The sequence below is a fragment of the Apis mellifera genome, linkage group LG4, assembly GCF_003254395.2.
Source record: "Apis mellifera strain DH4 linkage group LG4, Amel_HAv3.1, whole genome shotgun sequence".
In the NCBI taxonomy this organism is placed as follows: Eukaryota; Metazoa; Arthropoda; class Insecta; order Hymenoptera; family Apidae; genus Apis; species Apis mellifera.
Genome location: NC_037641.1, coordinates 2,055,241 through 2,122,574, shown reverse-complemented (window position 1 = coordinate 2,122,574; position 67,334 = coordinate 2,055,241). Strand labels below are relative to the sequence as shown.

The window sequence follows — 67,334 nt, the reverse complement described above, 5'->3', positions numbered from 1 at the left end:
AACTTTTTCTAATAAGCTGTTTATAAATCTCGCGAGTAATGAATGCAAAAAACAATGAAATATTTCTATAACTATTAATTTAATTAAGAATTATAATTATTGTAATACAATTACTAATAAACTAGTTTTTTACTAATTTTTTAGTAAAGTCTACCGTAAAGTCTCATGCCCATAACTATCCACAAAAATGTTTAATAAAAAAATATATGTTGCTAGATGTTGCTATGTCAGTATGAATTTTTGTTCTAAAAATAGCAGAGCATGCATGTAGAAATCACGAAACACAAAAAGGACATTAACATGATATACATTTTGAAAAAGCAGAAGTCTATTTATATTTCTGTTTAATCTAGCAGTGTTACTATAAGATCTTTTCTTGTGTAGAGAAAATATCTTATAGTAACAGCTTTATGAATGTATCATTCTAAAAAGCATCTACAATTATAAGAAATAGATTTTTGCTTGTGATTTTTTCATTTTCTATATATGTGATTTAGTTGCCATATTCCAGAAATAAATTTCATAGAATTCATATTGATTTTATTATACTTAAAGATTATTGTATTTTGTTATTTATATCGAGTTCAGATTTCCTACATGTAAGCTAATTTATTGATTTTTTTTATTAAAATTAATCTGTTATCAATTATTTTTTATTTGTTTTATTTTTTATATGTTGATTCCAAATAAATCTGTCTGTATAGCTTCAGATTTTATTGAACTGATTTGTGATGTTAATATTCAACTTCAATTTGCTTTTTGTGGAATGTGAAAATAATATGTATATATTTAGTAACGTTGACTTTAATTTTATTACGTTAGATTCTAATAATTTTCGAGCAGCGATATGATTCTACAAGTTGTGATTTTTATGTATGGAAATTATTGCTACAAAGATTATTGCATATTGATGGGAATATTTGTGATGTAAACTTTTCAAAGTAATAAGCATGTGTTTTCTTATAGCAGCTACAATGGGACGAATAGAAATTGTATTTTTATACATAATATTATATATATATTTTTTTATTTATATATATATATATATATATATATATATATATATATATATATATATATATATCAGCATACACCGAGATAGACAGTAGTAAGTATTGCAATTTGTCTACCAATCTAATATCAAATTCTGTCAAGAATTTTCGAAATTTTTCGGATCCGCGGAATACAAAATTAAAATATAAAAAGCTTGAGCAATAGAAATTACAAAAATTATAGTAAATATTAGTATGTTAATTGTAATTTCAATCGTCCAAAAATTTGTTTTATTTTTGCATTCCGAAAAAGAATCTATACAAACTATACAAACTGGCATTAAATTTGGAACATTTTAAATCTAATATAATTTATATTATATTTATATTTATATTTAAATAAGTAGATTTTTTATCGATCTATGCATTATATATTTTGGACATTGATATTACAATGTATTAATAGAATAATTTTATAATAGAAAAGTTTTATAAGTTTTACAGTTATGCAACTACGTATAAAATAAATTCCATTTAATATCAATAATCTTTTTTTGCAAATATTTTGAAAATTAAGGCCGCATAGTGATAATATTACAAAGGAGTAAAGTTATTGTGATAAAAAAATTATTTGATAAAAAGTTATTGTCTCTGTAATATATCTAAAAATCAATGAATATCCTCTATTCAAGATAATTATCAAATTTTCTTTTTAAATTTTTAAAATGCTTCTTCTTATAATAAACTTAAAAAAATTAAAACTAAAATTATTGCATTCTCATGAAATTATAATATTATCTTATATAATTGGAATAACATTAATATAAAAAAAATTAAAATATTTACATTACAAAATTATATTTGATTATATATGCTTATTCTATTAGTTCAAAGATAAAATCCATATTAATTTTCAAGATGAAAATATATATATATAATAAATATAAAAATAAATATATAATGATAAAATTAATAATTAATATAATAATAATGTAATTATTATAATAATTATATAAATAATGTAATTAATAATAAATTAATAATTTCTCTAAATTTTTCATTTATATTTTGATTTGGAATTTCATGATTTTTGATTTAATATACTCTGATTATTCTCTTTTTCTATCATTAATTTCTCTTGATGAATATTTAATTAGAATGTTTTTTTATTAATGTTATTGATATATCATACAATTTTGGCGTTTTGAGCAATCTAAAAAATGTTGATTTTTATAAAATTTAACATATCATCACTAACAGTTGACAATTTTAATTTAGAAGCAAAGCTTGAATTATAATACTGACAATTACAAAAATAAAATTTTATATAATGAAATTATATAATGGAAAGAAGAATTGAAAGATTGATATGATTAAAGATATAATATAAATTATAAATTCATAAAATAGAGTAGCACAAGATTTGAAAATTTCAATTTATTAAAAATAGAACAATATTTGTCAAAATATATATATCTTATAAGAAAAACATTAAAATTGTCTTTCTATAAATTTTAATTCTATAATTTTTAAGATTACAATATCTAATTCATTACATTAGATTACAAAAATCTAATTCATAATAAATAACTGAAGACAATAAAATTTTTAAAATCGATATTCTCAAGATTTTCAAAACTTTATATTCAATTATGATTAATAATATTATTTTCTTATGAAATAAATATAAAAAATATAAAATTCATCTTATAAACTTCTTATTTCGTAATATATATAATAATATATAATCAAATCATTATTATAGAAAATTCACAAATTTTTTAAAATCATTTTTTAAAATATTCTAAAAAAAATCGAAGCTTTCATTCATGAAATCGAGTGAAATTTAAAACCGAATTAATATCAAGATGAAAGAACGAATCTTTTTTCGCAAATTTTGCTTTTTATAATCTTATATTATTCTATTGTAAATGGGATATTTGAATGATATCAGATAAAAGCGTTAATTACATAGCATGATGGATAAACAAACTTGAACTTTTTAATTCTTTTTAATTGGCGAGAGATATTTTTGAGATTCAAAGAAGATGAATGAAAAGTTTATTCATTTCAAATATATTCAAAAAATTCATCGCTTTTCTTCAACAAAAAAAAATTTTTTCAAAATCATTCACTCTCTGTTTGTGAAAATGATTATTAAAATATTATTTCTCAATATGTAAATCATTAATATCACTTATTATTAATATCACTTGTATTGTTGATGTGATCCAATTTGATAGCCAAAGTTTATTATAAATATATGAAAATACAATATATATATAATTTATGAATTCCAAACTATGTCATAATATTTCCAGGATTCGAATGGAAAAAAATGGGAAATGTAAAGAATATTCTAGAAGATCGCAATAAAGTAATAAGTACGTAATAAAGTAGATTTCGTGATTAAACAAATATTGAAATTATGTATATGTATATAAGAATGGATTATAATATTTAAATATATGTACGATTGTTATATTCTATCGGTTAAAGCTATAAAAATATAGAATAAAATAAGACAAATATGTATTATTTATTTTAGAAATAAATTTTTCAAAATATCAACACTTTTGAAATTCTTGGAAATTTAAATAATTTTGAAATTTTTGCTATTTTTATACAGAGTATCATATGAAAAAGTTCAACATATCTCTATTTAAACGAATAAAATGAAACTTAGTTTTTAAAATTTTTATTTTTATTAAATTCTGCTATTAAATAAGATATTTTTATTAATTAATTAATTATAAATAAATCTATAATAAATAATTATCTATTCTTGTTAAAAAAATGTATTATATATATATTATAGTAGAGATATATTATATATCATAATAAAAATCTTTATTCATTTTTAATCATAATGTATATTGTAAAATTTTATTAAGTAAAAAAATACTGAGGATTTGCATATAAATTAGCATGTATAATTATTCGAATATTTGTGTTATATCTTGAAAAAGTTAGAAAAAAAGCACAAATAAATAATTTCACAAAATTTAACTTTTCAATGTCTTCTAATATCTTTTTTTGAAAAAATTCCATGTAACACCATTTGAGAATTAATACAAAATTTAAAGATTTAAAGAAGAGAAAGAAAGGATGCTAAATATAAAATTAGATTCAAGAATTTATTAATTCTCTTTATTGATTATATTAATGAAAAACTTTGAGTAATATATATTTATATAAATTGAGCATATTGATAGTCTTTTGTTTTTTTTTTTTTTTGTAATGACTTCATAGATATATAATGACTCATATCATAATTGATCGAGATTCTCGTATTATTAATTCATACGAAAAAAGCACTAAAACTGACGTAAGTTACTGCGTTTTGAAAATTGAAAATATTTCTCATCAATTTTTACATTTTTATACATTATAAGCAAAGAAAATGAACGTTTTATTAGCCATTTGAAATATGTCAAATCATGATGTGCAAACAAAACATTCGGAGTAAAAAGATTAACTAAATTATATGATAATATACTACTAATATACCATTAATAATTCAATTGTATATTCAATTGAATTTCACAGAACTATTATTATATTGTAAAGATTATATTTATGATAATTGATAACGACTAACCTTATAATAAACTAAGTTATAAATATTCTAGAAAAATAACCAGCACTTTCTTTCTTGTAATGTTACCGAGGATTATATAATATATATGAATAATAATATATATATGTATTTATATATTATTATGTTTATACATGATATAATGCATGCATACTATTAGTAAATCCTACGATTATTTCTAATTTATTTCTTTAATATATATTCATGTATTTCAATTGAAATCTGATATTTATTTTTTTAACTCATTTTTTAAACAAAATAATATCTATAAATTTATGATTTTTTTTTATAATTTGATGTAATATTTCTATTAATTTTGTCAAAAAGTATAATAATAATATATAAATGTATATCGATAATTAAATAATTTTTCATATAAAAAATTCTTCGATGTCATTAGCGATTATTACTTATATATACTCAATATAACTACATAAAATGTAAACTTTAAATAGTAAATTAATTTAAAATTCTCTTTTCTAATTCTCTTTGATTTTTATTTTTATTCCGATATTTCTTAATTGTTAGCTAAACAACTTGTTTTTAATATGTTTATATTATTGGACATTGTTTTACTTTCTGCTTATATTAGTTTAATACTTTGGTTTTTAAAATAATAAATATTTGAAGAATATATAAAAGTACAATTTGAATTTGCAAACTCATCTACTTTTTCTTCATCTTTTAAATTATTTTCTTCGATTTCATTCTTTCATGATCTCAAATCATTTATTTTATTATTATCTATCTATTCAATTAAACTATTTTTAACCTAATATATTGTGCAATATATTTCATTCATCATTTTTATTAAATTCTTCATATACATTCTATATAATTATATAATTATATATACATTCTATTATATACATTCTATATTCTATGTTTTATAATAATTGCTTTTTTCAAAAGTATTTATAATATCTTTTTATTGGCCATTAAATAACAATAATCTTTTATATCAAGTTTTATACATATGTTTAAAAATTAAATGAAATAAATGAATTTATTAAAATAATATTTTTATCATAATGCTACTCCAATGATAAAAAATAGAGCAATCGATTCAGTAGTAAAAATATTACTTTTAATTTCATCTGCATCATTTAATTTAAGAAATAGTATAACATATTATTACATAATAAAAGTTGCATTTATTTTTGAATAATAGTTGAAATGTTGTAAATTACAACATAAATATGTTTATATTCATTCAAGCATTTTTTTTATTCATATATATATATATATATATATATATATATATATATATATATATATATATATATCTGTGTAATTGATAAATTCACATTTCTAAGATAATATATTTCTATGATCTTTTTAACAAGATTTTATGTTTTTATCAATCAATAAAGTTAGTAATTTATGATTACCAATATATTTATACAAAGTAAAACAATTATGTGATTGCAAATATTTATATATATTATCTTCATACTTAGATATCATAGTTTCATAAAAACACATTTAAATTTTCTTTAGCAATGTTTTCCATAAAAATTTAATCTCATTTATTTTATATATGTTTTCTAACACACTTTTTTTTATCAATGAATAAATACTTTTTTAACAAATTTAAAAATTAACAACAAATTAATTTGTTGGCAGTTTTTCACGCGACATATTAATACTAGAAATACTATAATGATATAAATCAAAATAATTAAACTTTAAAATTTGGATTTTTTTTCAATATTTCATTCAATTGCAAATTTTTATGACTAATAATTGTAAGTCAAAGCTTCTTCACTTTTCTTTTTTTGACAAAATTATATTTATCAGTTATTATATTTATTAATTATAATTTGCGTACTAGGATGAGAATTTAGTTTTGCATCAGTTCAAAATGAAGACAATATTTATATTTTGAGGAACAGATCCATCTGAAAGGAAAATTCATTTTTAAATTAGAAATTTATATTAAACAAAATAGACGGAAAGAAAAATTCAATAAAATTATTTGAATTTCAGCAAAATATAATAAATAATATAATATATGTTTCTAATTTAAAAAATAATAAATTTTCATTTACTATTGATGAAAAATAATTTTATACATTTTAATTTTCAAATATATGTATAATTTATTTTTTTTTTTTTTATGATTGATTATATTGATGGTATCTGAAAAAATAAGTTTAAAAATCTTTACAATCTCTATTTGTTATTCAAAATTTAAATGTTTTAAATTTAATTGAAAAAAAAATAAATAAAATTTAAAATTTCGATTATTATCAAATTTAATTTATAAAGTTTATTTAAATCCAAAACTTTTTAAATATATTTAAAATTGATTTATTTTCCATTATTGCTAATAATTCACCAAGCTTCTGCAAAAGATAATCGATTTTAAATAAATTAATAAAATATTTGAAAACTTTCACGCTTCATATTTCGAAAATAAATTGCCCTTCTCTTCTTGATTTTTCGTAGTATATATCTTTTGTACATATATGATTGAAAATTGACATTCTAATTTATTGCCATTTTCATAAAAGATTACAGAATCACTTATTAAAGCAAGATAAATATTTTTGACATTCATACATTTTTTGTAAAAAAAAACTGACAATAATTGATTTATTTATGCATAATAAAAAATAATGAATATTAATATATAATTTTTATTTTCATAAAATATATCTAAAATTTTTTTATATTCAGCATTCGTATTTCACTAAAATAATCTCCATAAGATTATATTAATCCTAATGTAAATTCTGTTTTAAAAAATAGTTCGAATTAATCGAAAATCTTCAGATATAAATAGGTCCTTCAGATATAAATTACGATGTTACAAAATATCTGTAAGTGAAAATCCATAAAAATTAAAAAACTATATACACAATAAATTTAAAATAAATTATATATTCTTATATCATAGATAACTGTATAATTAGACATCCAATATCCAATATTTTGAATTTAAAATTTTTCTCGTGATCATAGATTCTGATTGCAATCATGATGTTCAAATCTTTTTGATAAAATTTAACTACTAACTTTTTTTATTATTTAGTTCATCGATTATGATTATGATTTGAGATATTCCTTTATAAAAATCCATATGTAAATATCATTATAATTTCATTTAATTTGTAAAGTAAATCGGGAATCATCCTTATAACACAATAAAATAAATAATGATATTATTGCTGATTTTGAAAAAAGTATCAACATGATAATGAGTTAAGAACAAAATAACGATTAACTTATGAAGCGGCCAAGATAGTTTAAATTTCATTTTTCAATAGCTTTAGTATTTTCAACAATTTCCAATATTTTAAATTTTTAGTAATAATTATAATCTTTCAAGGGATTATATTTAATTAAATTATCTTTTTTTGTATAATACTTAAAGTTACATTTGTTAACATAATGGTAATAAAAAATAATAAATATCATCAATATCATCAATATATCTCAAACATTATTGAAATGTGTATATATATATATATATATATATATATATAATTTTTATCGAAAGATTAATTATATATATAATTAATTATAATATAATATAATATAATATAATATAATATAATATAATATTAATTATATATATAATTAATTTTTCGATAAAAATTAATCGATTTGAAATTAATAATACAAATAATAATACAAAATATAAATAATTATTTTAAGCTCAGTATTATTTTATCGAATTAATTTTATTTAAAATATTTAAAGAATAAAGTAATTTATTCAATAATTGAATATTATAATATTGATATATAATATGTACAAATAAATTATTGTTACGTTTGGATATACACGCAATTATAAATATATGCATTATATGTAATCTATTAATTTATTGAAAGTATATATAATTAGATAGCTGAGACATTTTCTATAGAAAATAAATAAACTTATATTATTGTAATATTCGAATAATATTCAAATAATATAATTCATATAATATATATTTATATATTTATATAATTATAAAATTTAATTAATATAAATTTTTATTTAAAAAAACTTAAAAAATTGATAAAAATAGCGATATATATTAAATATAAATAAATCAATATACATATTGATAGATTTAAAATATATAAAATGATAATAATTAATATGACAGATTTGAAAAATGTAATAAAAATTTAAATAATGCTAATTATCAGTTAAAAAGAAAAAATAAAATTCTAAAAGAAAATTCATCTATTAAATTCCAAAAAAGTTATTAAAGATATTAATAAATAAATTTTATTTTTTTAATATTATATGTAATTTAATATAATGAAAAAAAATTTAGAATTTTCGTAATATATGTTATTACGAAATCACTATTATTAGCGAAAACTGATAGTACATATAAATATAAAAAATAATCTTAATATTGCTTCGTTTTTTCAATTGAATCAACAAACACAAATTATAATAACAAGTATAGATTAAACTTAAAATGAAATATAAACTGCTTTGATTAAATAAACAAAACTATTTTAACTATTTTATTTGTATTAAGGAAAACGCTAAATATCCAGCACTTTTAAAACTACGTTTCAATATCTCTGCCATTATTCAAGATGCATACATTATCAATAATTCAACCAATTATAAAATTTGATTACAAATATTTCTTTCATTTCGATTATTATTTTTGTGAAACATTTAGAAAAAATTATTAAGAGATTTTTTTCGATATTAGATGATAATAAAATATTATATTTGAATGAGATGAATCAAAAGAAATGTTCAAGTGAGATAATTTATATATAATAAAAATATAATTTTAAATGACTAATATTAAAAAGATTTTTCAAAATATTTCGATATTGATTAATCATTGATCAATTTCTTACATTCTTCTTTTTTATATAGTGAAATTTATTTTCTCCCTGTTTTTCTTGAAAATTAAATTTTGATTTTTAATTTGTTAAAATATATCATTAAAAGTGATAATTTGTTAAGATTTTATGATATTTTTACACAAATATTTTAGACATCATTCAAAACTTTAGTGTTACGCAATTTAGTATTACGTAATTTCATGTAAGTCTAAGTAAGCAATCTATCAGAATATGTAAGTATTAACATTAATGTAAGTATTAAATATTAACAAGAAATGATAATGGAAAATTGATGAATCTTTAATGAATCGATATCTGCAAATATTTGATATATAATCTACCGCTAGCAAAATTGTACAATATCTGTATATGTAAATAAGTATAAAGATTTAATAATTGATTGTGAGTTTAGAGAGTTTAGAGAGTGAAATTTCAGTAAAATTTGTTCTACGAATTTTATTTTTTGCAATAAACTTTATTAATTCAAAAAAATCATTTGAAACTCAAATTTTTGTTTTTGTTTATTGTTATTCATTTTAACACGTTTTTGTATCAAATGCTTTATATTACTTTTCGAGATTATTATTTTTTTCTTGTTTCCTAATCATGAATTTTTAAAAAAAATATTAAATCTCATTTTTATAATATATATTTTATTTATTTTAAAAAATTGACAATAAAAGAAAAGCAGATTCCAGAATAGAATAATTAATATTTTAAGTTTATGTTACACCACGTTTGTTTTTTTATATATGCTTCTTTTGCCGATTTTTGTCATATAATTCATTTATGAAGTTTTTCATTAATATATGGAATAAATTTTTAATAAATTTTCGAAATTTTTTTTTATATTTTGCGCTAACTTCTTTCTTTATTCAAATATACTAATTTTCGATCAGTTGATAAATATGACATTTTATTCAAAAAAAAGATATATTGTATATAAGAAAATAGAATTTCGGATGTTATATTATAAATTATGAAAATCTTTTAATTCTATTTAATTTTGATGAAATATATTTTTTTTTTTAATATAATTTCTTCTTCTATTGTTTATATTATTTCACAATAATTATATATAATAATAATTATCATAGATCTAGAGATTGTGATATCATCTGCAAATATTAATATTGATTTCCTTAGTTTTGTGATCTGATATATATGCAGATCCCGAAATATATACATATATCAATATACTTTCTTATAGTATTTCTGTTTTATATTCTCCTATGCTTGAAATTTCATTGCCTATTTTCACATAAAAAAATCTAGTTATATAATTGTAAATAATAATAAATAATATAAAATAATAATTAATAAAATTATCAAGTATACTAATAACTTTTTCTATCTCTTTAGAGATCTTCGAGATATAATATGATTTTTTATCAAATATTTTCTCGGTATCTAAAAAGATATAATTACAGTTTTCTTTTTATTTATATGTTCCCTATTAAATGTACTATTTAATACTATTAATACTAGTTTTATTCTATTATATTTCATATATTTTTGGTCTGAAACTAAAATAATAGAGTGGAATAATTTTTAAATGCTTTATTAGAGGTTTTTTTAAGGTTGTCTTAGTATAATTTTTTATAAAATTTTTGAGAGTATTGGAAATAATGAAATCGGTTTGTATGAACTGAGAATTTTTGCTGATTTATCGGTTTGAGCAACAATGACTTTTGCATTGTATTCCAATCTCATGATTGCATTAAATAATATTCTTATATACACGAATGTTTTTAAATTTTTCTATAATTTTTCTTGTGATTAAATCACATTTATTTTTATTTAATCTTATAATTAATATTTTTATTAAAATCTTAACTTCCGTCTGGTTTATACTGTTGTTATTATGTGCTTTTCCTTGTTATTGTTATAAATTTTTTTTACATATTATTATTTGAATTTTTTGGTCGCATCTTCGATATCTTCTGTTGTTTTTCTTGATATTGCAGTTTATTGTCTAAAAAAATTCTTTTCAATTCGTTTTATCACTTTTTAAGATAGTTACGTGATTTATTATTAAAATATATAACTAAATGTACGATCTGAATTTATTACGTAATTTAAAATTTGTTTTAAAGAAATTTATAATTATAATTTTAATGTTTATCGATTATTGAGTTGATTTATATTATGTTATTCCAATTACTTTTTTGTTTTCAATCATTATTTATATAAGTCATTTATATGTCTTTTGTTATATTTAATAACACAATTGATTCGTAACTGATTTTTTATATTAAAATTTCATCTTATTATATATTTATTTCGTTTGTAATATTTTATCATTGGTAATATTTTATTTATTTCTTCTTATATGTTTCAGTAAAATATAAAATATAAAATATAAATAGTATAATGTCATTAAAATTTATTATCTTCTTAGATATATTTTAATACTGATGATTTATGTATATTTCTTTTATTTCTTATATGCGATAGTGTTTTATTCCTTTCCATATTAAAATTAATCTTCTTTTTTGCTTTCATGATTTATTTAATATTGTGTTTATATCAAATAAATTTATTTTCGAATAACTAAGTAATATTTCGTAAAATATACATCTATTCATATTAATTAAGGAATTTATATATTCTTTCTTTGTTATATTTCCATATTATTTTAACATATATTCTTTAGCGTTTGCATTAACTTTTAATTTTGTTTTGATGAAACGAGTTTTTTGATTTTATTTATGAATATTGTTATTTATTACATTTGTTCTTTCATTAAATTTGTTAATTTTTTTATTCTTTTTTTCATTTTATATAAAGTTATTTAAATACCCTTCTTTCTTTTCTATTGGATTTTTTCTTCTTATTGCCGCATATATCTGTTATATATTAAATTTGAAAAAAAGAAATTGCTTGTTATTTTGTTTCCTGTAACTGTTAACTGTTCTCGTTAATTGATTCTTTCTATGTGAAATTTGCGTTTCTATGTGAAATTTTTACAAAAAACTTTTCTGAATTGCTTTTTGTCTTGCAACTTATAATTATGTAGCAAGATATACATCTCCATAGTTTACTCATGTTGGTTTATTTATATTGTTGCTGTTTATATCGTTCGAATTATAAGCCATTTGTTTTCTGTATCGATATCTAATAACGTTAGAATGTTGTATATGTTGGAATTTTTTTTTTCTTGATTTTGCAATTCTAATAAAATTTTTATTTCCTGAGTTATCAATGTTATTATTATTGAATCTACATTGATATTTATATCTATTTTTTCCATCTATCAGTTGATTGGTTTATTCTCATTGATCGTTCTTTTGCTTTCGTAACATTATTTTCTTTCTATTTATTATTTATTTAATATAATTTTTTTCATTTCATATAATTTTTCAATATAATTTTTTCATTCTTTTCAGCAGTTAATATTATTAATGGATTTCATTGTTTTTCATATAATCTAAAATAATGGTTATATTTTATTATGCATTTATTAATCACATCTTGCCCGAATATGAAAAAAATTAATTTATTAATTGAAATGAATAGAGAATTTTGGTATATTCGAAGCGAATTATAAATTATTGTTAAATGATCACTAAATATCGTCATAAAAAATTTAAGCGTGTATTTTAAAAGCTATAATATTATAATTAAAATATTTCTAATAATTTGTATATAAAATTTTGAATCAACTTTCCATTATTAAAATATTAATTTCTATTCATAATTCTATTCATTAATTTCTATAGCAAAACAAGATGCATTTATTAAAAAAAAAATTAAATATTCAAATTTAAATAATCTGTGTTTATATTTTTTTTATAGATTATATGTTGAACTATTTATATTTAATTCATTAAATATTTAATAACATAAAAATAATTTAAGCAAAATATTTGATTTATTATATGATTTATTACAATTCAATTTATATAATTCAGTTAATCATTTTATAATATCCTCATTCCAAACGTAAATTTTTCAAACAGTTACAAACATTTTCAATAATGCGGACAAGGTTATTAATTTACCTAATGTAATCTATTAATTCGACTGAGTGTCGGCGTTGGTTTTAATTAAGAACAAGACCTAGCCTCGTTAGGAATTGCTTCAGTCTTCATTTGATGAGCGAATAAATGAGAGCGCGGAAATTAGTAGTCTTTTCGAGTTTTATTTAAATGTCTAAAAGCAGTTGAACATTGAATAACATTTGTTGATTGTCGTCGAGAAAACAAAAAATAATTCACAGAAAATCAAAAAATAATCAAAGGTAAATGATTTAATTGCTTGATAGTCAATTAATGCTTAATTGCGATTTAATTATATGAGAATAAAAATGAATGAAGTTTTCTTTATAAGTTTTCTTTATATTTTTTATCTATATTCTTTCGAACATTTTATTAAGAATATTTTTTATAATTTACTATTGGATAAATTAATTAATAAAAAATTAATAAATTCATCAGAAACTTAATTTATTTTCTTTTTTGTTTTTTATTTTTATTTTTTATTATTTTTTAATTAAATAATTATATTTTTTAATTATATATAATTTTTTAATTATTATATTATTTTATTATTTAATTATTTTATTTTCTTTAAAAATTTAGATATAAAAGAATTAGATTTAGAATATACAATAAAAATAACTTTTTATCAAAAATACTTTATATTAACATTTAAATATAAAGTATTATATGAAGTAAAAAAGTTAATTAATAATTAATTACATAAATATATAATTATATAATTATATAAATTATTACTATAATTATATATAGTTTGAAAATAATAATTAATGATTATATACTTTGAAATATACAAATATTAAATAAATGATAATAATAATAATAATTATAAAAATTAAGATTCGAATTATAAATAATATGAATTAATAGAGAGTATTTATTTCAAAAAAAGACAAAATTTCCAGAACAAATTTCATGTAGTGAAATTCTATATTTTTTAAATTCTCCAAATTACAATCAGTTCAATCTTTAATTATTTGTATGTTATTAGTTATTTAATCTTATAGTTATCAGTTATTAGTACTCTTCATACTTATTTATGAAGAGTACTATGCTAGTAGCTTTGCTAGCAGCCGATCATTTATCGACTATTAACCATATCGACGCTTTGAAAAAATATCGATTTTAGAAATTTTTTGTGTAAGTACTTAAATATTCCGATAGATTGCACTTACATAAAATCGCATGTATAAAGTTTTAGATGGCGTTTGCTGTAAAATAGTATAAAATCTTAACAAGAAAATTAATTTATCATTCCACTTGAAATGATAAATTTTGATACGCAAAATAAAATCTAATCTTTAAGATAAGGAAATTGTATAAAAGAAAAGAATATAATTTAAGAATATAATTTACTCAATATTGATAAATGTCTTTATTCAAAAATATTTATTATTTATTGTTTTAGTTGTTATTTAGTTTTAACCTAATGACATTTGACAGTTTTTCAAATGTAAATCATTATTTAATTTTGTGTATCAACTTTCTTCTTTATTGATAAAAAGAATAGAGATAGAGAAAACTAATTTTAGTGAATTTATTCAGTGTTATCAATTCTGCTTTTGTTAGTGTTGTGCAGATATTGAATCGTGCCTGGCATTTCCTTTAATGTGTGTTGCAATTTGATCTGTTTTTCCATTTTTAAACAATATTACGTTTACTATATATATTTTAATATTTAATTGGACTGTTGATATTCGAAAGTGTGATCATATTTTGATAAACGTTAGTACTTAATAATAATAATGGATTTGTAGTAAAAAAGACGATAAAAATAATGATAGTAAAAAGATTAAAATTAAATAAATATCCACTGAATTACTTTATAATGTTCAATTTATATTCAAAACATTGATAAAATATTATTTAAAAATTTTTTTATAAACATTAATTTATAATAATATATTCACTATTATTAAATTTTTAACATTTTATTTTTGTTTTTATATTATTATTCATCAAATTTTATTTTAAATTTCCCGCTGGAATGTTTCTTTTTTTTAGATTTATTATATTCAAATGCAATATTTTATTATTATTATTAATATCGAAAAATAATAATAAAAATATTTCAATGATTTTTTCTATTTATATAATGAAAATAATCAAAGTAAAAATGTATTTCTAGGTCAAATTTGACTTTTAATTGAATTATCGATAGCGCATGCGCTCTGAATGGCGGCAAAGGCATCAAAACGTACTTCTGGGGGCGCTGGATATTGTGTAGCGTCGTCTTCAACGAAAACGCAGCTACAACGTGGAAGTGGTCTTCTTTGTTTCACCTGCAGTTTATGCTTTATTTTAAGTTTAATCTGCACATGCTTAGCTACGTTATTGGTTCTTTTCGATCAAAAAGTTGAAGCCGCCAGCTATCAATATTGTAAGTTTATTTTCTAACATACTGTCAATTTTTACTGATAATAACAATCCTCATGATAGTATATAGCGGGAAATTTAAAATTTTTTCTAATATTAAATTACATACTCTATAACAAATTGTAGAGTTTATTTATTAATTATACATATACATATTATTACATTATATATATTATTCACTATTTTCTTTGAAATTTAGTAAATTAATTTTTAATTTTTTTTTAACTGATAATATATTTTTATTACAATTTTCAATTTTATTATATTAATTATTGCCATTGCGTTTTAGATCTTCCAAAATGATTATATTTTCATCATGAGAATAAAAATTTATATGAATTAAATTTTATAAATTTATATTGATATAAATGTTATTTATATTGTATTGATACAATGTTATTTAAATATTATAATATTTTTTTTTTTTTGTAAAATATCTTAACTATATATAATTATAAATAGTTCCAATAAATTAATAAATCATTTATAATGCGTTTATAATTATCAACAATAATAAATTATTTATAAATATCAAACCATCAATATTAAAATCAACTATCGAATAAATTACATAATTTTATCACGTTATAGCCTCAATAAAACATACAAATGGCGCTGGGCTTAAAGTGTTTATTTATATTTCACAATAAAACATTTCTACCGATTAATTTTTATCGGAAGATTATATTCCAACGATATTTCACTGGTATTGGCTTTTTACCATTGTCATGTAGATATTTTTTTTAAAATCGATAAAATCAACAATAATATCATCATTTATTTTCAGCACTCACAGTGATGAATATGGGGATGATTCCCGATTTATCCTTCCGATTACCAAAGGAAGTGAAACCTCTGCATTATGATGTGTATTTACATCCGGATCTCGATAAAGGAACGTTTCAAGGTAAAGTCACAATCCTGATCGATGTGTTCGATAGAAGAAGTTACATAGCGCTTCATCAAAAGGATCTGAACATTACGAGAACTACACTCAAGACTTATGACCGCGAAGAAAACTTTGAATTCGAATTGTTAGATATTATACAAATACCAAAGCATGAAATGTTTGTAATATCAACAAAGAATGAACTTCATACAGGACTGTACAATTTAAGCTTCGAATTCAATGGCGCCTTACAACCAGATAAAATTGTTGGTTTTTATTCCAGTAAATATAAAGATGCAAAAAACAAAATTAGGTGAGTACATCTTAATTTGAATAAATTTTTTTTTTGAAAATTTTTTTTAAATATTATTTAATTTGTTTATTTCAAATCATTTCATTATAAAAATAAAATCATTTTTCAAATTATACAATTATCTATAATTTTTATTGTAGTATTATATTATTGTATGATGATTTATTCTAAATCCATTTATATAATTTTTTAACTTTTATAGATTTTATTTACAGATATATTGCAACATCGAAATTTGAACCTACATATGCCCGGAGAGCATTTCCTTGTTTCGATGAGCCAGCTTTTAAAGCGGAATTTACAGTAAGATTGGTTCATCCCTCTGGAGATTATTATAGTGCCTTATCCAATATGAATGCTGAGGTATAAAGAAATTTAAAATATTTATATTATGAAAACAAAAATAATATATGATTATATATTAATTATTTTTTAGTGTACACAAATAAATCAACCATTGCCAGGATTGACAACGGTAACATTTGCAAAAAGCGTACCAATGTCGACATATTTATCTTGCTTCATAGTCAGTGATTTTGTGGCTCTTACCAAAATGGCGAAAGGTCAAAATGATCGCCAGTTTCCGGTCAGTGTATATACTACAAAAGCTCAAGAAGAAAAAGGCGCGTTTGCTCTCGATATAGGCGTGAAAATGATCGAATATTATATTAATTTATTTAGAATTGATTATCCTTTGCCAAAACTTGGTGAGTTAGCAATAATAAAAAATAAATCGATTTCAAGTATATTTAAAAAATTTTTAATTTAAATGAATTTGAATGAATTAATGTATTTTATTATTAAATTTGGAAATAATACAAAATTCAAATTTTATTTATTTATTATTATATTTTTAAATTTAATTCAAATAGTTTTGAATAACAAGTAGATTTTTAAACTTAATTTTAGATATGGCTGCTATTCCTGATTTTGTATCTGGTGCTATGGAGAATTGGGGATTAGTTACATATAGAGAAGCAAGATTATTATATGATAACAAAACAAATTCTACTTTAAAAGCTTATGATATTGTCAATGTAATCAGTCATGAATTTGCACATATGTGGTTTGGAAATTTAGGTGAATAAAATTATTTTTCAATAATGAAATGAAAATTAAAAACTTATTTTTATTTTATTTTCTTTTTTTTCAGTTACTATGTCTTGGTGGAATGATTTATGGCTAAATGAAGGTTTTGCTTCTTTCATGTCGTATGTGAGCGCGGATGCTATTCTTCCTGATTGGGGAATGGTTAACTAATTATCTCTTTTGACTATTTAATTATATTCGAAATTCAAATAATTCTACCCTTTAATTGTGTTAAATGTATATAAAGAAAAATTTTTTTTCAGATGGATCTCTTCTTAATCGAACAAATGCATTCTGTCTTCGTAACTGATGCAAAATTGAGTTCTCATCCTATTGTACAAACAGTGAATAATCCTGATGAAATTACTGCGATATTTGATGAAATATCTTACAAAAAAGTAACTTTAATATTTTTTATCTTATTCTTTGAAAAACAATACAAATAGATTATTCTATTTTATGTTTTAATTTACTTCTAAGGGATCGTCAATCATTCGAATGATGGAAAATTTCATAAAACCAGAAGTCTTTTATGGTGCTATTTCTACTTATTTAAATAAATTTATATACGCTAACGCAGAAACTGCAGATCTTTTTAAGATTTTGGAAGAATCTTCACCGGATAACTTGAATGTAACGGCTATAATGAACACATGGACCAGACAAAAAGGATTTCCAGTAGTAAATGTAAAAAAATCTGATAATACATACGTATTGACTCAAAAGCGATTTTTGACTGATTCTGATGCTAACTTTGATGCTTCAGAATCTGAATATGGGTAATATAATAAATTTAAAATAAAATTTTAATACTGTTTAATTAAAATTAATTTAAAATATATTTTAATTGTTCTATATTTTTATTGAAGGTATAAATGGACTATTCCAATCACGTATATCACAGACAAAATATCTAAACCTATTCTTATCTGGTTTGATAAAGATTCCAAAGATTGTAAATATTTTTTCATACTTAAATGATTTTAAATATTTTTTATAATATTTTGCAATAAATAATTATGATAATAAATTTTATCATTAAATAAATTGAATAATTATTATTAATTTACAGTGGTAATAAAATTCGAAGAACCAATCGATTGGATTAAATTTAACGCTAACGAAGTTGGATATTATCGTGTCAATTATGAATTAAACGAGTGGAATATTCTTTGTAATCTTCTTCGATCCCAACATGAAGTAAGTTTGAATTTACAGTTTGAATACAATATTAAAACACTGATTATCAAAATAATCGACTATGATTATCAGAATTCTTAAAATAATCAATTGCCGAGATTTTGAGTATCAAAATTTCAATTATCGGAATATTGACTAATCATAGATTCATCTATCTCAATAATATTATTAAGCAAATATGCAAGAAAAATTTATAATGATATTGTTAAAATATTTATAATGATAATGAATTGTTATTATTTGTCATATTCTAGATAACAAAGTTCTAGATAAGTTATTTATATTATTATTTAGCAATTAATAATAAATTAGATATAGTGTTTATATCAAAATATTAGAAAATATATATTAATATTGCAAATAAAATATAATAAGCAACAATAATAAATAAATTGAAAAATAAATGAAATGAATAGTGTAATTATATTAGTCGATAAGTATGAAATTTATAAATAAATTTGTTTGATATAAAATAATGATTAAAGTTAAAAAGCAAAGTTAGAAATTTGATAAAAAAAGTAAATAAAAAAAGTTAAATAAAAAAATGCACAAAATAATGAAAGCATCTTTAATAAACATTTAAACATGGTTATGTTTATATAGTTTTAAAAAAAACGAAGAGATTTTGTTTGGACTAAAATATCAATGAAACAAAAATATGTTGTATTAATATTGCAAACAAAATATAAAATAATAAATTAATTGAAAAATAGTGATAATTGAATAGTGATTAAATTAGCTGATAAGCATGGAATATCGATTTGTGACAAAAACTAAAGGTTAAAATTAAAAGATAAAATTAAAAATTCATTAAATAAAAAAATAATAAAAGTAATATAAATAATATATAAATAAATAAACATTTAAATATGATTATGCTTACGTGATTTTATTAAAAAAATAAAAAGGCTTTGAATTATTTGAAATAAAACTTGTAATTAAATGAAAAAAAGGCTTTATGAACCAATTATTTGAAATAAAATTTAATTGGAATTATTGTAAAATTTCAAAATTAGTTCAAAAGGTTTATATTATGTTATGATATTTGTGAAATTAATATTTTAAGTGAAAAATTTTCATCAAATAAATTTGCTGTTAATATATTTAAATAAGAATTTATTTTGTTTAATTACATTAATTACATTAAAAAAAATTATGTGTTAGAAAAAATATATAAGATAAATGAGACTAGATTGTTATATTGGAGAATATTATTTAAAGAAAACTTTAGTATATAAAAAGTTTTTATGATATCTAAATGGAAAGATAATTAAATAATTGAATAATTATAATCATTGATTTGCTTTATGTAAATAAATTTAGTAATTATAGATTACTGATTTTATCGATTGATAAAAACAAAAAATTTTAACATAAAATTTAAACAAAGACTTAAAAATAAACAAAATTTAAAAAATAATCTTAGAAATATAATTATTATTATTTCTAAATTATTTATCAATTATATATGTTTATGAAATGTTTTATAAATGTATTTCTATATGTAATTATTATTCAGAAATAATTAAAACATTATTATGTGATAATATTATACTATTATATCTTAAATGATGCAGATAAATTTATTAAAATAATATTTTTATTACTCAATTAATTATTATTGGAAGAAATATATTATTTTAATAAATTCATTTATTTCGTTTAATGTATTATTAATAATGTGTTTTTAAACATATATACAAAATTTATATATGTACAATTATATATACAATTATATATATACAAAACATGAAAAATTTTTGTTATTTAATAACTAATGAATACTATTTTGGAAAAAGCAATTATTATTTAATATAAAAATATATAAAAAAATTTAATAAAAATGTATAAAATGTTATATAATTTAATATTAATATACATAATAATAATATAGTATATCATGTTATAAAAATGATTTAATGGATAAATAATAATGAGTGATAATAAAGATACGATAAGTAATATAAGTGATATTATGGAACAATGAAAATGAAGAAAATAATTTAAAAGATGGAAAAAAAAAAGAATGAATCTACAAATTCAAATTATATTTCTATATATTTTTCAAACATTTATTATTATTTCTAAAAATAATTGAATTTTTAATTTAATTTTTTATTTTTTGAAATATAAAAAATAAGCTTGATGATAATAAATATATAATATATTACATATATTAATATAAATATATTAAAAAAAATATATATAATATATTAAAATATATATAATATATAAATATATTAAAAATATATTAAAAAAAATATAATATATTAAAAAAAAATTATATTTATTACAAAAGAAAAATTTATACATTATCACAAAATTAATTAATAAAAATAAAAATCAAAGAGAATTTTTAAATTTTTAATTGAAGTTTTATATTTTCATTTTATATAGTATTATTAAGTTACTACAAGAAAGTTATCATGATTTTTTATACAAAAAGTTACTTATCGGAATACTATCAGATATTATGATACATTTTTTTTTCTTCATTTATTTATAATTGATTTGATTTCTAATAAATGTTAATTTCTCATAAATGTTAATTAAATATTCATATTTTAATTAAAATTTTTATTGAACTGTTAGACATTATCAGTATCTGATAGAGTGCATCTTTTAGAAGATGCATTTAGTCTAGCGAGTGCTGGAGAACTCGATTATGGAGTGACAATGAATATGACTGAGTATCTTCTTCGAGAAGAACATGCTATTCCATGGAATGTGGCTTCTTCAAAATTAAGAGCTATTGATATCTTATTATCATCTACTAATTCCTCATTAAAGTTCAAGGTATAAATATAATATTTTATTTGTATATTATTTGAAATTTTTATAAGATTTTTTCAATGAAAACAATGAATGTTAAATAAATTTCTTCTATTTCTTTCTTTTTTTTTTTTTTTTAGAAATATGTGAGAGATTTAGTAGATAGTGTTTACCATAAAGTAGGATGGACTGTAAGCAATGCTGATAGTCGTATCTTTCAGTATGTAATAATTTTTTTATTTCAAAATGACTAATTCATATCTTTTTATATTTTCATATTAATCATTTATTTTCATTGTATTTCATTCTGGCTTGCATAGAAAACTTCGAACAACAATTTTACGATTGGCTTGTTCTGTGGAACATAACGAATGCATTAAAGAAGCGGGAAAATTATTTAAAAACTGGATTTCAGATCCCAAAGACATTCGGCCACATCCTGATATTCGTGAACTTATCTATTATTATGGTAAATTTTTCTATAGTCATGTTAATTTTTTTTAATTTTAATATCTATATTTGCATTTTACAAAAAGAAAAAAGATTATATTAATAAAAAATGAATTATATATTTTATAATTTTTACTTTAGGAATACAACATAATGGTAATAGAGATACATGGGATATTATGTTTCAAAGATTTGTAACTGAAACTGATTCAGCAGAGAAATTGAATTTAATCCGTGGATTAGCTGGAATACAATCTAATTGGATTTTGAACGAGTAAGTTGCTAATTTATTCAAAAATATCTAAATAATGAGAGACAAAATGATGTACATTATATTACAAGAAAATTTAGTCAACCCAAAAATTTGAATGAAAATTCATATGTATACTCGAATGAATTATATATGAAATTTATATATAATTTATTTATATATAAATATATATATATATGATTATTTATATATAATAATTTAATATATTTTTTAATAGAATTTAAGGGAATAAAATAACCTTCAAAGTTTTAATATTTTTTGAATACAAATTTTATCTAAGATACTTTTTACTACAGATAAAATATGAATATTTTGTAATTTAATAATTAATTTTGTAATTTGTTTTTGTATTATTATAAAGTTACATGTATTTAAAATATTGAGAAAAACAATGAAATGATATTTTGCTAGAAAATTGTTTACTTAAAAAGTTTATATTTAAAAAGTTTCATATTTTGATAACACAAAAATATTAATTTTACATAAAGTATGAATAATAAACTTTTATTTTATTTTCTTTTATTTTATTTAATCATATTTCTTATAATATATTATTTAAATTCTTAAACAATTTTTGATATAAAGTAATATTTTAATATTTTAATAATTTATTTATGTTAATTTATTTTATATTAATATTAAAAATTATTTTTAACAAAAAGAAAAAAATCTATATTCTTTAAATTTACTTTTTTTAAAATTTTTTAAATTATTCAAATATTTATAGAAATATATAAAAATTTATTATATTATTCATACTAATTTATATTGATTTATACTAATATTTTTGTCTTTTTTTCACAGATTTATTACAACAGCTATAGATGAAAATTATGTTCGTGCTCAAGACTTCTTTAGTTGTTTAATAGCTATTTCAGATAATCCAATTGGAACACCATTAGTCTGGGATTGGGTCCGTTCCAATTGGGAATTCTTAGTGGATAGATATACTCTAAACGATCGTTATCTTGGTTCACTCATTCCATCTATTACAAAGACTTTTGCTACGAAGATAAAATTAAGTGAAATGGAAAACTTTTTTGCTAAATATCCTGATGCTGGAGCTGGAGCTATGAATCGTGCTAAAGCATTAGAAACAGTATCAAATAATATAAAATGGTTAGCTAAGAATAGTGGGAAACTAGAAAGTTGGTTAAATTCTCATGTACAAAATAATTGAACAAATTTGAGATATTATTGTTGACGTAAAAACATTTTAAAAAAGATTAAAAAAGATTAAAAAAGATTTTTTAAATGCTAATCTTAATTAAAAAGATAAGATGTTGTAAAAGAATATTATGAAAGTATAAAAGAAAATAATAACATGTGTATTTTTTATTTTCTATCTTGATTAATAAATAAATGTAATTATATAAAGAAAATTAATATGATTATTTTTAAGAAAATTCATGTGAATTATAATATTTTATAATTCGAATATTAAGATCTTAAAATTAAAAATTTTTATTAATAAATCATAATTTATGGGAAATCGATAAAATGCGAACATCAATTTCATTATAATGAAAATAACGCAAAATAAAGCTGATAAAATTTTTGATATAACAATCGTGTTTATTAAATACAAATTAGTATGGTGCAATGACTCATCTTTTGAATTAATGCGATATAATGATAGTCATGAAATTTCTGAATTAAGAACGTGATGCTTGCAAAATGTATGGCGAATACTCAGAGATTGCATCGACGCTTTCGGTTTTTGGATATGGAGTTTCAACATTGAAACAAATAAGAATTGATTTCTTGATGATCTTCTATGAGATATCTTTATTATAATGAACAAATTTAGATAGAGAATATTATTTTTTACATCGAATAATAAATGTTTTGTTAAAAAAGATATTAGGATTAGTATAAGATTGAATTGTTCACAAAATAGATATTACTATCAAAGAAGTAGAATTCGAAATCTCGAAAAACTGTATCAAGCGATTGTCACGATCGAATTTACAATATCTATTTGAAACATAAACTAAAATCTAACTCGATAAATGACTAATTTTGTCAAAGAATAAAAATTGATCGAAAAAGTTTTTTTACACAAAATTATTTGAAAAAATAGTAATCTGTTGTCTTATTTGATATTTCTCGATGATGATTTTTCAAATCTAATGCGCTATCAATATAAATTCAGGAAGGCGGTGGGGGGGGGGATAATGATCACGATAATCAAACCTTGATGAAAAAAATAAGAGAAATTATTTTGGTAATGTCCTTGAAGATAGATTCCAATTGTTTTTCTTGCAGTTATCATTGAATGTTTTCTTCCATAATAATATTTGAATATGTAATTTTCAAAAAGTAGAAAGATACACAGAAGAAAGATGCATTTGTATATACATTTTCATAATAAATCATTTTTATAACCTGATATATATACTTATACATCTTGCAAGAATCACGTGCTACGACAACATGTTGGTTGGCCAACCAGAAGGAAATAAAATCACTCGATTGACCGAGTTAGAAATAGTTTGTATTGTTGCTTTCAATTCAGAGTTTCGATTGATAGTGATCTCTCATAAGACAAACTTCTCAAAGAAATTCTATGTTTCTTAGTCGTTTTCGGTGAAGAGAATTATCTTCAGAAATACATATAAGTGTGGATCGGACAACGATCAGGGTGAGTGATCCATTCAATTAATTTATTTTGATCTTATCGTGCGACTTTCGAAATTACTTAGATTACTTAGATAGCTTGATATTGAAAATGAATGACGCTTACTTTCTGTCGAATTTCAAATATGCACTTATTTCTATGGATAGCATATTTGTATATAGGGTCTTAAATGAATAGTCTAATTTCAAATTGGTGAAATAAGACAGTATTTATAGCGCCGATTTGGATTATAATTAGGATTATATTATAAGAAAGTAGATAGAAACTTACACAGTCTTCCATAAAACGGCCATCAATCTTTTCTTTTTAATTTTCCAGTTGGCGGTGCAGTTCTACAAACAGAGATTGGCAAAATTTTAACAATTTAAAATTACTTTAGTGAATTTCTTCAATAATTTATTATTCAAAATATCGAATAATTGAAATAATAAAGAGCGAATCAATTATAATATAGTTACAAAATAATATAAATATTATTCAAATATTTTAAATTAGGTTATTATTTAAAATAATTTTATTTGAAATTTTAATATCTATTTAATATCTACTTGTAAAAATATTCGGACACTAACATATGCTTAAATTCAATGACCTATATCTTTGTTATTTATAGAAGAAATAAATTTAAACTTGTTTCTTTCGATAGAGTATTTATACATTATAAGAGATATATTTTATATTATATAATATTAGTATAATATATTAATATATTAATATAGTATTTATATTTTATAAATATGAGTGACTTTAATTGACTTGATATAATAAAATAAAATATTAAAATTTAATGAAATAACTAATAATTTTTCATTGCAAAAATATTTGGACAGTTTAAAAATTTATGATAAAAAAATTAAAATAGCAATTTTTTATAAAAATTAAATATTAATTTTGATATCTTTTTGATTCTGTAACACATTTTGATTTGTTTAAGATATTAAAAATTATTTTTGTTAATTTATTCTATAATTTATTTCTATTTTAAACGAATTTGTTTTTCTTTTAGTATGTATTGTTTTTTATCCAATTCTTTTTATGATTCAATTATTTACATGAAAATATAACTGTATAATATTTATTAATTTAATTTGATATCTTAATTTCTTTATCTTTTCAAAGCTCAATGTATAAGAAATTTTTATATCTGCGAGAGATACATGAAATTGTAATTAAATTATATTTTTATATATGTTTTTGAATTACGATTTTTTTTTCAAATATATTATTATTTTTTGTTAAAGATTAAATTATATTATATATATATGTATAATACGAACAAAGTCTTTTTATGTCATATCAATTGAGGATAATTTGAAATTGAATGCATAGAAAAAAAATTTAAAAGTTTAATTCTTTCTATTAATATAAAGAGAATTCAAAACTATTTTAAAGATTTGATAACAAAATAAAAGTAGATTCTAACAAAATAAAATATATATTCCGAAATTCTGCATATTCTGTTAATTGTTGATATATTGAATTTATATTATGCATTCGAATGTATAATGTGTAGATTTTTTAATGTTGTTTTCTATCGCTTTATCTCATTATATATCAATGCTTTTTTTCGGCGATTTTTATCACGTGATTCATTTGCAAATATAATAGATTTAATTAATAATGAGAATATATATGTGATGCAATTTCAAATTGACTAATCTTAACTTAAGTCAACAATTTCCATAATATAATTAGAATATTCTGTAAATATTTATTTATTTTATAAATCATATAATAACTTGTAATATATATAATATACGTATATCTAATATTTTTTAAATAATCAAAAATGACATTACTTTTATTCAATTCTCATAAGACATTTTTCCATAAAAGTTTTTCTATAAAAAAATTTTTTACATAAAGAAAAATTAATTAATTATAAATTTCTTGTGACTTTAAAAATCATTTAAAGTTTATTACTTGATATACAGTTAACAAAATAATAATTTTTTGAGTTATTTTTTAATAATTTTAATTTATTTATAAAAAAACAAACAGAATTTATTTATATGTGTTTTAATTAATTTAATTATAAAGGTATTATATATTTTATTATGAAGTGTTTCATAATAAAATATTTTTCCGATTAAATAATTAATTTAAAAAATATGTATTTTTAATAAAAGAATATGTGAAATTTTTATAATTCTAGTTAATAAATAATAATTTATTTATTTTATAAAATCTTTTTTTAAATTTTATATTCTTTTTAATAAAACTAAATAAAAATAAATTTTAAAAATAAGTTTTATTTTGTCTGTATTAAATCAAAATACCTATCATGAATCTTTTTACATATGCTAGATAAAAATTGTAAATAATTTCGAAATATAGAATATAATAATTCACTTTTGAAGAATTTTGAGATTTCGAAAGATTTATCTCTAAAATAAAGTATAGTATATTCATTATAGTATATTTGTTTTAATTTATTCTAGATTTCCATAATTTCCATATATTTCCTAGATATCTAATGTCTAATGATAGTCATATATGTAATTAAAAATAGTTACGTTATTACATACATTATTTCAAAATTTAATCTTAATTATGACTTTAAATCTAAAATGTTGCGATCTTTTTTTTTTTCTATTCAGATTAGGCATGATGTAAGATATTTCATGTAGTTTTGAATTCATAAGTAGAACATATATTGTATTTCCATATTTGTAGTGAACACTGGTTCAAATTCATCAAATTAAATCATACTAACAATGTGAATGATATTGATAAGTCATTATTTATGTATCAAAAAATGATATTTTTTGATAATTAGTTTGATAAACAGAAAATAAATGGTTTTGAAAAATTGATTTTTTGTTGCAAAAAGGTGAAGAATTTTTCATTATATATGTTAAATTACAAATTTGTCGAAATAAAAAAATGGGAAAGATTTCTGCGAAAGATGATTAAGTAATAATTATCAAATATTGATAATTTTCTTATAATTATTTAGATACCTAATAAATAATTTCAAGAAGAATTTTTTTTATTTTTAAATCTTTTTTATTTATATATCTTTGTTCAAATCTTACTATTTATAAACTTTTCACATAATTTATATTTATTCTACATCTATTCGGATAGTTATCCAATAAGTATATTTCACGTGCTTTATTTATTTATTTATTTTTGCTATTGGTATTATACATTTCTCATTGGTGAAATTTTGATCTTTTTTGAATACCTTTCATTATTTTTAATGTTTCTTTTACTGTTAAAGCATCTAGATTTTGATTTTTATTAAGTTTTTTTACAGTAGTTGTATTTCAAAGAATTATTCTATATATCTATAATAGTTTAATTTTTATTTTTAGCTTTGATTTCTATTTGAGTAACTAATATAATAATTTTGTAGCTGTTACTTTTTTTTATGTGTTTCATATGAGAACTCATGTTAGTTTTTTATCCAATACGATTCCTAAGTATTTTATTTTATTTTTCCCGATTATAATTATTTAGTTCATATGTACCAATTTTTATTTTTGTTTATACTTTTTTATGGTTATTATCATTTTTTTTGTATCATTGATAAATATAATAAATGTAGTTTATCCAATAGTTTATATGCTGAAGTAGAATTTTCGCCAATATTGTAAATTACAATTTCATTTGCAAATATTAGCATTGAATTTTTTAGTTTTTTAAATGGATTTGATTTTATATATAGAAAAAAGTATCAATTTTAATTTAATTAAATACTTGTATTTTTTTTTTGTATTCTTTTATGCTTAAGATTATTGTCTTTTATGTAAAAGTATCTATTAATTTATTGTGTAATAAATTCACCAAGTGTTATTAATCCATTTTGAAATCGCCAACGATTTCAAGATGGGTGATATTTTAAGAATAGAAGCCAAAAGTGATTTATGAAACAAGATAAAATTAAAATTCATCTTTCAATAGCTTGAGTATTTTCAACATTTAGGTTTTTAACAGCAATTTATTATTCTCTCACATTGTTCTAATTTTTAATAATACTACAATAACCATTTAAATCATATTTATGCGACCGATCACCACAGAAGCGCAAAAATCCTGATTCTATTGTATTGCAAGGACTCTTGGAAACCCTCCACCGCAATTATTACTTATTTTTTATTCTTTTCTTATATTAGTTAGTTATATTTTCGCTGAAAATTAATATTGAAGAAATAATTAAGATCCGCGTTTTCCAAAATCGACACCATAATTGCAATTAATCACTACGAAAATCAGTTAGATTAAATTAATCATAATACATTCAAATAGCAATCAAATATCAATTAAAAATATGGAATTTAATCAATCATCATTTAGTCAGAAAAATAATTAATGTTAATCAACATTAGCTTATTAAAGATTTATAATACAAACAATAGTATAATTTTGCAAGCATAAAATATTCTTCTATTGATAGCATTCTTCAATTGAGGCATTTCTTTTGTGCAATTCAAGTTACACTTTGTTGAATTTTAATATTAAATGTTCTATTGTAGTTTTTTCTTAAGATTTTCTATTAAATCATAACACGATATTTTATCGTTAAAATATTTTTTCAATATCTAAAAAAATGCAATTGGTTTTCATATGTTTTATATGGTTCTTTTCATATGTTTTCAATAGTTTATGAACTTGTCCTACTATATTATGTTTTAATTTGAAATTAAACTAATGGGATGGAATAATTTTGTGTCTTATTATAAGTTTTGTCTCGTATAATTTTTTAATTTTTTGGAATATTAGAAATAATAAAATTGGTTTGTATAAACTGAAGTTTTTGTTTTTTGGTTTTTTGGATTTAAACAACAAAATTATTTAAAATAAAATAAAATTTAAAATAAAATAAAATCATTTAAAATAAGGCGATAAAGAACAACGATTCAAAGGTATTGGAGTAATGTAGATTCAAAATATTAATTATTAATAGAATCCAATTTCAGATTCTCCTTTACTTTGACATCGAATTTTTAAAACAAGATTCTCTATCATCTACGTATTATAAAAAGAGTTGCTTAAATTTAAAAATTTTTTTATTACATTCAATAATTTTGAGTCATCTTAATGAATGATGTAATAAGAAGACTTTGTTTATATAATATATTACATAACATAATTTATTAACAATATATATTTAACGAAAAATAATAATATATTTGAAAAAGGAATTGCAGTCTGAAAACATTTATATAAAAATTTAATTTAATATATCTATCGCAAATATAAAAATTTTGCTTCTATACAGATTTCTCTAAAAAATAGAGCTAGAAAATTTAATTCTTTTATCATTATACTGTTCAGTTTATTTGACAATTTACGATGCAAGAAACATGCTTGACTTTTCTTATAATTAATAATTATAAATTCTTATAATTTTAATTAATGTAAAAACACATATTTGTAAAAATTAATTTTACGAAAAATAAATTATGTAAATTTTACGAAACTTCGAATATGTTGATTTCTTCTTGAACTGATAGTTATTAATGAGATTTTTAATATTTATTTTGTGATAAAATAATATTATTAATCACAATTGTAAATTATAATGTAATAAAAATTATATTATAAATTTTTTAAAATATTGAGTATATCGACTTTGAAAATTTTATTCTTAAAGTTATTATGAATTAAATTTATGAGATATTAAAATTTCTAAAATATTTTTAATAGAATTGGAAGACATTTCATTTAATATTTTTCCAATAATATATTTTTACAAATATTTGTAAAAATATTTCACTATTTTTAGTCAATTGTAATCTCCAAATCTTTACTATTTTATTTTATGAATATATAACTTATATTATATCCTTAACCATACCAATTTTTTGATAATCTATCCTATATTATATTATATAAATTTAAATATAAAATTTTCTTTCTGCATTTCTTCTTTTTTGTTAAATTCTAAAAATTAAAACTCAATTAGTTATAATTAATTTACATTGTTAAATTTTATAAGAATGAAGATTTTTGTTTTAAATTATTCAAAATAATATTAAACTTGTATAGTACATTAATGATATTGTATATGGAGATATTTTTAACAAGATTTTATTCATCAAGAAAAATTGACGACAAAAAAAGAGAATAAGCAGAAGAATGAATGGTTAAAATTTAATAGTTGAAGCTAAGAATAATATTATTTCAATAAGTTACTTCAATAATTTATTGTTTGAAATAACATCGAATAACTACAAATAAGTGTAATGTTAAACAGCCGAGATTATGAAGAGTGAATCAACTATAATAAATAAATGTTATTTAAGCATATTAATAAGTAATTATTTAAAATAATTTTATTAAAAAATTTTAATTAGTTATTTTTTCAACCGATTAATTTTGGGAAAAAATATTAATCCAGAAATTATCGAGTTCCAAATTGAAATATAAATAGAATATCATTTTGATTAAAATTAATTCAATAAATTCTTATTAAAAAATAATTTTAATATCTTAGATTGCTCAAAATATATTATAAAATTAAGAAAATATCATATACTTAAATTCCATAAAAAATTGTTATTTTAATTTATTTATTTATAATTATATATATATATATATATATATATATATATATATATATTGTATTAATTTAATTTATTAGTTATTGATTTAATTTAATTTTTGAATATTTTTGTGACAGAAGAAATAATTTTGATTTCATTTATCATCATTATATCAGATTAATTAAATAATGATTTATATTTTTAATATACTATAGGAATAAAAGAAACAAATTTAAATTCATTTTTTAATAAAAATATAATTAACAAAAATATAATCATTGAATTTAAGCATATATTAGAGTCTGAATATTTTTACAAATAGTTCAACGAGTTAGTATCTAACTCTATTTATAAATCAATATTTTATTAAAAAATAAATATGTTTATAAATATATATCATTTCTTCTTTGAACATATTCAAAATATAATTTAATATTTTTTTCTATTAAAAATATTTTTCACATATGAAATATAAATAAAATTTTAAATAAGAATAAGAATAAAAAAAAATTTTATGAATTAGTAATTGTAAATTTTTAGAATTGAAAATATGAACAATTCTCTTATTTAGATAAGTTTATGTTTAAGTTTTATCCAAATAATTTTCACGAATATAATAATTGATGCGTCATAAGAATCACTTATAATCATTTATAATACTAATCATTTATAATAATAGAATTTAAGTATTAATAATACTAAGTCTGAAGTTGATTTTAATTAATGAATTATTTAAAAAAATATATTAAAAATATTAAATTTATTTCTCAATTAATTATTTCAATATTTTGAACATAGTTTATGAATATATTATTTTTTTTATTTAATAGAATACAAAATTTATCTTATTTCTTGTTCCATTTAATAGATATTTTTGAAATATTAAAAATATTTTGAGAAATATTTGAAATATTTTTGAAAACTTTTTGACAAAGTTAATAGAGATATCATACCACATCGAAATCATAAATTATTTGTATATATATATATATATATATATATATATATATATATATATATATATATATAAATTTGAGATATTATTTTGAATTAAAAAATAAGTATTAAATTTTATTTGAAATACATAAATATGTATTAAAAAAATATATCAGAAATAATCAGAACATATTAATCGAATGCACTATACTATATAATAATAATATAAAAATTATATTAAATATAAAAATTATATGTATATATATATATATATAAATTTTATTCATATAATTTTCAGTTACTGGAAAAGAGCATTGTAGATTGCAAGTTATTTTTTCAGAATATCTTACTTATAATAGATAACTTATCTAACTTATTAATAGTTTATATTTTTATATTTAATTATTATAGACAAAAAATGTTTACAATATAATAGCAGTTTCTTATAAAATTGTTTGTAATATAACTGAATACAATTGAATTATTAATATTGAAATACTGTATTACCATTTCAATTAACTTAACTTTTATTATTCTAGAAGTTTTTTTTTTTACATACCATGATTTGACATATTTTAAGTGATTAAAAAGAAATATTTATTCCTCCGTTTTTTTTATATTTATATAAAAATGTAAAAATTAATTAGAGATTATATTTTCAATCAGAAAAATAACTTACAACACCATTTTTGAAACAATATGTAATCAATTATGATATGAATTATTATATCTATTTATTAATTCGTTAAAGAAAAGAAAAAGAAATTAATAACATGCTCAATTTGTATTCGTTATAAGATATAAATGGAGTATGATAATTATTATCATTTCTTATTCGTCATTGAAATTGTTGAAATAATAACTAAGAATTGCTATCGAAGTGCAAAGTATCATATACAGATTGTAAATTTCTCAGCACTCACAAACGACAGAAGAATAAAGAAATTACATTAATTTCATTTAATTTTCTTCAGAAACTCATTTGTATAAAAGTAAAATTTTCGGCAGGAATATATGAAATATATGTGAAATATATGCAATATAAATTAAATTTTTGTATAAATTGTTTTCAGATTGTAATTTCTTTTTTAAATATATTATTTTTTGTTAAATATGTTATTAATGAATTACGTTATATAAAAATGTATACGAATAAAACTTTTTATTATTCCAATTTATTAGAATAACTTAACTACTGAACACATAATAAAAATTTTAATTTTAAACAATTCTTTTTTATAATATATATGAGAATTTTTTCAGAATTTTATTTTAAGAATTTTATGACAGATTAAGAGTAGATTCTGGAACAGAATTTAGTTAATATTCAGAATTATACGAATGTATTCTAATTTTACCGTTTTTATCATTTTATTTATATTATATGCATTTTTTAATAACTTTTGACATATGATTCATTTGCAGATGAAAGATTCAATCAATAATAAAAATTCATAATTCGAAATAACTAATCTTGTCAAGTTGACAACTTATTACATATTATACATTTACATATTATAATTGGAATATTCTATATATATTTACATACTTTATAAAATTATAAATAAAAATTATGTTTAAAATAATCAAAAGTGTCTAATAATATCATTTGATTCAAATCTTAAAAAAAATCTTTTTATATATAAAGAAATTAATTAATTATAGAATTTATTGCACACAAATGATATAAATATTATTAATATAGATATGAATCTTTATCTTTTAAAATTTATAAAAATAAATCTATAATATAAATTTGAATAAAAAGATTTTAAATAAAATGATTCTCATTTTTTAAAATAATCAGTACATTGTAAATTTAATTGATATCTGAACAAAAAAAATATATATTTGCAAACATAAATAGTTTGCATAGTTTTATAACATTAAAGAATAAAATAAAAAAAATGATTATAGGTTTCGAAAAAAAAATAATTGAATTCGTATTATTCGTATGAGATAATCCTCGCTTTAAGATATAATGGCACAAATAAAAAGTACATGTTATAAATATATATAAATTTATAGCTATATATTAGGCATATTAAGGCATATTATATAATATTAATACAAATTGATTTATCAAATGATTGCTTTCGTAAATTTTAATTGAAAAATTAATGTTTAATTGAACTATGACAAGTACGAATGATAATTATTTTTAGAGAGATATCAAATATAAATTAAAATAGAAAAAATCAATGTATAGACAATTACATTTACTTTGAATATATTTCAAATAAAAATGATTATTAAATATTAAATTAATATAAAATTTAAAGATTCAAAATATAAAAAGATCGTTAATATTTGGGAGTTTTCACGAAAATATCTGACAGTTTTATATGGAGATCTATAAATATTCAGACTAAAAATTTATAGCTATTCTATCACCACTTATTCAACTCGACATTCGTTAATCATCATTACTACAACAAAGACAGTTGTTAATAACATCTGAATAGACAGCATTCAATATATTAATATGTCTGTACATTCAATGTGCAGTACTGAATATTTTTCATGTATCAAAATTAAAATTTTACAAACCTTCTTCCTTTCTTTTTTTTCTCTTCAATTATCGTGCTAATTACCAATCATATGGAATTTTATTTAAAAAAAAATATATTACATATAAAATAGAACAATGATTTCGAATATTATAATAAGTTATGAAAATCTTTTTATTCTATTTAATTTTAATGAAATATATATTTTTCTTAATATAAATTCTTTATATAGTTTATATGGCAATAATTATGTATAAATATTGAAATATCTTCCTTTTTACAGGTGTGATTACAACAGTAAATTATGATATTTTGAAAACAATTAATCATTAATAATATGCTGTTTTCAGGGAGTAAAAGAAGAAGAAAATCTTCATCGTTTTTTTTATATATGTATAATAATTCAATGATATGATAAATATGTATATTCAATAATCCATGAAAATAATTTTTTATTATTATGAAATCTTTTGTTGAACAATTATATATACAGTCTAATCAAGAAAAAATTTTATGAAACTATTTGTGTAACATTAATGTTTCTGACTTCTGTGATCCAACATAAAAATTGGAATAAATATAAATACTAATCTATAATATATATATGTTAATTCCGACTATTTTTTTACCTAAATGGATTTTTAATAAGCTATACATTATATTATGTAAGAAGTGAAAATTATTGTTTTAATGGAAACAAATAATTATATACTAGATTTATTTATAATTTTTCGATATTTTGAAAAATCTGCTTTTAAAATAAGTAGTACATATTTGTTTTAATTTATTCTATATTTTTTATAGCTCTGATGGATGAAATCTAATGATAATCGTACATACATATTTGCAGCAATTATATCTTCTATTGCGTACGTGTATATTGATTTAAAATTTAATCTTAACTTGATGACTATGACCTTAATAAATATATATAAACATTATATGACATAATTTCCGATGTCATGATCTTCTAGGATATTTTTCATATTTTTTTTTTTGTCTCATATCAGAGTGTGGGGGATTTTGTCAATGCAGTTTTATAAATCGATGAATAGAACATACGTTGTTATATTTCTATATTCGTAGTGAATACGGACTATCAGGTTGGATCATATCAATATAACAGACAATACGAGTAAGTCGTTATTCACATATTGAAAAATTATATTTTCTAATATTTATAATTCAATAAACAGAGAATTAATAATTTTTAAAAATTAATTTTTTTGACAACAGGGAGAAATATTTTTTTTTGATAATTATTATTAAATATTCTTAATTTTTTATTATTATTAAAAAAAATATAATAATTTGTTAAATAAAAATAATTAATTAGATAAAAATAATTAGTTAAATAAATAATTTTGAAAAAAGTTTTTTTTTGTGAATCTTTTTTATTCATATATTTATTCATATATTTTTATTCAAATCTTCTATTGTTATTAAATCTTTTATATAATTTATATTTTAATTTTTTCTACACATTCATTCGAATAATTTAGATTTTGTATGCTTTTCTTTGGTATTGGATCGTGCAGTTTTTTAGTAGCGGATTTTTGTGCAATTCTTTTCCAGTACTTTTCGTTATTGATTTTTAATATTTCTTTTACTGAGATTTTTTTCTATTTTGTTGTTTCTCATTACCATTATATATTGAATATCATTTCGTAATAATTTTGATTGAACTATTTTCTTAAATTATTTTTGGCGGCTATATTCCAGAGATCTATTCTAATATATCTTATATATAACTTAATCATTGTTTTATATATATCATCATCTTATTTTTTATTTTTATCTTCAATTTTCTTTTAATTAATCATTATAATAATAATTATAATAATTTTGTAACTATGACTATTTTTTTATGTGCTTTATATGAAGACCATGTTAGTTTTTTGTCTTATATGATTTTTAAATATTTCATCTTTTATCTCTTGAGTATAATTGTTTAACTCATACAGGATATTCATAAAAGTGTAGGACATTTTCAGAAAATGGATTCTAAAAATCAAAATATCAAAATATAAAAAAAAGTTTATATATACATGTTATATAATATAAAAAATTATAATATAAAAAAAAGGTTTATAAATACATGTATTCAAGCCTTAATTATCAAATTATAAACATTTTAAGTTTTATATTAAATAGTGACACTGCAGAACAGCAAGAACATTCAACTAGAATTGGCATTGAAAATCCGTTGAAAAAATAATTAATTAAAAGTTTTGAATAAAATTACTTTAAATAATGAAAATACTGAATAATATTTATTCGTATTATATAATCTCGTTTGACACTACAATTATTTGCAATTATTTTGGACAATAAATTGTTAAAATAACTTATCGAAATAACTCTCTTCATAACTTTATAACTTCAACTATTAAATTTTGTCTATTATCATTCTCAGGTAAATACATAGCAATACCATGTTGAATAATTTGTATTATAATGTTGTAGTTTCTCAATAAAAGTAAATACACTGATATTCTTTTATACATAAATGAATATTTCTGAATTTTAATATAATATACAATGTACATATTATGGAACTCGTAACAAACTTATCTTTAATAAATTTATGTAAATTTCAGAATATTGATATTATATATCATTTTATTTAAATCCATAGATAAGTCATTGTACAAACATTTTATTTAAATCCAGCTGAATTATTATATAACATTTAATCTTTTATCGAAATTCATAGGAGCAAATTATAATACATCATAAGATTAGAAAGATTGAATTTTTTTTATAAATTTATTTTTCCTCATATAAATAAAAAAATCACTAATGATATTTGAATCAATTTGAATTCCAATTGAGATCAATGTGTCAGTTGAAAAAATTTTTGTTTCTATCTCATTTGAGTTCAATATTTTTTAATGTTTTTATATGAGATTAAAAAAAAATAATAATCGATATTTAATATTTATATTTTCTATATTATCTATATTATCATATATTAATATTACGTTTTATATTCATTAAAAGAACTATATAAATATTTGACTTTTCTATTTTTACATTATTATTAGGAATATTTTTATTCACTATTCACATTTCTTTGAATAAAATTTTTTAATTATTATTTATTATCATATAAGTTAATTTTATATGAAGATTGTTTTATTAAAATTTTAAACATGTATTCAAATATGTATCCTATATCTATTCTTTTATCAAACTCTGAATTCATAGCATGACAATGTACTATTGAAATAGTATTGCTAATTACAAAAATAGCATTGAATATTGATTGTGGGCATTAAAAAAAAGAGAGATGATAGAAAGAAATGAGAGTAATACATAGTAATATCCAAAATTAAATCTTGTTTGTGTATTATAATATATTATAATACAAGAATATAAAAGCCTAAGTCCATTTTGTTCTGGTTTCGGTCCATTCATTTGCATATCAGAAGTAAAAGAGTAAAAAAGAAATTAGTAAATTTGTAATATTCGAAGTCTAAACAAAGCAATTGTATTACGTATATATTTTTTATAAATATATGATATTAATATGAAATATTTATTCGAATTATTAACATATGATATCGATTATTATTTTTCTCTTTATAAGAATAAAAAATATAAGTGTGAAATAAAGATTGTCAGTTGATTTTATTAGCTTATATTTAATAATTAATAATCTGAAATTCAAATTAACTTAAGTATCATTAATACTTTTTCTGTACATACTAAAATAATTAAAATATAATTATATGTATAAAAATACATTTAAATATTTCAACATACAATTTTTTGTGGTATTTTTATTTTATATTTTACTATGCTTGAAATTTTATTACTTTTATAAAAAAAACTATTAATTATCTGTAAATCTATAATAAACACTTACCAAATATTTTTTTTTTTCTTGAAATGTTCTGATATATGGTAGAGATATATTTTATCAAATATTTTTTCGATATCTAAGAAAATTTTTGTATTTTCTTTTGTATTTTCTATAATTAAACGCATTTTATGAATTTGCTATATTTATTTAAATTTGCTTATTGTATTATATATTATATATTATTATATATCTATTGTATCATATAATATATTTCGCCCTGGTTGAAAATACTAAATTGAAATTAATGCAACGCAATAATTTGTACTCTATTTTGTATTCTAGATTTCGTTAAAAATATAATTTTTTTCAAATTTTTGAGAATATTGGAAACAATAAAATCTGTATGTATTTGGATCTATATGAACTTTTCATTAGTTTATCGAATTTGAACAATAAAATGCTTTTTTTTCATATTTCTATTGTTGGGAAATGTGTTCTAATTTTATGATTAAATAATATATTATATTTGATTATTTTTAGTATTAAATTTTTTAGAATTTTTCCAATGATTAGATATTTTGAAGTTTTTTTTATATTTAGGATTTTAATTACAATTTTAATTTTTTTTTGTTTTTATTAGTATTGTAATTATTAAATTCTTTTAAAATTTTAGAACTCTTTTAGATTATTATTATTATTATTATTATTATTATTATTATTATTATTATTATTATTATTATTGTAGATATTAAATTCTTTTAGTTGCAGCGTTGGTATTATGTGTTTGTTGCTGATGTTATAAATTTATTGGAGTTATTCTTTTACTTTTTACTTGCATTTTTGTCTATTGTTCTATTTTAGTTAGTTTTCTTATTTTCAATTATTTTTTATATAAAAGTGTTATATTTAATTGGAAATAATTTTTTGTATTAAAATCTATTCATATTATATATTTATTTCGTTTTGACAGTGTTTTATTTATTTTGCTTCTCGGTAATATATATTTTCTATGAAATATAGCATGCCATTAGAATTTGTTATCTTCTTAGATATATTTGAACATTAATAATCTTGTATATTTCTTTTATTTCTTAGGAATAAAGAATAGGAAAATGTTTAATGTTATTCCATTTCGGATTAAGATTACTCTTCCTCCTCTTTTTTTCCTAATTTATTTAGTATTATGTATATGTCTAATGAATGCATTTTAAAATAATTAAATGGTATTTCGTATGCTTCAAGAAGTAAGTATACATCTCTTTCATATTGATTAAGGAATTGCTGCAGTTTGATATTCTTTCTTATATAAATCTTTATTATAGTTCTATAACATTATTTTTAACACTTGCATTGCATTATTTTCGATTTGAAATACGTATTATAATTTTATTTATGAACATTGTTATTTGTTATATTTGTTGTTTTATTAAGTTTGTTAATTTTTTCCACTATTTTTTTTTATTCTATGCAAAATTATACTATTACTATTTAAAAATATACTTTTTATTTTATTTTATTTTATTTTTTATTTCTTTTTTATTATATAATGTATCTGTTATCTATTGTATTTGAAAAATGAGAAATCTTTTATTATTTCATGTCTTGTGGCCATTAATTGTATTGTTTCTTGTTGACGAATGATTTTATCACATATTTTTATGAAGTTGGCAAAAAAGTTTTATCTCAATTTTTTTTCATATCTCGCAACTTTTATAATTAACAGGATATGTTTATATATATTGCCTTATTTATTCTTTTCTTTTCTTCTGGGCAATCATTTGATTTTTGGCACATTTTACACATTTAAAAATTTTATTATAACATTATTTTTTAGTCCATGTATTTCGTACTTTGCATATTATGGAATATTTCTTATTAAACATTAGGATTTTATTTTAACAATCAATAATTTATTTATTTTATAGATTTGTTTGTTATTAGATGCTTTGATTATTTTCATTAAAAAAATTGGTAGTGAATATCTTGTTTGTTTGCTTTTGATGTTATTTATATGTACAAATGTAATATTTCTTCAATGTTTTTGTTCACAAGCACTTATTGCTTACGAGATTTGTAAACTGTAAGTTTATTCGGAGAAATTCCTCTTTCTTTTCTGTTATTATCACTCGCAAATATCTATTAAGCCTAAACAAATGATGTTATACAAGAAGATTGTCGTTTTTGAGAATTAGTCGATCCTTATAATCATCCTTATATCATTCGAGGAATTTTCCTCTAATTTAGAGGTGTCGTAAGTCAGGCACTGACCGCGATGTTATTGGTTATTATCATACCCCACTGAGAAACTGAGATCTTTCCAATTGAACTAGGAAGGGATTTTTTGAGGGCACTAGTGAAGAGAGTATAATTGTGAACACATAATAGTCTGACCGCTGGCTACGATAACTAGATAGTTTTGTTCTAACATATCGTGTTCTGACTATCGAACATAATTATCAGCTGTGACATTGTAAGAGACTCTTTTATAGACCGCACGTGTAACCGCACTAATACAGTCCACTCATCTTTAAGAAATATATCACGACATCTATCGAAAGCCATTCTACAAGCATCCAGCTATTAATTTACATTCATCATTATCATTACAATACTATTGTTACAGGTGCGAAGAGTTCTTAATCGTAGTTGAGTAATATAATCCTTTTATTTTTACTGTATTTTATTTGATAGATAAAATAGATTGCATTTCTCTCTCTTATTATTATTTACTTATATGTACTTTTTTATTTATTTCGATATTCTCAGTTTGGATTTTTGTATTATTATAAGAATCATAATATATATATTTAATTTTAAATTTTAAGCAATATTCATTACTAGTTCAATAATATTTGCTTTAATAAATATTGATGATTTTCCTTTTTCTCTCAAAGTTTAGTATGCAGTATCTTTGCATTATTGGGATTACAAGCCTACTTATTTTCATTGTTTTCCATATCATTATGTGATATATTTGTTGGAATTTTTTTGTGTTTAATCTTGCAATTTTTGCTCTAATAAAATTTTCATTTTCTGAGTTAGTTTAATTTCATTATTATTAGATTATCTACATTTACTAATGTTTATAGCTATCTTTTTTTATTTAGTAATTAGTTGATTTATTTCTATTATTTTTTTTCTTCTGTTTCAGTAACAATATTTCTTTTCTCTTTTTTTTCAAAATTTTTCCATTTTCATTTGTAATTTATTTATTTGTTTTCAGCAGTTAATTCTACCAAATGGTTTCACTTAGATTTCACTGTTTCACTCGTAATCTAAAATAGCAAAATTTATGTATGATCCGGTTTGTCCGGTCGACAATTAAAGAAAAATTGATTTATTGCACATGAATTTTTGATTAGGTATATAATTCGAAATGAATTATAAATTATTATTGAAAGGTAAAAATCAGGAAGATTCTTAAGTAAAAGACGATCGAATAGTAATTATTTATAATTTTTCATAATTAATTACATAAATAATGAAAAAATGACTTTAAAAAATTGATATTTATTGGATATAGATAAAGAATTTTCGATTGGGTTTGAAATGAATTACTGTTAAAATTATTGTTAGAGATTACAGAATATACAGAAGATTTTTTTTATCTAAGATCAGAAACGACAACTTGGATATTTAATTAATTTCATCTGTAGAAAATAATTATGTTTTCACATATTTTCCGATTTTTTTTATGTTAGAATCAACAAATTACAAGTATCGTATTTATTTATTTTTTGTGGATCATGTGTCATCTAAAAAAAGAAATAAAGTAATAAAATAATTAAATTACTATATTTTTTAAAAATGAACTTGAATTTTTGTCTATAATATAAATAAATGTAATAAATTATTATTGTTTTATTATTTATTATTTTTTTAAATGAATAATAATTAATCAATTAATCAATATTCTGTAATTAATAAAAACAATTATAGAAATAAGTACAGATTAACATTTCTTCAAGAAACAAAAATTTCAAGTTTTCTTTTTCCATCATGCTGTAATTATACTCTTATTTGCATTTCATTTAAACATCTAATAATTATTAGAAAATGATCGAAGATTTCAAGAAGCAAAATTCTCTAGAATATCAAGAAAATTCATTTGTTCGTCTCGATTTTAATTTGACTTAAGATTTTAGATTCATTTTATTTGAATGAAAGTTTTGGTCACAAAATTTATTTTGGAATACTTCAATTTTCAACTTCAATTTTTTGTAAAAATCAACTTTGAAAAAAATTTGTAAATTTTCTATGATAACGATAATGATTTTAACTAAAGATAAATATATCTTTAGTTAATATCTTCAGTTTATAAGATGCTAAGATAAGGAATTTCGCATTTTTAATCTATTTTATAATAAAATAATATTATTAATCACAATTTAATAAAAATTAGAATACAATGTTTTGAAAATCTTGAGAATATCAATTTTGAAATTTTGAGTTATATACTTTATTATATGAATTAGATTTTTGAGATACTGAAATTTCTAAAATATTTTTAATAGACAATTAAAATATTTTGGAAGATAATTTAAATTTTTTTCAATAATATATTTTTTTTTTTTTATAATTATACATATTTTTATAAATATTCTATTTTTAATTAATTATAATCTTCAAATCTTGTGCTATTCTATTTTATGAGTCTATAATTTATATTATATCTTTAATCATGCTAATTTTTTAATCCTTCAATAATTTATTTTTCTATTATATAATTTTGTTATGTGAAATTTTATTTTTGTAATTGTATGTATGTAATTTTCAGCATAAGGTTTTCTTCCATTAAATTAAAATTATTATAAATTAATGATAACATATTAAATTTTACAAGAACGAACATTTCTATTTTAGATTATTTACAATAGCGCCAAACGCGATATATCGATGATATTGAATAAGAAATTATTTCAACAAAATGTTGATCAAGAAACATCGAAGACGGAAAAAGAAAATAAGCAAAAAAAATTAATCCAGGAATTATCGAATTCCGAGCTGAAATATAAATGGAATATCGTTTGGAAAAACGTGATTGTATTTATCTACCTTCATCTTGGAGGTATATACGGATTTTATCTTTGGATTAACGGAACGAAGGCATATACAATTTTGTGGTGTAAGTATAAATATTTCAATTTATTCTACATTAATTATTGGATAATTAGTAAATAAAAAATCTATTTATTCATAAATTATGTTTAAAATATTTTAAATTCAATTCTTTTGGATCGTTCAAGGATTGTTTTATATTTTATTTTTGCATTCCACGAATCTGAAAGTTTTTGAAAAAGAATCTGATATTAGAGATTGCTAGACAACGGTTACTTTATCTCGCTATATATGTTAATTTTATTATATATATATATTTATATAAAGATTAAAGATACAATCTCTATCCATCCTATCGATACCAGCATATCATAAAAAGGCTATATTATTATTTTACAATGTAAAGTTTATATAATCTACATCGCAAATATTTTCACCAATCAAAATATGCAATATTTTTGAAGACTTTGTAGACAATAATAAAAATTTATACACGAAAATGTTAAAATCATTACCTATAATTACTTGCAGAATCATATTATATTATTCAAAAATTAGCTAGAATCAAATAGAATCTAATAGAATCTAATAAAATATTATAGAAATTAAAATTAATATAACTAAAAAAATTATTATGAAAAAGCAAAATCTACTAAATTTGTTAAATTTTTTGTTTCATATCCATTTTTATATCATATATTTGCTAATATATCGTAATATTTTTATATAATCGATCAAAATAGATCAATTTTATTTTCTTAGAATAAATTTGGTTAAAAAAAAAAAAATTGTAATATATATCTACATATGCACTATATATACTTAAATTTAAAAAAATTTTTTTTTAAATTTGTGAATTGGAAATCTTTTTTTGCTAAATTAAAAATAGCAAATAAATTAATAGATAAATTAATAAATTAATAAAATTTAAAATACAATTAAATAAAATTTTATAATTTATAATTATTTATATATATTAAATAATATTTTAAATAATATATTATAATATAATATATAATATAACATAATACATAATAATAATATTAAATAATATTTTATTATTAAATAATAAATAAAATTTTATAAATCAATTGACGTGATATTTTTAGCAATTTTCGTAGAATTTTTTGCCATTATGGGCATTACAGCTGGAGCTCACAGATTATGGTCACATAGAAGTTATAAAGCGAAATGGCCCTTACGCTTCGTGTTGATGCTTCTTCAAACAACCTCTTACCAGGTAAATTTTTACTTTCTTTTCTTTCTTTTTTTACAATTTATTGAAAATTAATATTATTTCTATAAGTTTTATAAATTTTTATAAATTCTATTTTAGTATTTATAAAGAAAAATACTAAAATTTGAAAATATATTATTATATTTGAACATTATAATATTATCAATCTATTTTATTATATATATATATATTATATATTATATATATTATATTAAATATATATATTTTATATATATTTTACCTTTCTAATTTTTTTAAACTTTTGTGAAAGAAAATATTGAAATTCAAAAATATATTATATATACTTAAAACTTAATATCATGAATAATTCTTTTTTATTAATTTTATCTATCAAAATATTTATAGAAAAAAGTATTAAAAATCGAAAATGACATTGAAACAATTTTAATATTTTGTATTCAGATTTTATATTATTGCGTTTTCCTTTCAATGTGTTTTAAAAATTTCCTAAATAATATTATATTATAGAAATTAAAATATTTCAAGCTTCGATCTTGATCCGCAGAATCACATTTATGAATGGGTAAGAGATCATAGAGCTCATCACAAATTCACTGATACTGATGCGGATCCTCATAATTCCCGACGAGGATTTTTTTTCTCTCACATAGGCTGGTTAATGGTCCGAAAGCATCCGGATATATTTACAAAAGGTGCCACTATTGACTTAAGTGATTTGGAAAAAGATCCCATTGTCGTTTGGCAAAGAAGGTGAAACATAATTTTATTCTTAATTTAACAATTTAATTTTTTTCACAATATTTATAATAATTTAATTTTAATATTTCATTTAATGAATAAAATTATAAAATTTTTCTAAACTAATCTAATTATAAATTATTTACAAGATTAATTAAAATTTTTCCGAAAGAAATTATATTAATTAAATCTGTGCATCTGAAATAAAAATGTAATATGTAAAAAAAAAATAATAATAATAATTTTAATGAAAATAAATAATATAAAGTTTTATTTTATAACTTTACGAAATTTCATATACAATATGAATATAATCTTTATATTTTCTTTAAAATCACAAATAACAAATTTTAAAATAATTTATTTTATAAAATATTATTCTATACACGTTATTTTAAAATAATTATTAAAATAAAATAAATAATAAATATAAATATAAATTTAATTAGATAATTTTATAAATTAATTATGAATTAATTTATTTTGAAAAATTTTGATAATAATATAAAAGTAAATTGCATTAAATAATAAAAGAAGGGAAATAACTTATCAAATATTGAAAATTATAAGTTAATAAGAGTTACCAGACACAGACAGTGTATTATTCCTTCTACCAGTAAAGTGGCTGCAGAAAGAGAATATACACTTTTGCACTGTTATTATCACTTCTTAAATAATATATCATATGATCAGACTTCTACCAAAATCAAACAATATATCATGTCATGTGTCTTTGTATAAATAGCAATGAAAATATGATACACAACATATGTTCGACAACTCTGTTCCTGTTATGTATCAATAATTCGTTTACATTATTTTTCTTTTTGATGTTTTTTAGATTGTATATCGTGCTGATGCCTCTTTTGTGCTTTGTAATTCCTACATGGGTACCCTATTATTTTTGGAATGAAAAATTTATATATTCCTGGTACAGCAATTTAGCAAGATATGTTTTTTCCTTAAACGTAACATGGATGGTAAACTCTGCTGCTCATATATGGGGCATGAAACCATATGACATGTAAGAAATTAATTTATTTAGATTTTAATAATTATATTACAATAATTATTTTTAGTTAAATTGATAGTTATATATATTACTTAATTGTTCCTAATTTTCTTTAAAATATTTATATATTATTTTATATTTTATCTGAAATGAAATTAAAACTTTTTCATTGTAATTATTTTTTTTAAAATTACATTTACAAATATTACATTTTATTAAAATTGCAATATTTTCTTTATTGTTCTTAATTTTCTTCAAAAATTGAAAAAATATATAAAATAATATTCTATAATTTTTAATAATAAATAAATAATAAAGTAATTGTATTTGGTAGATTATAATTGTATTTGATAGAATTTTTAAATTTTATATTATTATTATATTATTTTTTTTATTATATATTCTTGTAACTAATATTGAATCGTATTTAGAATATTATACATGTACATATGTATTTTTTATAATACTATATATATATATATATATATATATAGTATATTAGTACTTATATAAACTTATTAATTTTCAAATTTTATATATCGTCGAAATAATAATAAATAATAGAAGAAATTTATTAATCGAATTTTGTCTATCATAGTAATGATGGACAATAAAATCTAGAACGAATCGATATTTACTTAAAATTTTAATAAAAACATTAACTCAATTAGATAGAAATTTTTCTTATTTTTATTACATACATATATGTATATATATATATTTATTAAATAATAATATTAATTTAAGTAATTTAATAGTAATCAGTAGATTAGTGAAAATAATATTAATATTAATAGTAAAATTTTAATTTCAATAATCAAAAAATATATTTCAATATGTACTGTACTTATCTACTATGCGAATTAAGAACAATCACTAATATTTTATTATTATTGTTATATCATTGATATTTGATGACTATGAAAATAATTAAGTTAATAGAAAATGTCTGTATAAACAGAATGCAATGTTTTTTTACCGAAATTTATTTCTTTTACTAATATCTTAAAAGCTAATTAATACATAAAACTAAAATTTTAGATGTAAGATTTATATTCTTTCATCTTTTCCTTCTTTTTCTATCAAATTTTATGTTAATCAAAAATATATAGTTTCCGAATAATTAATAATTGAGTAAAAAAATTGAATAAATAAAAATAAATTTTTTGATTTTCATGTAAATTTATAGGAACATTTGTCCAGTAGAAAACAAAATTGTATCTATATTTGCATACGGCGAGGGATGGCATAATTATCATCATGTATTTCCGTGGGACTATAAAACTAGTGAATTTGGTACCTATAATACCAATTTTACTACCGCATTCATTGATTTCTGTGCTCGATTAGGATTGGCATACGATTTGAAGACTGTTTCCAATGAAATAATTAGAAAACGAGCAGCTAGAACTGGAGACGGATCGAGGTATATTAATATATTTTAGATCATAATAACTAAAAACTAGTTAATAATTAAAGATTTAGTTAATAATTAATTTAATTATGAATAGTATCTATTAATTATTTTAATGTAATTTTTAAAATACGTATGAACATAGAAATTTTTAAGATTCGAAAAAACCATTTTTATTTTTATTAAAAAAAACATGAAATTAAAAAATTTTAAAACTGGAAACAATATAATTATTGGAACAAGGATTGAAAAAATTATAAAAATTAAACATTTTATATCTTAATTTAAAAAAAATAAAAAAAAATTCATTTATCTAAATTGATCAAATAAATTGTTTCTTTTGTCAATGTTTGTAAAATAAATTTTACCATTAATTATGGAATTTTTAAATTTAAAATTTCAATTTGTAGATATGATAGAAAGGAAGCTGTTCATTACTACAATCTTGAAGATATGAAATGGGGTTGGGGCGATATAGATATGAAGCCTGAGGAAATCCAGGAAATCAATATATACAATAAGAGTGATTAATCAATCGCTTTATTGATATTATTAGATAGCATAAATGAATGATTGGTCTTTTCACTGATGAGGATAATTGTTAATTGAGAAGATTGATAATTAATTTTTTACAATGTTTTAATTAATATATTATAATGTATTATTATTATTATAAATATTATTAGTAGTTTATCATTATATCTATAAAGATGTTGATTGATATAGTCTCTTTGATTGATATAATCTGATCAATTTTTAATTTTAATTGAATTTTTTGTCATTTTGATCATTTATTAAAAATTTACCCAACTTAGAAAAATGAACATAAATTTGATTTGAATCGCACGGTAAGATGATTCTGATTTTTATTGGATTTTTATTCTTTGTAAAAGAAGTATTAATAAAAAAAAAAAAGAAAAAATCAAAAAAAAAAAGAAAAAATATAAGAAAATAGAAAATAGAAAAATAAATTCATAACTTTTCGATGCAATTACTCTTTATTTTTCATCTTTGGATTAATATAAAAATCTGGTATATGGTATTTTAAAAAATAGTTGATTAATTTCACTAATTTTATATTATACAGAATGAAATACAGTGATGGTAACATATTTTTTTTTTATATTTATTGTAGCCAAAGTTACTAAAAAAAATTATAATGATTAATAATTTATAAATATAAAAAAGAAATCATTATACATTAAATATTGAACGGCGTATTCATCAATGAGAAATAAGTATTCGAATTAATTGTCGGAAAAATATGAATATTTATGAAAAACTCGGAAAAAGTAATAGAAATGAAACTTTGAAATGAAGATAAAAGAAATCGTATATGTTTTATTGATATTATATTATTATTATTAGAAATTTATCTAAACAATATATAAAACACTCGTTTTTCCTATTTTCATTTTAAATTTCACTATTATTATTACTTTTTTCCAATTTTCTAATGTTAAAAATTATATAATAAAGAATTATATAATAAATGTATAATAAATGTAAATCTTCACGAAAGTAATATATTTGTAAAACATATTTTTAATGATAATTGAACAATAAATATTAATTTATACTGAATTATTTTTTCGTTATCGTAATATAAATTTTTGATATATTGTTTTTGATTTTTTATTAATAATTTATTTTGTAAAGAGGATTGATTTGAAAATTGCATACATTTATAAAAAAATTGCATTACATTTTTAAAAAAATAAATTTGTTCGTTTCAAGAAAAAACATGGAAATATAATATTCTTAAAAAAATAAAAATTTCATAGGTATTTTTTTTAAAAGTTTAAATTAGGAAATTTTATTTTTAAAATAGTAATAATAAGATCTTTTTAATTCAAATAAATTTTTGTTAAATAACAAAAAATTCTAAAATAATTTTTTTCATATGCAGGCTTTTTATTCAAAAAGCCTTTTTAAGAAACAAATATTATATTTAGATTATTTATATGTTTTATTTTGTTATCTAAGAATTTTCAACAAAGAATTAAGAAAATGAAAAAATACGAACCTAATTTGAAAAAAAAAAACACTTGAAAAATCTGATAAAAGAATTTCTAAATCTGGCGTGAATCACAAGCATCATTTGTAATATCCAATTAATAAAGAAAAATTTAATTACTATCTAAAAAATGTTTAAGATTAGATTTTAATTTTATTGCAATAAAACATTTGTTATATGAACTAATTCGAATTGCAAATTAATACAATTAGCAATAAGTCTCTTTAAAATAAAACATTAGTTCAGTTAAAATAAGAAGGCGCATATTGAAAGTTATGTATTTATTTTTGAAGATAAATATTTATTACTTAGAAATATAGTATAATTTAATTTTAGATCAAACAATTATGATTTTGCTTGGAGATAGATATTTAAATGTTTATTATTAATTTAAATTGAATCAAAATGAATCAAAAATGAATAGAGAAATTTTGAAAAATAGCATGTTCGAACCTTATATGAATCATTTTATAATTATATTATTGACCAATAAAGATTATCTTAGTAAGCATGTAAAAACAAAATATTCATAATGAATGCAATAAAGTAATAAATTATATACAAGTTTTAAGAATAATAGTAAAAAAAAAATGTTTAGGTCATAATTTTTTATTAGAATATATAGGATATTATAATATATTATAGAATATTAATTTTTATTCATAAAACAAAATATTTAAGTAAATATTTTAGAAATAATTATAATATTAATATTTATTATAATATTATTAAATATTAATAAATATTCGAATTAAAATAATCCTTGTTTATATTTTCTTTATAGAATTATTTTATGTTGAATTCATTAGATATTTAACAATAAATAAAGCAAAATTGATTTATTATATGAACTTAATCAATTTAATTAAAATCATTTTCATTTTAAATATAAATTCATTAAACAGCTGTAAATACTTTTAATAATGCAGACAAGATTGCTTAATCAATAAGTCGATCAAGTGTTCACGTTGATTTTAATTAAAAATAAAATTTATTACCATTGAAGATTGAAAGTTTTTTCAATCTTCATTTGATGAACGCGGAAATTAATAGTTTTTTCAAGTTTTATTTAGAAGTATGAATATAGTATATATTATATAATAAGTATATAAGTATATAAATATATATATATATAATAAGTATAAAAGTAATATAATAAGTATGATAAGTATAAAAATAATCGAAGATATAAAGAAATTTCTGATGATTCTCGAGAAAGCATTCAAAGGATAATCAAAAATAAATAGAAGATTTAATGATTAATTAATGTCAATTGATAATCAATTAATGTTTAATAATATGGTTCTGAGAAGAAAAGAATGAAAATTCATTGTTTCATCTTCAATAAATATATAAAATTGATTTATTATTCTACTTTTAATAATTTTAATAATAAGTTCGACATGCAAAATCTAATCTTCAAAATAAGAAAAAATTTTATTGTATAAAAGAAAAGAATATAGTTGATGAATTAATTAATTAATATCGATATTTCAAAAAATTTTCTTAGAAAATCTTTATTATTTATGATTTTAATGATTTAACCTGATGATTAATTATTATTCAATTTTACATATCCATTTAGACAAGATTTTTTCTGATGATAAGAACAATAGAAAAGATAAGAAGACAGAAAATATATAATTCAATAATTCTAATGAATTTATTTTAATGAACAATGTCATCAATTCTACTTTTATTGATATTTTGTAAATACTAAATCGTTTCTTTTAATAAAGGTATTGCAATTTGATAATTTCTCTGTTCCTTCATCTTTCATTTAATTCCATTTTCCATCTAAATAATTACGTTTATATTTAATTTAATATTTATTTATTATTGTCATTCAAAATGGAATGATATTTTAGTAAATCCGTTAATTAGTATTTAAATAATAATGGAAAGTAAAGACAGTAAAAAGATAGAATTAATCAAATTCAGGCAATTTGAACTAGCAAAGATTATGAAGATTTTTAGATTTAATTTTTCAGATACGTCTGTTGTTTATTTTTAACCGTATTTTTAAAAATCTAATAATCTAAAATAATATAGTCTAAAATAATAGCCTAATAAATTAGGAGGAATACAGTTCCCTAACGCTTTTCAGATTTTCAATTTAAAGTAGTAATGGTCACTTTAGATTTGTGCTATTATAAACCATGGAAAGAAATATAATGGTTTTGACACTCACAAGTTACGATTGGATCCTGCAAGGACACATCCCTCGAAACAGCCATCCAACGCTATTATTAATTCCATTAACCCCTTTTTAAATTGCATTTTTATGGAATATAATGATTGAAGAAAAAACTAAGGTCTGCAAAAATTTTCTAGATGAAATCAAAGCTAGAATAAAAAAAATATAAGTCAGATGGAATTTAGTAAAAACGATACAGTTTGTATCAAAGTGCAGTTAGAATCAATAAAGTTGTCAATCTGTTTGAAATAAGTTAAAGTAAATCACCATTCATTTACTCAAAATTCATAATATAAATAATTGTATATTTTTAAGAATAGATAATTATTTTTGAGGTAATAACAGTTCACGCACCACATTTGTGTAATATTCAGAATTCGTTCAATTTTTTATTTCACTTATATTGGCAATCAACCATAAATTTATGATTTGAAAATTTAAATGAATGAAATTATTTTTTAACATTAGAATGAATTTAATATTTCTTAATAGAATGAAAATTTATTTTTTAAATTAAAACATATCTTTTTATGTTTTTCATTTTATTTTCTTTTTTCCAATTACTATGTGATAACATATGATTAAACAAAAAATTTACTTTTTTAATACTTTCATATATTCATATATTTTTTACATTTTTATCATATAAGTATGGATGCTATATTTCTTGATTGAGGAATGATTAGCTGTTACTTCTTTATTTATTTAATTTTATTTTGCTGAAATTCGAATGATTTTATTATTTATTTTAATATATTTAAAGAAGAATCAATATTAATTAGTTTATTAGTTCAATTAACAAATAATATTAACTTATAAGAAATAATATTATATATAAATAATAAATAATATTACATAAATATATATATATATATTATTATATATATATATATATAATAAATAATATTGTATTAGAAGTTTTTCTTTTAAATAGATCTATTCCTAATTGAAGAACTGCATTTTTCGTGATGATTAGATGATGATTGAGTTCTCATTCTAACGTGCTAACAATCTAAAACAATCTATAAACAATCCTGATAAAATTTTTGCAATAATCAATGAAATATTTCACAAAAAAATAAAATTATTAATATATATACATTTATACATTTTATATAATTATAATTTTATATAATTGTACTTTTCATACTTTAGCCTTATTGGAGCAGAATCCGATCCAAGAATGATATATTTAAAACACAATTGATTCAATGACAATCATCATTCTAATTCAAGGAATTTTTCTGTAAATTGAGAATGTCATGAGATATTGATCGCGATATTATTGATTATTATCATACCCAATGGGAGTCTGTGATCCTCCAATTGAACTAGAAAGCGATTTTCCGAGAGCACGAGTTTCACTTGAAAGAGAATCTCATTGTAAATAAATCGTATTCGCCGGATACGATAAATAAATAGTTTGTATTATAAATTGTTTGTATTATTAATTATACATCGTATTCTGACCGTCACATCGACACGATTACTTATTGTGACATTGTGAAAGATTCAATTTTCTTATAGACATGCGTATCACACTTGTAATCGCTTACACACTCCACTCATTTTTAAGAAATATACTACTTGTTATATCTGTCGAAAAACATTCTACAAACATTTATCCACTGATATCATTACAATACTATTATGGGCGCGAACATTAATAATATGTGCTTAAGACTGTCATGATGTACTCATATTGGAGAGAATGAAATGATAATTTATATGAAATCATAAAATACATAAATCTCTGATAAATCATGACATTCAAAAGATTTCTTTGATAGATAATTGTGTTTCGATTTATTGTTTGTTATTCTAATGATTACTCTTCAATCTATATTGCAAAGACTTAGACTCTGTTCGATTAAATTGAAATTGATGAATCCTATTTATATGAGAAGACAAAAGAAATTTGAACATCACATAAATATTTCTCTCCCCCTTATCTTATATAGGATCATGACATTATAGATGAAGAAGATCCATAAGAATAGAGTTATTTTTTATCAGGATTGATAATTAATATGAGAGCATTGAGAGATGCGGGATATATCGTTACAATGAAAATGGCAAACGAACTTGATAATGATAACGAATATTGCAATTGCAACTGGACCCAATAATATTTAAAGTGTACTGAATAAATGAAAATTAAAGACATGCGGATAGCAAAAGACCGAAGAATTATATTATCATTTTCTAGCTATGCAACTTCTGTAAGCTACTAAAACTTAAAAACTTAAGTACTTAAAAACTTAAAAACTACAAAACTTAAAAGCGAAGATGATTTCTCAAGATGATTTCAAAGATCTTTTGTATAATAGAGACACTTCGTATAATAGTAATTAAAATGAATAAAAGATTCGTTTTTCATATAATTATGACAGAGCATATAATAAACATTCTGTTTAGAGAGAAGATAGTTCTTTTACAGAATAGATGTAGAAAACGTGAATATTATTATCAAGAAAATATAAGATGTGACGTTCAAAATTTCGGAAAGTTGGTATCAATATAGTTATCAAATTTACAGCATCTGTATAAAATGAAAATCAACGAAAATGAAAAAGGCCAGAATAATTCTATTAAGAAAGAAGGATTGATTAAAAAAATCTCTTTCTGGTTTATTTATCTACTAAACAAGAGAAACTATTCGAAAGAATCGTGATCTCGTTTTCCATGATTATATAAGTTAATCATTGTCCGAATAATAATGTTCTAATATATACAAATGATAAAATATGATGAATTCTTCCTTAACTTAATAAAACTTGTAATGAATGATTTATATTTTTTATTCCAAATAGTATTGTTAATTTGTTAGAAAATATATAATACTATTGTTTATATTATTTTTATTTATAATTGTTTATATTGTTTATATTGGTTTTACATTGGTTTTTATACCATAATTTTATCATAATAAAAATTTACAAGTTTATTCATTATTCGTGATGTTGAATTTATTATATTTTTTTATCGATAAAAACGATCGATATTGTTGTGGTTCAACTAAGTTATTCGCTCAGTGATTGACTAATGCCTTTCAATAATAATTCGTTAATAAAATTGTAAACAAAAGTTTTTGCAAAGGAAAATATTGCTTGAATATCAAGAATTTATTTGAATATTTTTGAGACACCTTGTATAAAAATATACGATATAAAGATATATAATTATAAATATATTTCATATGACACATATCTTGTTTATTTAAATTATACTTCTACTTCTTTAACAAATTTAAAGACAATATAAGTTAAAAAATTATTAAAAATATCAAAATAAATATAAATTATTTATTGATTATAATAAAATTATATAATATTTATAAATTAATAAATAATTAATGATTATATAAATTATTATAAATTAATAAATATATTTAATATTAATTTATGTATATTAATATATTTTGTATTAATTTATATATATAAATATATTTTATACATATATATACATATACATATATATATATTTATATATTATTATATACATATATATTTAAAAAAATAAATACTAAAATTATTATATAATATTAATTAAGTTATTATATAAATACTAATATTAAAATTAATATTATTAATATAATATAAAATAAAAATATAATATAATATAAAATTAATATTATAATATTAAAATTTTATTTTAAATAATAATTGATTCTATATCCTTTTCAAAATAATATTTAATGCATTGATTATTAAATAATCTTTCATAAATATATTTAAAAAATTTATTTAATTATTGTTATTTTTTAATATATAAAGTTTTGCAATAAATGTTTCCTATAATTTCGTTTAGAAGATTCAATTATATCTTGATGCAATAATAATGAAGCAATATTAAGAAATAAAGTTTAATAAATTCATTTACTTTATTTAATGTATTAAGCAATGAATAATACATTAAATATTCATTGTTTTATATATTTTTTTACTTCATTAACTTTTACTTTCATTTTGAATTTCAATTTTTGGCTTTTCTACGCCTCAAACAGTTGATTTAATTCTATATTTATCAACTAATTTAATAATATTTTCATTATAAATATAATCATAAATATATAAATCATTTTCTAATCTATTTATTATTTCAAATTTTGTTGGTAGTATTAACACGTTTTTTTTTCATTAACATTTTAACATAATAAAAATTATATCTAATCAATAATTATTAAAGAATAGTAATTATAAATAATAATTAGAACTTTCTATGAAACGAATAATAATATTCATTTTTTTTTTTCGTTATTTTCTATATAATATTATAATATATAAATCTATATAATATATAATATTATTGAGATAATCGAATCTATTATTAATTAATGTTTTAATAATCAATTGTTCTCGATATTATTATACTCGATGTTATTATATTTTGTTTTTAATATATATGAAATTGTTCACTTATCTTAATTAAAATATAGAATTCAATACATTACATTTATCTTACTTAATCAAATAGTGCTAAAATTTGTTTTGAATTTATTGTTCGAATTTATTATTCACTCATTTCTAATCATATTCAATATCAGGATCAATAAAAAATCACAAATTTGGATCGGTATATTTATCAGTATATATTTATTCGAATTTTTTTACATTTACTTTTGGTATATACTAATTCTTTTATTTAGTTTGTGTTTTAATTATAGTTGTCACATGCAAATTATTTGGTGAAGATTCTTCTAGAATCTTCAAAAAATTTACAGTTTCATGATCCAAATAATACAGATCTCTGAGATAAATTAAAAATATTCAAAATATAATTTTAATATTTTATTAATAAAAAAAAAATGTCGTATGGAATATTTCTAAAAAGATAAAAATAAAGATAAAGATAAAGTTATCTAATGATTATCGATATTGTTCAAAATATTTTCGAGTATTTCGATTGATCCATGAGAATTAAATACGTGCCGAAATTTTGTTGCAGAGTTGTTGGATAATATGTTATTTCTTTTATGATTGAAAATGGTTTAATTAGATTATTAGGCAGGGACATATCACAGAATACAATGAAATATTTGGTTTTAGTGAAAATCTGATTATGTAATGTATCCTTGTTTAATGTGACAATGATAATAGGGATAATATGATAATTGACTTTAACGGATATCCGATGGCGTGATATTTTTAATGTAATAGGGATCGTGAGAATAGCGTTTAATGTCATGTATTTTCTTTCTATGGAAATTTGCAACTTTTAGTAGTAAAATCAGTAATGTTCTCGATTCGATGTTCGATAATTTTCAGTACGAATAAAAATAAAAAGAATGATTTAAGCTATTCTATTTTCTGCGTTCACATTTTATATAATGTTGATGCTAACACTGAAAAAGACCATATATGGAACTATTATTTTGGAAATCTTATTCATATTTTGTTTTTAATGAACAATCTTTATTATTTTAAATATATTATTTGAAATTCGATTTTTGATTTCTGTATTTAATATTGTTCATTTCGATTTTTTTTTTCTATAATTATCATTATTCATTCGATATTTTTACTTCAAGTTGCATGATTATATTTATTCTTTAAAAATACTTTTGTATCAATTTTCAAAACTATTTTTATTCTATATTCTAATCATAAACAATCTAAATGTAAACTTTTTATAAAATATTAAATCTTTGACAAATTGCAATGATAAGTATTGAAAAACATATTTATTATATGCTTAAATTATATACATTAAAAAAACAATGAATTTTCATTCACTTTTATTTTCAAAATCAAGTAATTAAGCATTTATTAAATTTTCAAGTTACTTTTTCGTAAACAATTTCTCGATTTCGATTTCTTTGATAATGAAATATGATAATAAAAATGAAATTTAAATTAAATAAAATTTGAAGATATTATTAAATTTCTATGCTCTCATTTTTATATTCTTTTATGAAATACAAGCATTAAAGAATTGATCTCAATATCAGTGCTTTGCTTTTAATTAAAATCAACACGCATATGCGATTATAAATTATAATTTATTATTAAATTAGATAATAAATAATATAGATATAATAGATAATATAGAGATAATAGATAATATAGATAAAATAGATAATAATTTTATTAAAGATTATTGAAGATATGATTTCCTAAATATTTTAAAATATTTTTAATGAATTAATTCTTTGTAATGAAGATAATTCTATAAATTGATTAAATTTATAGAATTAAATAGTAAATCAAATATTAGTAAATCAAATATTTTTTTATAGTTATTTTATTTTTAATTATTTAATTTCTAATGAACTAGTTTATGTAACTTGTATAAAAATATAAATAGAAGATATTTAAATTTGAATATTTAATTTTTTTTTCACAAAAAAAAATAATTCAAGAGAGTTTACCAAGTTAAAGCGGTACATCTGTATTTTCAAATAGATAAATAAATAATGACATCCTCATAAAATCATCACAATAAAAATCATAAGTTATCATAAAAAATTTATTTTTTCAACTTCTGAAACGTAATAGCGATAGAAAAGAAGAGGATAGAAAAGAATCATCACCTGTTCGGAAATCAATTGAGCAGCTGTGAAAGTCATCAAAAAGTTGGAGAAGCTGATTAATCTTTTTAATTATCTTTTTAATTTTATTTAAAATATAACACTGGATCTTAATTCTAAGATAGATCTTGAATTAGAAGAAAAGAAATGGTCACTCTAAAAAAATGGAATGTTTACGGAGATCTGTTTATCTGTTTATCTTCTTATTTACCTGTTTATTTGTTAGGTAAAATAACTATTCGAGCTTCTCTAAAGGTCTTTTTAATTATTTATTCTGGCTTCAATTTACCAATACGTTTTCGGTAGAAAGAATCAATCCATTATCAAACACGTTAGAATTTTCTTGGATTCGACTATTTCATAAGATGGAGAAATATTGATTGATTTATTGGATACAGTCATTGGATCTAATTCAATTTCCTCTAGATAATAGATGTAGTTATTATATCTCTGAAATATAATAAAAAAGATATTTTCCCTCCCTCTCTCTTTTTCTCTTTCTCTATGTTTCTTACTCACTCTCTTATAATTAATATTTTATAACAAAACATCTACTTATATCATCATAAAAATAAATCATTAGATTTTTTCCGGGACCAGCTAAAGTACAACTATAATCCGGATTAATGCAACTGTCGTGAGAAAAGGATATGTCGCGATGTCTCACATGATCAATCTTAAATTTCTTGCTGAGAGATATGGTATATCTCTTTGTCTACCATATTCTTAATGAGCTAGTCTGCATTTTTTTTCGGGAACTCTTATAATTATTTAAGATTTTTCTATTATGAGTAAATTAGTTATTATTATTATTATTATATATTATTTATTATATAACAAAATGTGTGAAATATAATTATGAAACTGGCGAAACGATTAAAGAAGCAATGTACTAGCTTGTGTAATACTTGCAGAAAAAATTTTTTAAAATTATGAAATAGAGCAGATGAAAAGGACAAGAATCACAGAGAGGATGAGCTACCAAAGTTCGACAAATCTTCAAAATTTTTTTGTAATTGTTTAGCAATATTTTCATAAAATTTTATCTTCTGAATTGAAATTCTGAATTGAAATGTTAATTTTTATTATATAATAATATTTTGTGTTGTATAATAATTTTTATTATAATAATATTTTATTTTATTAATTTACTATTATAATTATTATTAAATTATATTTTTTATTAAATATTTTTTGTGTTTTTAAATGTTTATTTTCAATTGTTTTAGATAAAATTTTTGTGAATAATTAATTTATTATTAATTTTATTTATCGATAGAAAATCAGATTTCAATCTTTTATGTCAGATTCCCTTTGGTTAGTTTAGAAATTTTATTTAGTTCTCTCCTAATCGTGAGGAAATTTTTGTTCTATCAATATATTTCTTTAAAATTAAAGAAATATATTGATTACTAGAAACTATTATTTTAAACTAAATTTTATAAAAGCTTTTTGTACATATTATTTATTCTAATATAAAATTTAGTTCAATCTTTAAGCTGTATGAATAATTTTGCCCATAACATTCACCTTTCTGTAATACGAAAAACTTTTATCATATTATTATATCATATTATTTTATCATATTATTATAAAAATATTTGTTAATTTAACAAAGATTTTTAACTTGAGAAAAATTTTTTATTTTAACTATATGCATAGTTATATTATGTATTATATATAATTTCACTTTTGTTAAACATATCATTATTGCAGAAAGAAACTACCATGATTAAATTCTTCTTTTTATTATTAAAATTTTCGAAATTCTAAATTTCCTAATTTTGTCATTAGTTTTTCAATTTTTATAAGTTCGTATTTATTTTCAGTTTTTCTTTTGCATTATTACATATGCAGTTGGTTAATTTCTTTAAAAGTATTTCTCGATTAGTTTTAAAAATCAAGAAAGCTAAATAAAAAAATAAAAATGTGTTTCGAATTCATAATTTGTTTCATATTAACGATAAATTAAATATTCCAAGAATAGAATTAACATGCATTTAATATTTGAAGAAGAGTTTTACAAAAGTTTTTGTATTGCATGTAATTGTGATTACAAAAATGTGGAAAAAGAATATAATAATAAGATATATATAATATATATATATTTCTGTGCTTTATGCAATTATTGTTTAAAGTAGATTCGCTCTTCTAATATTTTAATGTAATATTATATTTTTTTAAATAATTTTTTCAATTTTAATAAATATAAACAATAATTGTATTTATAATTTGACTATTTGCTTTGGAAGAATTAATATCTATCTTAACATTATTTATATCTATTTTAGAATGAATTTTTCTAAAATATCTTTAAGTCTTCTGGATGAAAAACATAATTTCTATCAAATATTATTATTTTCGATTTACAATAATATAGACAGAAATATTATGATAAGAATCGTTTTCTTATTAGTTATAAGAATAGTTTCTTTATTAGCTATAAGAATAGTTTCCTTATTAACTATAGATATAATAACAATTTAACAAATTTATTAATCACCTGAAAAATATTATTTGATGGATATTGATGATATTTTACTACATCAATAGATAGAGTTAAAGAAAGTAAATTTTTTTTCAAAATATGATACAATTAATAAATTTTTACTTTATCTATATTAAGCAAAAAATGAATTATATTTAAGCCAGTTATTTTTTATGTGAGATTTATATGATTTTATTTTTTGTGTTTTCATTCCTCTTTGATAAATTTTCAAGGTTTTTAGCTAAATTCAGATTTTTAGTCAAAGTTAAATGTGCTCATATCTAATCTAACAATAACAATAGAAATAATATCACATATTTTGCTATGGAAAAGAAATTGTGTTATATTTAGTAATAGAAAAAAATAGCAATTTGCATCCAGCAACTTTGGATATCATTCTGTATACTATACAAGTGATATATCATGTCAGTTAGCATTTTTTCATATGTCTTTGAAATATTTATAGAACTTATTTTAAAAAAAGATATTTGGATAAATTCAATCTGTTTTAGAGATATATACAAAAAAAAAAAAAAGAATATATATATATTCGTATAATAAAATCCATCTTAAATGAGTTAGATAGAAAATTATTCTTATTTTTAATTAGTTCTTAATTATTGGCAAAAAAATATTTTTTCTGATTATCATTTTATTTTTTTATAATCAATGGATATATTATATATATTAACAACAGAAAATTAAAAATCAAATTAAATATCGCAAAAATTGTAATTTTAATTTTAATCTTTCAATGGTTTTATCTCGCATCCGATTATTTACGGATCCGAGAAAATGTTCATATAAAATTGATAATTGTGTCGTATATATTATCATGCACACATACACATAAACAAAATTTAAAATATATTATAATTGTTGTTTAAAAAAGCCTATAGGGTGATATTGAGTTAGGACAATATTGTTTTTGAAAGAAAAAGATTTTATTTAGACAACTTTATTTCTTACAATTGTGTATTTCTTAGAAAATTTTTTAATAATAGATATAAAGGAAATATGTATAATTTCCAGTTATAGTAATTTAATCTTAACAGTAATTTTTTATTATTATTCTACAATTGAAAGAAATATATTACAAACAAAAATATATTACGAAGTTTTTTTGGAACTAATGAATTATATATTCAGAATTTTTGGTGCCTTATCATGATCTGTAATTCTTTGAGATAAATATGGAAAAAATTTCAAAGGACACAAACATATATAAAATTTAAGATTTAATTTAAAATTTAATTTAAAATTTATTTATATATATAAAAATTAGAATGTTTTGAAATTTTTAATTATTCCAATCAACATCATATTGAAAAATCAGAACTAATAAAATTTAAATTTTTTAAATTTTAAAAATTTTAAAAAACTTAAAACTAATATTTAAAAATTTTAATTTTTGAGTTATTATAGAACATTTTCAACTAAAGAAAAATTTAAATTTTGGATAATTTTAATTATTGGAACGTTTTGACTATAAATCAATGAAAGATTTTTAATATTTGACAAAAACATGCAGATTAAAAGTACTTTTCTAGTTTTTAAATTAGCAAGAACTTCTTTTTGAACTTTTAAATTTTTTTGGAAGTTTGAATTAATAATTTGTAATCTTGAATTAATAAGAAATTTATGAATTCGCATATTTAATGACGTGTACATTTTTATTTATATATAAACTTTGCTTTTGATTGTTTAAAGTAGCACAATAGAAATTAGTAATAAATCATTTTTATTATTATATATTATATAATAATATTATATAATAATAATATACTTTATATATTATATACTTTATTATTATATAGTTCTATTAATGAGTTAGAGCTAATAATAATATTAAAAGTATTTTACAAATAATTGAAAAACTAAAGCTGGTTATGCGTAAAGAAAAATGTTTCTGAAAATGACTACAAGGTCATTAATTTTAAATTTTTAATTAAAATCAGTAAAAAAAAAGTTAATCGACATTAAAATTCATAATTAATAATAATATAAAACTTTTGATAGAGATCTCATTGTATAAATAATGAGAAAATTCATTTATTTCAGTTAAATAATATTATAATAATACTCATAAAGCAATATATACATAAATATATTTGAATTTTAAACTTAGTAAAAATTTAAAATAATTTGAAATATCTGAATAATGAAAATTAAATATTTGAAATATTTATATAAAAAAAATATTGAAATATTTATAAGATTCATTTAATATTCATTGACAATTAATTCAAATTCAAATTTGATATAAATAAAATTAAAAATAAATATAATTTTTTATTTAATTGAAATGAATTAAATATAAAATCATTTTGTTTTTATTGCTTATTTTTTAAATATAGAAGTGAAATTCAATTCTTTATACAAGATATTTCCATATATATTATTATATATCAGCATTTTTTTTATAAATACGTTAGTAAAAGAATAAGAAAAAATTTATAATGTACTCTAATCAATGCAATATATCGTATCAATATATCGTAACGGAAAGCAAAAGAAAATATTGTTTGAAATTATTTCAGGAATCTTTAATCAACATATATCCATATTTTCAGGACACTCTGCTACCTATCACAACAATTGTATATTGCCCGAAGAATGTAACTTATATGTAAATTATGTAAATGTAAATGTAAATTATAAATGAAACAAATTTGGAAATTCATGAAAATTTAATGTTTTTAATAAATTTTTTCAAGATAATTGATCAACAGATAGTTTTTTTGAAACTTTTTATCTTTGCAATGTGAAGAGATGAATAGAATATGAATAGAATACGATGTAATGAAAAAAAAATTTAAATAAAATTTAATTTTAGAGATGAATAGAATATGAATAGAATACGATGTAATGAAAAAAAAAATTTAACTAAAATTTAATTTTGAGTCATTTTTACTTTAATTATAACAATTTTATTTATAAATTGTTATCGATTCAGAGAATATAGAAATCATATTATAAACTTTACATTTATTTTTTATATCTATTTTTTATATCACTCTATAAAAAGAAGTATCTGAATGAACTTTATATCTTACCAGTACTATTGTCGAATTCTTTGAAATGAATCTTTTGTTATACTTGAATCTTTTATTATACTTGATTTAAATTTATATCACATATTATACACGTTAAACTTGATTTTATATCTACTACTATAATTTAATATCTATAAAAGTTATGTACATTAATTCCTAAAATAAATTTATAATATTTTTTTTTTACAATATAAGAAATTTTATTAGGTAAAATAATTATTCAAATTAATTTATTAATAAAAGTCAAGAAAATCAAAATGTTTTTTTATTCGATGTTTCGTTATTATCAAATAATAATCCGAAATGTAAAAAAGTTGTATAAAACGAAGGAAATGAGGTTAATTAAATGATAATGGAAAATGAACAGAAATTAATTAATTGAATTCATATTTATTTAAATAGTTTTTTTCAACCTTTTAAAAGATTATTTCTTGCTAAATGTCAGATACAATTTTGATCCAATTTGCATTAATATGATTTCATCTTTCAAATTATTTTGTTTTAATTATTTTGTTTTCTTTTGGCTATATTTTTCTTGTTTAATTTTTTGCAATATTTTTAAGTAGATTATATTTCTAATTTGCTGAATTCGATGATATTACGTACGATTTATAGTATTTTCAGAGTATTTAAGATCGATTTTTTAATGAATATTTCTATATATTTATATTCGGAATTTTAATTTTTCATCTTTTAATTTTTTAATTTAAAATTTCTAACTATTATTCAATTTTTGAGAGTTTAAAATAATATTTGAAATAAAATGAATTAAAAATTCAAGAAGTTATATTCTATTGTTTATTTTATCATGCAAAATATAGAATTTCTAATTTATTAAAATAAATTTGGGATAATGGAAGAAAAGAAACCAAAGAAATAATGTCCAAAATGGACAACAGTTTTATGATACATACTTGTAGTGTTCGTTATCTGATTGATGTTCACTTCGGGATTCCGAAGTGAACAAATAGATGACTATATTTTATAGTAAGAAGATTCATAAACTTTTTTCATCATTCTATAAATATTTTTCATTTTTCAAAAAATTTTTAATTTATTATTAATTTTATATTTTATTATTTATCAAGTTACTTTTTTATGTTTGGCAGTTATTATTAATAGAGATTATAATAAAATTATTTTAAAACGATTATATTTTTTTTAAGAAACAATTAAACTTAAAAATTAAAAATTAATATATTAGAATTTATCTTATAAATTTTTAACTGATTTTGACGGATTTAAACATCAAATTATAAATAACTTAATTAATAAATAGAATAGAAAAAGAAAATTTTGAATTTATAATAATATAAGATAATACAATACTTGTTAAAAATTAAAGAAATAAATACTACAGAATTTATAAAACTTAGAATAATTAAAAATGTACGTAGTATAAATATTTTATAAATATTTTATAAAACTATTATAGAATTATTAATAATATTATAGAATTAATAATAATATAATAATAGTATATAGAATTAAACAATATTTATTAAACAATATAAATTGATCAAATATAATTATTATCTTCACTAATATTTCACCGTGAAAACTGTCAATAAAGTTACGTATTTATATCATACTTGTACTTAATGTCATTCATTGCAAATAAGAATACATAATTATTTAATTTCCGATGTTGTATTCTAAATGAATTGTATTCTATGAATTTCAATATTTTTTCTTTTTAATTTTGAAATTAATCAATTTATATTAATTGATTTTTCAGCAATTTTCATAACGGTTACATTACGGTTGCTTTGAAATGATATTTATTTTAAGTGTCCGTAAAACAAACGAAGCCATACTTTTATTAAATTTTTTCTCGTATTCACTTATAGTTTTGTAGAAATAATAAGTATTTTAAGATTATTGTGTCAATAATCAAATATTTAGAAGAAATCATTAAATGAATCAAATGTGTGTATCTAAATATTTATACGATACATAAAATAAATTTAAATATTTGTTATATAAACTAATATTTTGAATAAAAGTTTTCCAAAAAATTCATATTTAATTTTATTCTTATTTTATCATTCTTTTAAATGATCATTATTTATATATATATCATTTTTACACGGTTCAATATGAAAATGGATATTATATCATGAGTTTTATCACAAATATTATGAAATCGATAAAGATTCATATAATCATAAAAAAGAATTTCTCTATAGCTATCAGTGATATATTGTCTCTTATTACAGTATGGATCTTTAGAAAATGAAACTTTTTGAAAAATCTTTAGCATCGATTTATGTATTTTGATAATGATGCTTATGTTTATTTCCAAAAAATTCTTTAATATGAAAAAACATGTATTTGATGTTCATTACACAAAAAATAAAAATTAAATTCTATATTCTCTTTTCTGAAGCGTAAAGATTCATTATAATTCATATTGAATTATAATAATAATGACCTATAGAATGCTGGA

The 67,334-nt window shown here is 19.2% G+C and overlaps 2 protein-coding genes across 8 annotated transcripts; both read left to right on the top strand.

The window, feature by feature from the left end:
- Positions 1-13,497: 13,497 nt before the first annotated feature.
- LOC551518 (glutamyl aminopeptidase) lies at positions 13,498-24,150 on the top strand. Of its 5 annotated transcripts, none has more exons than XM_026440366.1 (16): positions 13,498-13,650; positions 15,537-15,788; positions 16,572-16,986; positions 17,202-17,349; positions 17,423-17,693; positions 17,896-18,066; positions 18,140-18,237; positions 18,339-18,473; positions 18,556-18,854; positions 18,945-19,030; positions 19,148-19,275; positions 21,868-22,071; positions 22,188-22,267; positions 22,368-22,516; positions 22,639-22,771; positions 23,573-24,150. In XM_026440366.1, the coding sequence occupies exons 2-16, from the start codon at positions 15,584-15,586 to the stop codon at positions 23,946-23,948; spliced, it is 2,898 nt and encodes a 965-aa protein (XP_026296151.1). In that variant the 5' UTR covers positions 13,498-13,650; positions 15,537-15,583; the 3' UTR covers positions 23,949-24,150. The 5 variants fall into 5 exon arrangements, with proteins under 5 accessions (XP_026296151.1, XP_026296150.1, XP_026296153.1 ...); XM_026440365.1 differs by lacking the exon at positions 13,498-13,650 and adding an exon at positions 14,712-15,133; XM_026440367.1 differs by lacking the exon at positions 13,498-13,650 and adding an exon at positions 16,376-16,490 and having other exon boundaries at positions 15,624-15,788.
- An 898-nt stretch (positions 24,151-25,048) lies between these two features.
- Positions 25,049-49,513, top strand: LOC551527 (acyl-CoA Delta(11) desaturase). Of its 3 annotated transcripts, none has more exons than XM_623922.6 (7): positions 25,049-25,412; positions 44,021-44,282; positions 45,325-45,455; positions 45,979-46,184; positions 47,014-47,196; positions 48,374-48,610; positions 49,009-49,513. In XM_623922.6, exons 2-7 carry the CDS (start codon positions 44,054-44,056, stop codon positions 49,127-49,129), a joined length of 1,107 nt encoding a protein of 368 aa, XP_623925.2. In that variant the 5' UTR covers positions 25,049-25,412; positions 44,021-44,053; the 3' UTR covers positions 49,130-49,513. The 3 variants fall into 3 exon arrangements, with proteins under 3 accessions (XP_623925.2, XP_026296164.1, XP_006571892.1); XM_026440379.1 differs by lacking the exon at positions 25,049-25,412 and adding an exon at positions 36,353-36,484; XM_006571829.3 differs by lacking the exon at positions 25,049-25,412 and adding an exon at positions 41,495-41,780.
- The last annotated feature ends 17,821 nt before the right edge of the window (positions 49,514-67,334 follow it).

Excerpts from the sequence above, each read along its gene's own strand:
- LOC551518 (XM_026440366.1), top strand. The coding sequence starts at position 15,584 with ATGGCGGCAAAGGCATCAAAACGTACTTCTGGGGGCGCTGGATATTGT. Across the intron at positions 18,238-18,338 it reads TTCTTCCTGATTGGGGAATG|ATGGATCTCTTCTTAATCGA; the intron begins GTTAACTAATTA and ends ATTTTTTTTCAG. Across the intron at positions 22,772-23,572 it reads TCTAATTGGATTTTGAACGA|ATTTATTACAACAGCTATAG; the intron begins GTAAGTTGCTAA and ends TTTTTTTCACAG.
- LOC551527 (XM_623922.6), top strand. The coding sequence starts at position 44,054 with ATGATATTGAATAAGAAATTATTTCAACAAAATGTTGATCAAGAAACA. Across the intron at positions 44,283-45,324 it reads GGCATATACAATTTTGTGGT|CAATTTTCGTAGAATTTTTT; the intron begins GTAAGTATAAAT and ends TGATATTTTTAG. Across the intron at positions 48,611-49,008 it reads AGAACTGGAGACGGATCGAG|ATATGATAGAAAGGAAGCTG; the intron begins GTATATTAATAT and ends TTCAATTTGTAG.